At 36.6% G+C, this 67,417-nt stretch overlaps 7 protein-coding genes across 11 annotated transcripts; 2 read left to right on the top strand and 5 right to left on the bottom strand.

The window, feature by feature from the left end:
* Positions 1-1,658: 1,658 nt before the first annotated feature.
* On the top strand, positions 1,659-6,278 carry LOC110705489 (protein FAR1-RELATED SEQUENCE 6-like). Of its 2 annotated transcripts, none has more exons than XM_021883372.1 (6): positions 1,659-1,865; positions 2,381-3,779; positions 4,260-5,485; positions 5,571-5,660; positions 5,762-5,878; positions 5,962-6,278. In XM_021883372.1, exons 2-3 carry the CDS (start codon positions 3,742-3,744, stop codon positions 5,224-5,226), a joined length of 1,005 nt encoding a protein of 334 aa, XP_021739064.1. In that variant the 5' UTR covers positions 1,659-1,865; positions 2,381-3,741; the 3' UTR covers positions 5,227-5,485; positions 5,571-5,660; positions 5,762-5,878; positions 5,962-6,278. The 2 variants fall into 2 exon arrangements, with proteins under 2 accessions (XP_021739064.1, XP_021739063.1); XM_021883371.1 differs by having other exon boundaries at positions 1,661-1,865.
* Positions 6,279-22,212: 15,934 nt separating this feature from the next.
* Positions 22,213-28,288, top strand: LOC110705486. The gene is made up of 5 exons (XM_021883369.1): positions 22,213-22,793; positions 23,429-23,696; positions 24,239-24,344; positions 26,078-26,221; positions 27,718-28,288. The coding sequence occupies exons 2-5, from the start codon at positions 23,434-23,436 to the stop codon at positions 27,946-27,948; spliced, it is 744 nt and encodes a 247-aa protein (XP_021739061.1). The 5' UTR covers positions 22,213-22,793; positions 23,429-23,433; the 3' UTR covers positions 27,949-28,288.
* A 156-nt stretch (positions 28,289-28,444) lies between these two features.
* Positions 28,445-30,275, bottom strand: LOC110705485 (probable protein phosphatase 2C 72). The gene is made up of 5 exons (XM_021883368.1): positions 30,024-30,275; positions 29,486-29,731; positions 29,279-29,393; positions 28,923-29,146; positions 28,445-28,813 (listed from the first exon to the last, which is right to left on the bottom strand). Exons 1-5 carry the CDS (start codon positions 30,183-30,185, stop codon positions 28,649-28,651), a joined length of 912 nt encoding a protein of 303 aa, XP_021739060.1. The 5' UTR covers positions 30,186-30,275; the 3' UTR covers positions 28,445-28,648.
* A 2,331-nt stretch (positions 30,276-32,606) lies between these two features.
* On the bottom strand, positions 32,607-38,713 carry LOC110705484 (probable protein phosphatase 2C 72). Of its 3 annotated transcripts, XM_021883367.1 has the most exons (6): positions 38,545-38,713; positions 38,206-38,344; positions 34,209-34,287; positions 33,828-34,067; positions 33,390-33,728; positions 32,607-33,110 (listed from the first exon to the last, which is right to left on the bottom strand). In XM_021883367.1, the coding sequence occupies exons 4-6, from the start codon at positions 34,056-34,058 to the stop codon at positions 32,910-32,912; spliced, it is 771 nt and encodes a 256-aa protein (XP_021739059.1). In that variant the 5' UTR covers positions 34,059-34,067; positions 34,209-34,287; positions 38,206-38,344; positions 38,545-38,713; the 3' UTR covers positions 32,607-32,909. The 3 variants fall into 3 exon arrangements, 2 of the variants coding, with proteins under 2 accessions (XP_021739059.1, XP_021739058.1); XR_002508084.1 differs by lacking the exons at positions 38,206-38,344; positions 38,545-38,713 and having other exon boundaries at positions 32,607-32,811; positions 32,857-33,110; positions 34,209-38,192; XM_021883366.1 differs by lacking the exons at positions 38,206-38,344; positions 38,545-38,713 and having other exon boundaries at positions 34,209-38,192.
* Positions 38,714-39,557: 844 nt separating this feature from the next.
* LOC110705483 (probable protein phosphatase 2C 12) lies at positions 39,558-43,975 on the bottom strand. The gene is made up of 4 exons (XM_021883365.1): positions 43,530-43,975; positions 41,090-41,404; positions 40,665-40,779; positions 39,558-40,536 (listed from the first exon to the last, which is right to left on the bottom strand). The coding sequence occupies exons 1-4, from the start codon at positions 43,698-43,700 to the stop codon at positions 40,136-40,138; spliced, it is 1,002 nt and encodes a 333-aa protein (XP_021739057.1). The 5' UTR covers positions 43,701-43,975; the 3' UTR covers positions 39,558-40,135.
* Positions 43,976-46,006: 2,031 nt separating this feature from the next.
* On the bottom strand, positions 46,007-48,993 carry LOC110705482 (probable protein phosphatase 2C 72). Its single transcript, XM_021883364.1, has 5 exons — positions 48,630-48,993; positions 47,846-48,169; positions 47,642-47,756; positions 47,323-47,546; positions 46,007-47,196 (listed from the first exon to the last, which is right to left on the bottom strand). The coding sequence occupies exons 1-5, from the start codon at positions 48,786-48,788 to the stop codon at positions 46,993-46,995; spliced, it is 1,026 nt and encodes a 341-aa protein (XP_021739056.1). The 5' UTR covers positions 48,789-48,993; the 3' UTR covers positions 46,007-46,992.
* Positions 48,994-50,102: 1,109 nt separating this feature from the next.
* Positions 50,103-67,110, bottom strand: LOC110705481 (probable protein phosphatase 2C 72). Of its 2 annotated transcripts, none has more exons than XM_021883361.1 (6): positions 66,705-67,110; positions 66,203-66,361; positions 51,410-51,742; positions 51,172-51,286; positions 50,800-51,023; positions 50,103-50,693 (listed from the first exon to the last, which is right to left on the bottom strand). In XM_021883361.1, the coding sequence occupies exons 1-6, from the start codon at positions 66,969-66,971 to the stop codon at positions 50,469-50,471; spliced, it is 1,323 nt and encodes a 440-aa protein (XP_021739053.1). In that variant the 5' UTR covers positions 66,972-67,110; the 3' UTR covers positions 50,103-50,468. The 2 variants fall into 2 exon arrangements, with proteins under 2 accessions (XP_021739053.1, XP_021739055.1); XM_021883363.1 differs by lacking the exon at positions 66,705-67,110 and adding an exon at positions 52,522-52,736 and having other exon boundaries at positions 66,203-66,331.
* Positions 67,111-67,417: the final 307 nt, after the last annotated feature.

Below are 67,417 nucleotides of genomic sequence, written 5' to 3'. Positions count from 1 at the left end.
AAAATTAACGATTTATATGAAAGGTGATTGGTATTTGGCAAAATTATTTAATGTTTTACATGGTCCACACGCACAAATTACAACCTTGAGGGACGGGGATATGTAGACCCTTTATCAATTCTCTTTAGTACCCACTCAAAAGGAAATCATCATTGTGAGAAATTGTAAAAATTATTAGAATGTATGGATATTTTCGAGTTTTCGAGTTTAGAGAAATTTCACTCTAATGACCTATACTTTCGATATATTTATAACAATGCTCTAATATTTGAATTTGTATTCGGATTAACTACGTTGTCTTTTAATTTGTGTAATTTGTGTTGCGTATTAAAAGATGTTACATAAATTAGTTAAGAGATGAAAAATTTTGGGAAAAGGAAATTATAGTATTGTAAAATTAAGGGCCACTACTTCGAATGTGCTAGGATATAGTCTAGAAAGCAAAATGCTCCGGCCAGTGGGTTTGGTAAGCGCCAATGCTATTTGATGTTGCTAATATAAATTGATACTCTAACTTATTTTCTTAATCTTATCTACTATACCATTTACCACATTGCATACGATATAATATAATCCATGATAGACCTTATAAATATCTTACCTAATAGTTTGCACTTCTGCAACTGTATTATAATAATGTGAGGGCCATTATATTTTTTTTTTTTTTGTATTTTTGGTAATTAATTGGAGTTACTGTTACTCGTGTTGATATTACATACATATATGTATAATTTATAGCAGGCCGATTAGCTAGTTATTGGCTTAAGTGATATATGGATTCAATTCCATCCTCAATGTTACATTTCACTTTATTGATATCTTATGATTCTCCTTATAGGATAGAAGTACATATGATTTGCAAGTCATGACAATTAACTACAATTTGACCATCTTTTAACTCATTTCTTAATCTCTATCTAGTAGATATATAGCCAAAGGACTAAATTTGAAATTTGGATTTTATTTTATTTATTTATTTATTTATTTTTTGACATATATTTACTTTAACAGTATTATTCATCTATAGGTTTGTTAGTAGTCAAGCTAGATATTTTCTCACAAACCATATAATTCTCACAGAAAGAAGGTATTTATTCTCACCTTCGCCTTTTCAAATTTGAAAATATACGTGTATACCATTTTAAGACAAACAACATTTTAAATCATCATGTGCAGTGTGATGATATGATTATTATTGTATATATAGAGGAAGTCTTCAAGATTACAATTATGCTATAGAAGAACATAAGTTGTAGATAGATTATATTGTGGTGGAAGGTGGTATTTAGATATGGTTGAGTATAATAATAGATTGGAAGTGCACGATTACAAGCATGCAGGACAGTGGAGCATGGGAGCTTACCAAACCCACTAAAACTTAAGTATTGCTCCACCATTATACTACTAGTAGTTTTGTTATTGGTACTAGCTACCTAGTTGCTCTTCAATTGCTAAATTAGTGGCCTCCAATAATAATAATGTATTGCTATAAAATTAGAGGAAATACAAGTTGATCCCCTTGATAAACGATTTTTGTTTATCAAGTGGCATTCTTGTAATTATTTTGTACGAAATAATAATAAACAATTGAAGGAGGTGAGGTGTCACACGTTTTCCTGACATATCACATGCAAGTTGTATTTGACGGAACATCTAACGACCTTCTGCACTGCCGTTGATAGTTAACCAAGGTTAACCACCTAGAGTAAACTCCCTTTTCTCTTTCATATTTACTTCTCCCTTTTCCCTCTTCTCCTGCTCAACCGATTTTCCAGTTCTTTTCTCCGATTTTCCGTCGCTGGTGGAGCACTATAACATTCGACCGATTTTCAGCCATACTGGTGGATCACTACCGCATTGTTAAGGTATGATTTCAGAATAACTGCTTTCTGTATTTCTTCAGTAGTCCATACTTTTAGAAAAATAGAATTCAAAACTTGCTTGTTTATTTCATAAGTTGTGCAATTGAACTCGCAAATTGAAGTCATGCATCAATAATTTCAGTTCTCCTACTCGCAAATTAATTTTTATTCGGGTAATTTTGTTAAGGTATGATTTCAGAATACCTAATTTTTGAATTGCTTTAGTAGCTTAGGCTTTTAGAAAAATTGAGTTGAAAACTTGCTTGTTTATTTCATAAGTTGTGCAATTGAACTCGCAAATTAATTTTTGAATGGCAATTGAGTGTGTGTAATTGTTTTTGGTTGTTGCTAATCTATTTTTATGCTTCTGAGTCGGGTAATTTTGTTTTGGCAATTGATCAGTTGATTGTGAAAATATGTTTGAATATGGGTTTTTGTGAAAATATGGAAACTCTAGTGATATGGAAAATCTAAAAATTGTGAAAATATGGGTTTTTGTGTGTCAATTATGGTTGCAGTGATCTCTTATACCATGGATGTGGGTGATGTTGATCTTGATCCTCCTGGTGTTGGTAAATATATTAATTTGGTTGAGGACGTAGTTGACCCCAACCTAGAATTTGTTCAAGATTCTGGCTGTGAGGGAAGCATGGAAAATATGGAGTTTAATCCGAGCTCAAACATGTGTTTTGAATCTGGTTGTGTGGGGAATGGGATAAGAATGGAAAATATGGAACTGTTGAACCCCAGCTCTCCTCTCATTGGATCACAGCAGGTTGTCTACACATCTCCTATACAGACAGTTCGCACTGTCCAGACTGTTGAGACTGTTGTATCAACTAATGTGCCCCTTGTTGAACCTCCAAAGGAGGGTATGGTATTCAAGAGCTGGGAGGACATAGAGGAGTACTTCAAAATGTATGCTTTTAGTAATGGATTTGGTGTAACTAGAGTGCAGGGTTCTTTTTCTAAGGCAACTAAGGAGCGTAGGGGTACTAGGTGGAGGTGTGAATGTTGGGGTCCCCCGAACATGAGGGCCCTAAGGGAGGCCAAGAAGAGGGCCAAAGCAATGGAAGTCGGTGGAACTGGTGGCAAGGTAAATGGTGTAATAGGGGTGGATGAGCTGAAACAAGGAAAGAGAAAGTCTAAAAAATGCTTTTGTCCTGCAAACATTTATGCAAGTGTTAACGATGCGGGTGAGTGGGTTATACGGTCAGCCGAACTAGAACATCATGGCCACAAACCAACCCCGACAAAGGCAAATCTAGTGAAAGAGTACAGGATGAAGCATTACACTTCATCTGTACGCAAGAAGCTGATGAACTTCTACGAAGAGGGTGTTCCTGTTAAGAAAATACATGGATGCTTGTCCCATGAAAAAGACAAACTCCCTAATGTGAAGGACCTAGAACACGAGGTATACAAAGCTAAGAAGTTGAAAATGGAAGGAGGCGATGCCGTAGCGATGATGAAGTATTTTGAGAAGATGCAAGCCGACAACCAAAACTTTTATCATGCACATCGGTTGGATGAAGAAGGGCGACTAAAGGATGTGCTATGGGTGGATGCTAGGAGTCGTGCGGCCTACAAAGATTTTGGAGACGTGGTATGTTTTGATGCCACGTACTTGACCAACAACTACGACCTCCCTTTTGCAAATTTTGTTGGCGTGAATCATCATGGTCAATCAATTCTCTTTGGATGTGCCTTGGTATCACGCGAAGATTGTGAAACCTATTCTTGGGTGTTTACGCAATGGCTAGCATGTATGGGGAACCGGGCACCCTTGGGAATTCTTACCGATCAAGCAGAAGCAATGAGAAGGCCGCTTGCAGAAATTATGCCAACAGCACGCCATAGATGGTGCATATGACACATTATGCGAAAGTTTCCTGAGAAGCTTGGGAAATGCGAGTTGTAAGTGTATCCTTAACTTTTGTAAATGTGCATACTACAAGTATGTTGCATAACTATTGATTCCCCCCCCCTTCCCTTAAATATGGAGAATCCTCACTTCTCATGATAAAGATCTGAGCATCTTGCTGGTAGTGTGCCCTCACAATTTTGGCATAATTTAGGCAGTGTTGTTGCTTGTTATTGTATATTCAATCTGCCATAGATTTTTGTAATTGTGAATTCACTTATATTGCTACTACAAGTATGTTGCATATCAATTTATTTCCCCCCCCCCCTCTCTCAAATATGAGCATCCTCTCTTCTCATTATATAGCAAGTAGGATCTGATCATCTGATCACCAAGTAATTAATTTTGTCTTTACTTGCTGCTGTCCAGATTTGCTTATTCTTGTTGTTGTATATTCAATCTTCCATATTCAATCAGCCTTAGATTCTTTTTAGTCTGATATGTATATTCAATCATCCATAAATATTTGTCAGGTATGCTGAATTCAAAAATCCTCTTAAATCTCTCATTTATGAAAGCTTCACGGTTGACGAATTTGAGAGTCGGTGGCTTGAGTTTATGAAGAAGTATGGCCTGGAAGAAAACGAATGGCTATGTGACCTGTTTGAAGAGCGTCACATGTGGATCCCGGCATATATGAAGGAGTACTTCTGGGCTGGAATGAAGACTACCCAACGTGTAGAAAGCATCAATAGCTTTTTTGACGGTTTTGTGAACCGGAAGACTAAGTTGTATGAGTTCCCGAAAAAGTACAGTAAGGCTATGACTAGTAAGGTGACAGATGAAACTGAAGCTGATGCCAAATCGACGAAATATGTGTGGCGATTAGTCAGTGGGTTTAAGGTTGAGAAAGTGTACCAGAAGTTGTATGCTGATGCAAAATTTCAGGAGATTAAGAAAGAACTGTCAAGGATGATGTATTGTTATGGGCGAGAGGAAAGAGTGATTGATGAACACAATGTCCATTACTATCTTGAGGATAGAGTGTGGATTGTCCCGGAAGGGAGGAGCGAAGAGGTTATAACGGACAGAAGGCGAATTTACTGTGTCAGATTTAACAGAGTAACGAATGAAGTCAGCTGCGATTATTGTAAATTTGAAACATTCGGTATTTTTTGCAAGCACTGCATTCGTGTACTAGATCAAAATCTTGTGTTCAAGATACCATACAAGTACATCTTGGACAGATGGCGTAAGGATGTTGTTAGGAAGCATACTCGTGTTAAGGTTGCATACCACGATCCGTCGGATACAGCCGAGGTGAAGAGATTCAACAAAATCATGTCCGAGTTTGAGCCAATATGCGACGAAGCGTCTGCTGTTGATGAGGATACAGTACAGATGGTGCTTGCTTCCTTGTTAAAGCTAAGGATTGAAGTAAAGGAAAGGAGGAAGAAGTTCATTGCGCAGAATGGGGTTCAACTACTCCCTAGCAGATAGTATCCTCCCTCTGAAAAAGGTTCCACAGGTAGAGTAATCACTCTGTCTTCTGTATGAAGGATTGGTGGACGGTAGCATTCAGGAGGATGTAGAGTGGGTCGAGTTACAGCCAGAAGTCACTGAGACCCCAGTTGACACACCACCAGCAGTTAGCCAACAGGTGCTAGACCCAAAATCAAGGAAACGTCCTCGAGGAAGGCCTAAGGGATCGCGAAATAAATCATTGGCAGAGTTGGGGTATAAGAAGAAAAACAAGGAGGTAAAATCACCTGATTTGGGCATTCATTTCAACTATGACAGTATAATCTAACTTTTTGTATTTGTTGCTTGAACTGTGATTGTAGATTCCTGTCGCAGTTGATGAAACTGAACCGGGAGGTGATGAAATTGTTGCACCCACTCCAGCTGAGAAACAACCCATCCCCAAACGAAAGGTATATAACATATAACCAACCCATCCCAAAACGAAAGACATATACCATATAAAATTGAAGTGTGTTGTTTTCATCATCTGGATCCCCTTGTTGATCAACAGGGTAGGAAGAAGAAGGCCGCAAAAAAAGGCGGTAATGCTGGTGAAGTTGCAGCCACCACCCCTACCTCTTCTGATGAAAGAGTACCTCCAGCTAAGAAACCCATCCCCAAACGAAAGGTAGATAACATATAACCATAAGTGTTTGTTGTATTCATTCATCATCTTTGGAAATCTGAATCTCATCCCTTGTTGATCAATAGGGACGGAAGAGAAAGGCCACTACAAAACGCGGGGCTGCTGGTGAAGGTGTTGCCACCCCAACCTCGTCTTTTGAGTTCTAATTAGCTGTGGCCCAAAGTTCTTTGTTATGTACTCAAGTCGAACTATGTAGCGTTTGTATTACTTGTTGTTGGTGGTTTAGGGACTATGTCATATTGGTAATTGCTTATTTTATGTTACGCATCGTAGTTGCTTAGATTAGGCTACAACCTTTTGAACTGTTTTCGCATTGTTCGAACAACCTTTTGGAAATGTGTTGCATTCAACTGGAGCAATTACATGCTTTAATTTCTGTTATTATGTTCGATGTAATAATCTTGATTTCATCTTTTTGTTTTCATCAGCAATTACCTTTATAACCTTGATTCATAACCAAAAAAAAAAAAAAAAAAACAAACAAACAAAACTAACTACCTTTTTTACCCTTCTAATTTCTTCCTTGGAAATTTTAGAGCGGGCTTTTGAGTTGGTCTGTCCATTTTGGTTAACTCAATTTTTGGGTTGGGCTGTCCATTCTAGTTTACTCAATTTTGGGTTGGGCTGTCCACAATATATAAACCCATTACTTTAATGAGACCCTATTTTCTGGACCTAAATCGTAGGACCAATTAATTAGGAGACTTGATCCTTTTATGCTATCTTGTGGACCAAAAATGTAGGACCAATTTTGGTTAACTCATTTTTTGTTACATATCAACTCTAAGAGACTTCATCTATTTATGCTTTAGTTTCCTTTTTAAGCAATTGTTTTAAACTTTTTGTGAATTTGAGCATATGCGCAATAATTCGAAATAAAATGCGATAATTTTAAGCCTTACACAATAGTTAAATACAAATTTACTAATATTTCACATCATAGAACATTTTAATAGTACAACGCCCCTAATGATTATACCTACGAAGTACTATAAACTTAGACTGATGTGGAGTGGAAATACTACAAACACACCACAAATGGAGCCACCTTGTCCATGGAGTACTAGATTTAACAAACATACACCAGACATACACCAGCTTATCACCTAAACCTAACGTTCGATGGAAGCAATTAATAGTTTACTACACACAAACACTCTAACACAAAAGCATGTAATCCACAACAAATGTGAACTCATACACTGACTTCCTAAAGTCCACCTAATGTAGACTTATTGTAAGCAAAACTCCATGGACAAAAGCTACTGCGCTGGCCGCTCACTTAGACTTGGGGATGCGGGATGTCTTGTTGTAGCGCACATTTGGAAGTGCATAGACCACACCATTGTTCCGAATCTTTGCCGACTCAATTGTCTGGTTTGGGGTTAACACTCGACACTGATTCATGAGCATGACCTTCTTAGGATCAAAATTGAACACGGTACCCCAGTGATGGTATAGGTTGCAAAGCTTTGTGTCGAGTCGGCCATCCACCTTCACTTTCTTTGGCTTGTCACTAACATCGGTGATGTAGAACTTCTTGATCAAGCTATTCATGTTAAACTTAGGATTCTGCACACGTTCACAACAATAACTATTAATTGAGCGAGGGGAATATTAAAAAATGATTTATACAAATTAAATAAACTATTAAGCTTTTTAGCATACAAATTAAACAAACCTTGTGATTTGCTACCAGCATGTCACCTTGCCTAATTCCCACATACTTAGCAATGTCGTGTGGAGAGATAACCACCCCAGTTCTTTCATTAGTCAAGAACATGTCCTTCACCTTGCAGTCCACTTTATCCGCATAATCCTTGTAGATATCTTCAAAGGTCTGGTTTCCCTTAAGTGCGTACATAACACCAAGATCACTCTTGTTGTTGCTTGCAACAACGAGGTAATGTAGGCTTATTCCCCAGGGTTTCTGGTTGTTACCGCCGTCCAAATGCATCACTCCAACGGCCTCTTCAGCAGGTGGCATCAAGTCAGCTACACGTGGAATATTATCATCAACTTCCACGATCACCTGACACCTACCCCTGCGTTTAATGTTAGCCACCCCACGTCCACTAAACATCTGACGGCTTAGCTTGTTCTGGACACACCAGGGAAGGTTCTCTTGTCGGAACGCAGGGATGTTTGCATGAAGTGCGTCGAAAGCATTTTTCCTCAAGGTTGCTCTCAAAAGAGAACCAATCCTTCTCCTCTTAATCTCACTCTCATAAGTAGTTATCTTTCCCTTGCGTTTGGCTACTGGGGACGAAGATGAGCCTCCAGTCTCGGAATTGAGGGACAGAGATGGTTGGGCCTTTTCAGAGGATTTCATAGTGGTTGTTAAGTGTTTGTAATTGTATTTTTGTGCGGTGACACTGTGACAGTGATTGGGAACAATGTGGATATTTATAGTGATAACTAGGGTTTGCTAACTAGGGTTTTTTGACATAGTGACATTAGTTCTTTTCGAAGACTAGAATTACTTATGTTAATATAGCATTAGAATTTAAGTCTATACATTAATTTTATAAATCTATTTATTTTATAAAATTATTTTTAATACTAATGATATAATGTTTATTTGTATATATTATAATCTGAAAAAAATACTTCGGGAATGTAATTGAGGATTATTTTGCAACAAATGCAATAAAGAATTCAAATCAACTAATGATCCATTAATTAATTTTTTTTTTTGTTAAGTTTTTTTTTTTTTTTTAGAAAGAAAATTATGGGAGAATATTAATCCCAAATTATTATATAGGTAAAATTTTTTTAAAGGAAAATTTCTAGTAAAACATGAGGCAGATAGTTGGAGCAGGTTGTCGTTGGTATTGCTCATAAAACAACATTGGTGATGATGACGACGTGGCATGGTATTATTGGGCCATGCAAACTTTGTCAACTTAATTGCCTCTTTGTTGGTCAACAAATATATGCCAAGTGAGTCTTGGGTAGAGTTTGGTTTTTAAAGACTTACTTCAAGACTCCTCCAAATTTCAAGCAAGATTATTGGTAAGACTTACTCAAGACTCCACTCAAGACTCTCCACAAAACTCTCCACAAGACTCCCAATAAACACACCCTAATATATTCTTTGCTAAAGTCAGCTAATCGTCTGTTTTATTTTAAGTTAAATATTTAATTTAAAATTCGGAAATGGCCAACACTTATTTTCCATAAAAATGTTACATCCCAAATTGTTGGCCTTTTTTTCTTTTGTTTTTTTATTTTTTTGTTAACGAAATATTGTTAACCATTATATATATATATTTTTTTTTATGTATTTCAAATTGTATTTTAAATTGTTGGCTATTATTTAGAACAAGGTGCTCCAACTTTCCAAATGAAAAGAGTCAAATATTGTATACTAAAAATCCAGCGAAATGACATTGTGATTGTAAATGTGATTTGCGAAATAATTACATAAGTTAAATCCAGGGAAATCTTTCCATAATGATTTCAAATCTTCCCTCTGATTTGCTATTCACATGAAAACTTAAAGAACTGCAACATTTCCCATGTTTTGACCGTAAGTTTTTATGAATATTCACCTATCCCTAATTTTTGGCTTTATGTTAATACAAAAAATTGGAAACTAACCGCAGGCTATACACCTACACTCAGCTACTTCCACTGCACTTTTTGAGCTAAGTATTTGAGCTAAGTAAAAAAAGCAACGGGTGCCTAGAATCAGATACTAAGCTGTCTACCTCTTGTTTGAGTTGTCCTTACTGACATAAGTGTTATTATTATTTTTCTCCAAGGTCAAGTTGATACAAAACCTCAACGTACGACCATCCAAAATCCAAGCATATTGGACTTGTTTTTGTAAAAAATCAACTTATAGCAGTCCTAATAATTTTTGTTTTAAATGATGGGTCCAGAAATCTTAATAATTTTAAATTTCTAGAAATTAAAAAATATCAGTCTTTTTCCTAGAAACCATCTTAATTTTTTTTTGCCTGGAAATCCTAATAATTTTTTTTTCTTTGAAACCATCATAATTTTTTTTCCCTAGCTACGATAAATAAATCACTCCATAACTTTATTTTATTTGTGATATAGAGACCAATCACAGTTTTGTACCCTTCCTCTTTGAAAAAACACAAACTTTTAAATAAAACAGATGTTCTGTAAATTACCGAACATCCGTTATAAAGTGATAATAAAATTTGCAGTAAAACGCACAAAAGTTATTTTGACATATATAAAAGTTATTTACGCTTCATTGATAAATTTGACAATAGTGAAACTAAATCGGACAAAAGTGTATCCGATGTGTACAGTAAATTACTAAAAACCGGTGTATACAAAAATTTTCCTTGTAAAAATTTTATTCAACCTTAAAATCTTCAACGGATTCATAATTACCTGTAATACATAAAAAAAAATTTTTTTATCATAATTACCCGCTTAGATGATAACACGGTAGTCGGATGCGAAAAATTATTTCAAATTTGAAATTATCACAAATTTAAAGTCTTAAACTTTATAGTGGACATACACTAATTTGAATTACAAAATTGGTTTATTTTGATAGCCAATTTGATAATATAAACACCATTGTAATTACTGATCAAACAAATCAACATTAATTTTCTTAATGACCAAACGTTACAAACCTAAACCACAAACCCTAAACGCTAAACCCTAAACTCTTTGGTGGACTGGTAAAAATAAACTCTATACCCCTTACATCAACCCTTCACTCGATAAACCCTTCAACACTAATTTTGGTAACTGTAAACCTTATAGGGTTTAGGGTATAGGGTTTAGGGCTTAGGGTATAGGGTTTGGGCCGGAGCTTAGGGTTTAGGGTTTGGGGTTTAGGGTTTAGGACTTAGGGCTTAGGGCTAAGGGCTTAGGGTTAGGGATTAGGGTTTAGGGTTTAGGGTTTGTGGTTTAGGGTTTAGGGCTTAGGGTTTAGGGTTTGTAGTTTAGGGCTTAGGGTTTAGGGTTTGTAGTTTAGGGCTTAGGATTTCGGGCTTAGGGTTTAGGGTTTGTAGTTTAGGGTTTAGGGTTTGTGATTCAGGGTTTAGGGTTTGGGGTTTGGGGTTTGGGGCTTAGGGTTTCGGGGTTTAGGGTTTAGGGTTTGTAGTTTAGGGGTTAGGATTTCGGGCTTAGGATTTAGGGTTTGTAGTTTAGGGTTTAGGGTTTAGGGTTTAGGGTTTGTGATTCAGGGTTTAGGGTTTGGGGTTTGGGGCTTAGGGTTTCGGGGTTAGGGTTTAGGGTTTAGGGTATAGGGTTTAAGGCTTAGGGCTTAGGGTTTGTGGTTTAGGGTTTAGCGCTTGTAGTTTAGGGTTTAGGGCGGTTTGGGGCTTAGGGTAGGGTTGCGGGTTTAGGGGTTTGGGGTTTAGATTTAAGGGTTTAGGGTTATAAGGGTTTAGGGTTTAGGCTTCACAAAGTTAGTGTTTTATAGTGTTTAAGGTTTATCGGGTGAAGGGTTGTTGTAATGTTTAAAGAAGTCCTTTCAATTTAGGGTTGATATAAGGGTTATAACGGTTTACGGTGAAGGAAATTATTGTTGCAGAAAACCCTATACCCTAAATCCTGAACCCTAAACCCTAACCCTAAATATTTTTTTATAATATATATATTTTTATTTCATAATAGTTTATCTATATATTTTTCTTTCTTCCTTGTTATCTGTCCACTTGAAATTTTTATTTTTTAAAATACCAATGTGATTTTACTGAAATTGTTTTGATTTCAATGCAATAATCAATTTCAAGTGGTTATATATTTTTTTATAATATATAGATAAACTATTATAACCCTAAATATCAAACCCTAACCCTATCCTTAAACCACAGTTTATTTTTTTTTTGTATTAATTTTATACGGTTCAATTTTTTTTTTTAATTCTATAAATTCTATAAATTCCACCCTTATTGTTTTTTAATAAAAAAATATATAACCGATTATTGTTTTTCCTTAGTTTCTAACCATATAAATTTTCATTTACAATGTACATTTTTCTGTATTTGTTGATTTCATTTTACTATATTTACTTTTATTTTTTCCTTTAAAATCTACATCTTCTTACACTTTCATGTGAATTATGTCTTTCTTGTCTGTCAACTTTTTATTTGATGTCAACAAAGCCATGCTTTCCTCTTTTTTTTGTTGTACTTTTGAGATTTGCAATGAAATGCTTCCTGACATCAGTGGATTATCACGCAAAGAGTTTGCATTCTTAGTTATTTGTGAAAGTTTAGTTCATTTCCAACACGGTTAAACCTACCTGCCTCCTGACACCTAGGCTCAGTGAATCACTCCTTGGTTTATTGAAAAGTGTCGTACTAGCACCCACTAACCCACTAAGGCTCCAACTCCAGTCTCCTTGCTTGTTATTTGCTTAAAACCCACACAGATGCTAAGTTCAATTTGCCAAACTCTGAGCCAAAATTCAACAATTTTCCAAGATGCCTACGTTCGCCAACACCCCCGAAGGTAATCGCGCAATCTTATTTTTTGAACCACCACAAAGCTTAAAACCAGAAATGGACATGAACTCAAAAATCTTCCTTTGCCGTGATGCCACTGACAACCCAACGTTCGTATCCAAAAAAACCATATCCCAACTCATACTCAATCCAACGGCGGTTGGTAGTGAGTTTTCCACCTTGAAAATGAGAGACATGGCTCTCAGGGATGACCTTCGACCAGCTCACTTACCTAATGTGGCTGACTTGTACCCCTTGCCGGAGTTGGCAGTTATTATTTTGAAGTGTTTGTTGAATACTCAACACGCTATTCCGTATTGCATGCAGCACTTGATCGATCCAGAGCCAGTACTTGATTTAACATTGCCTGTGTACAAGCTGGGGTTTGATACACTGTACTTATGTATGGCAACCTACAGCGATGTCATACAAGTGGTGGAGGTTCCTGAGTACCCTTCTGTGCTAATTCTAACTATTTTCGCTGCGCCTAAGTCTTCCCTTAGAGCACCTAACCATACTGTTGCATTTGATCCTGTGTCATGCCCTCCTTGGGAAACTGAATTAGTTAGCCATGCCTAGTTTCAGTCGGAGGTACAAATATAGTTGATAGAGACCGGTTTGTCTCATTGCTATGGAAACTCCGCTCTATGAATTGTGGGAAAAGTCCATACGGGGTATGAGTTTTGGGATAAGGCTTGAGTAGTACAGTTATTAATTTATCAATTTTTTCATTTTTGGTTTTATATTTTTTTTTAAAAAAAAGTCTTTGGGAATTATAAGTAAAACAAATCAATTACTTGGATATAAGTTTGCAATGATCTTAAGATCGTAATAATGATAATGGGTAATTATGATTAACTGAATCCCTCACCAAAAAAAAAAAAACAAGAAAAAAAAAAATCCTTAAGGTTTTAGGTTTTATGTTAATCATAATGGTAATTATGATTAACGTTCTCCTCACCTTATTTATTTCTTATTATAAGAAATAGAGCAGATTATAAGTTGTATATGATATCTAGAGGAAAAAAGCTATGAACTGTATTCGGGATAAAATAATAAAGAAAAATATATGTAAATCGGTTGGAGGTGTCGTCGAGGCTTTAAGGTTTAGGTTCTAGTGGATCAGGGTATGAGGTTATGAGGTTTATGGTTAATGGTGTAGTCAAGGGTTCAGGATTTAGGGTTGAGGGTTTAGAGTTTAGTCAAGGGTTCAGGATTTAGGGTTGACGGTTTAGGGTTGAGGGTTTAGACATGGGTTCATGATTTAGGGTTAACGGTTTAGGATTAGCGTATATGATTTAGGATTTTAAGGTTGGGGGTTTAGGGTTAAGGGTGAGTAGGTTAAGGGTGAGTAGGGTTTAGGGTTAAGACTTTAGGACTAGCGTATATGATTTAGGGTTTAGGGTTAAGGGTTTAGTCAAGGGTTCATTAGGATTAGCGTGTATGATTTAGGATTTAAAGTTTAAGGTTTCATTGGGGTGTTTAGGGCTTAGGGTTAAGGGTTTAGGATTAGCGTATATGATTTAAGGTTGACGGTTTAGGGTTGAGGGTTTAGACATGGGTTCATGATTTAGGGTTAACGGTTTAGGATTAGCGTATATGATTTAGGATTTTAAGGTTGAGGGTTTAGGATTAAGGGTGAGTAGGTTAAGGGTGAGTAGGGTTTAGGGTTAAGACTTTAGGACTAGCGTATATGATTTAGGGTTTAGGGTTAAGGGTTTAGTCAAGGGTTCAGGATTTAGGGTTGAGGGTTTAGGGTTAAGGGTTTAGGATTAGCGTATATGATTTAAGATTTAAAGTTTAAGGTTTCATTGGGGTGTTTAGGGCTTAGGGTTAAGGGTTTAGGATTAGCGTATATGATTTAAGGTTGAGGGTTTAGGATTAGCGTATATGATTTAAGGTTGATGGTTTAGGGTTAAGGGTTTAGGATTAGCGTATATGTAATACCTTTAGCAAATATATTATGTCCTAAACATAAACGTGTGAATGTGCAGACTACATACCTTTAGCAAATATATTACATTGTACATTATTGGTCAAATTACTAGGGTAATTAAAAATTTTAAACAGTAAAATAAACACTGGCAGAACAAATCAAACTAATTGTTTGGAAAATAACTTTGATCTATCCTTCTTTAACAAAAAGTTTTAACGACACATGTGGATGATGACATTCTATAGAAAAAAATAAAAAAAATAAACAAGGATAGATACCAAAAAATAAAAATAAACAAAATAAATAAATAAATAAAAATAAACCAAAAAATAAAAAATAAATAAATAATGACATTATTTAATACCTCTAATAATGTCAGTTTGGATTGTCATCGTTTACCATTTAATTTTCAAATTGTGAAAGACATTTTTGTTCCTCAACCCTTAACTATGAACACAGCTAAGAAATCTATTAACAATGACTTGGCAAACCTGCAGATTGGAAGGATCAACAACCAAAAAAATTCATATCACCCAAAAAATCCTGCAATGTACTTCAAGATTGTTTTCCCGAGCACTGAGTCGGAAATGAAATTCAACACAATAAAATACTACTACAGCGACACCAACACTAGTCCAGCTTTTGAGATTCCATTGAAAATGTTACACGACGAACTGTGTAGCAATCCTGAAGACGGTGCTTGCTTAGGAACGCCATTCCGGGTTATGAAATTACCAAATGGGGATGTAAAACCTGCGTACATGCCCCTAATATCTGATCTGGAAGGTTACATGCATCCCGGTGGGGCTTTGTTTGTGAAATGGTACTGTCGTCGCCACTGTGCATCTCTACCAGAATACATACCCCGTGAGATAGTCTCAATTTTCGACATGAAACTGATGGTAAACCCAGATGAGCTACCATTGTTTGTTGTCCCAACAACAGAGCGTGAGGTCTTTTTTGGAGCAACAAAATTAGGAATTCATGTGATGGAAGTCCAACACCGCCTGTCAGTCATATCGGTGGAAGTCAATGCAGACGTCACAACGTTAACCGGATCAAGATATTTCCATGTTAAAGTAAGCTCAAATATAGCAAATGAATTACAGGGGCAAGGTAGCCATGAAAAAGGGTCCATCGTTATAATTTGGAATGCAAGGAACATCCACCGCCCCTCGTTTGCAGAAAATTTCCGCAGACTGCACGACAGGTTTTCGCCAATGCTAGTTGTAATAACAGAGGCTAGATCAAAGTGGCCCTTTCTCGAGACCGTAAAGAAGGACGTAGAGCTAAATTACATGTTTGATTCGATTAGCCCTCCATCAGGTGTAGGTGGAGTTGCACTTGCGTGGGATAATCGTGTGAAGCCATATTTCGTGCATAGGAAAGCTTTATTGTACGACCACTTACTGAGCGTTAATACAATCGTAAGTCTATTAGTTTAGTTATCTAAATCATAGCAACTTAAGTCTTATGCAAAATACATCTTAATTCGTGTTATGTGATATGTTTTCAGCCCAGCTTTAAAGTAAGTCGTGTAGCACCATTAGTAATTCCAGAGGGAAAGCACTACCTAGCGGAATCGGATAATAGTGATGAAGAACCGAACGATGTCATGGCGGAGTGGTACATAAATTCAGGGTTGGACGAAGACCCGTCTATCCACGACTGGGTGTTTTAAATAAGTCGTTTACTAAGCTACTTCGCTTAATTTGAAATTAGTTGGTAATTTGCAATTCCTAATATTAACTTTAACTACTAGTTTTGTTTGTAACTCCTAAGTAGTCAAGCTCCTTAATTTATGTGTGTTAAACTATGTGTGGTTTCATCTGTGTCTTAAGCTACTAATATGTTAGAGAAATTATGGTAGGTAATTTCAATGGAAAATAGTCCAAAGGTGCCATGTACCATTTGATATCTGTCGTTTTAGTTGCATAAAATTGTAGTAACATATAACAAATCTTTCCAAAAAGCTAACATGTCTTCCCTCTTGATTAGAGGCTGACATGAAAACACAAATGACAGTGACATTTCTCTATTTTGACGACCCTAAGTTTTTGTCTACATTCGCCTATCCTTATGACTTGGCTTTATGTCTATATAATGTATTGGAAACTAAACACCAGACATACCTTAATTAGTGGACAAAGCTTTGGCGCAAAAATTTCCCGCCCACCAACAGTAAGAATTCCGCGAAGTTGGAAAAATTGGCACCAATAATAGTGAATCCCTATATAAGTGTTAATGTAGGGTGACCTATTGTAAGCTGCCTTCGTACATTTAACATTTACACAAAATGAAACAAATTTTCTTAGAAATACCACTAAGTGTTTTTGTTCCACAAAAGCCATGTAGATTAGGAGTCACACAGAAGGGGGGAAAGCGTAGAGTTGTGAATAAGAGGCGGGTAAAGGTCCCTAAGTTCATGGTGGAGACTCATCAGCTGGGTGTGACCAATAGACCAGCACATCCAGTGGGTGGAAAAGCTAGGCTAGGGGCTGGTATTATTGGTGTTATGGGCTCATCCAAGCTATCTCCCGATGGCCTGGTTTCTGTCAAGATTGTGACTGCAAGGTCACTCGCTACACGACTTTCAAGTGGGAAGAATGAACCAGGAGATGTTGTGGTGTTACAGAACAGTAAGGTATACCCTGCCCACATTCCAGACCTATCAGATTTGGCATTGCTACCAGCCGCGTTAAAACTAGCTATAAGATGGGCACTGTTACAGGACGGAGGAGAAAAAGGAAAGGGTATTCAGCATCTAGTCCCTGCATCCATAAAAAAACATACTGTACCAGGTTGCATCGTTACCCACCGTGATAGAATCCTTTAAGGTAACTCAAGGCATCCACGAAATGGTTGTGAACAGCTACAGTGATGACGTGAAGCTGCTGCAAACTGAGGATAATGTAAGAGTCAACCATATATCTGTAGCCTGTTGTTGGTTAGGACAGCATCCTTTGGATGGCCGTAAAGCATCAATTACATTATGGGCAACGCCAGTTCTTCAACATGGTACGACCAAAATCTTAATATGGAACTGCAGAGATATGGGTAGGGAATTATTCCTAGAAGAATTAAGGTTGTTGGTTGATGTACACATGCCAGATATCGTGATATTGACAGAAACTAGAGTTTCAATTCACATGGCAAGGTTCATATGTAAGAGCCTACATTGGATGTCAATCCACGGTTCAACTAAGTGTGGTGTCGTTGGGGGCGTTGTGCTCATGGTCCTGTCGAACATGGTCAAAGTAGGAGTTGAAGGACAAGACGGGCAATCGATAAAGTTGAGTATTAAATAATCGCATGAACATGGTCAAATAAAGAGTCGAAGGTCAACATGTATGAATGTTTTGGAATTTAGTAACGTAGTGTTTGTATTGATTTGTATGTGTATGTGCAAGTGTTTGGAGCCTTAGCCTTACTAAGATTCTAAATTAAATTTTAAATGAAATGTATTCCTTAAATATGAGCCTTAGCCTCAAGTAGACTATCTAAATTGAATTTGTTATGTTTATTCTAATATAATATCTAAATAAAACAAAATCTTTTAAAAGTTTCCTTTTTTCTAAAATAAAAATTAGTTTTTTTTTAAGCTAAAAAACAAAATTTAAATCTTTTTTCAAAGTGTACTTTTTTAAAAAAAGGAAATTGCTTTTTGTTTATTTTAATATATATATCTTAAAAAAATAATTAAAAACACCTTAGAACTGTACTTTTACCTAAAGTGTAATTGATTTTGTCCTATCCAAACAAGATTCCTCCGGTTACATTGGTTGGAAGAAACGATGTATTATTTGTGGTTTAGTATTCTTCTCTGTAAAAGAAGTAAACACCTCCATAGTAAGGAGCACCTCTCATACACAACAAAAAACCCTCTCACGAAAAAAACCTAGTCCAAAAATTTTCTCACTGACACCATGGCTTATCCTCGTGGTACATCCGGGCCCTTATTATTAGCACTCTTTCTTAGGTACCTCCAGGCACTTATTATTAGCAATTTAGTACAAATTAAAACCAATTAGTGTGTACAAGCTTTTACATATGTAATACAGAAGATCCATGTTAATTAGTCTCAATTTTAATTTAGGTTTGCAAGGTAAATTTGTTAATTTAAGAGATTTTTTTAATGTTTATTAGTCGATAAGGGTAAGTTAGAGATTTTTTGTAAACTATAGGGATGTACTTCATTTTGTACAAAAAAAAGGTATATCGTTCATTATTATGGTATACGATATTACTTAATAAATTATCTTGTTTTGGATAATGAAATAGTGAACACGTTTGGTTTATTATAAGATTTTATATTTATTTCTTACTCGTATATAGTATATTTTTATTCAAGAATAATGATTTACACGAGTAAATACTCCGTTGTATGTATCAATTGATTAGTGGTTTTTCCATATATAACACAAAACAAAACACACCATGCAATCTCATTTAAAAATTACCCGACAACCTCAATGATATGCCTTATTACATTTTTGATAGTACACTTATTCAATGTTGGCTCGATTTAGGCTAACACATTATATTACATTAGCTAGTTTGCTACTAAAGGCTAAAGCTAGTGATATTAATAATTTAATTTTAAGCTCTTTTAAAAAAGTATGTTCTTTCGAGAGAAAATTTTTAAATTAATTTTCATACATCAATTGAGCTTGGCTTGTATAAATGTCCCACACTCCTTAGCTTGTTATTAACCATCCTAAATTAATTTTATTTAATCAAATCAATATTCTCTTTAAAGACGTAACACACTGACACATGACCTTCCAAATGATATAGGACTTGATAGCTAGTGGGGCAAGGGTTACTTGTAGGGTGTTACTGGTTTTGTCAGGGGTTACTTGTAGGTGTTATTTATATTATGGGATTACTTGTATGGGTGTTACTGGTTTTGGTCGGGGTTACTTATAGGGTGTTACAGGTTTTGTCAGGGGTTACTTGTATTCTAGAGTTACTTGTATGGTTGTTATTGGTTTTGATCAGGGTTACTTATAGGGTGTTACTGGTTTGGTATGGAATTTTGGTCTGGAGTTACTCAGAATACAAGTAACACATACAAGTAACCCCACGATACAAGTAACCCATACAAGTAACCTCATAATACAAGTAACACCCTACAAGTAACTCATACAAGTAACCCTAAAATACAAGTAACCGTGCCGCACCATGTGGCTTGCCACACTGAAAAATCTATGTATTTCTTAACATAATAAAATCTTACAATAAAAAAGATATATTATTTCAACAACTACGTTTTGCGTGCGGCTGGCTGTACCATGTGACCACATGTAAAAGAACAAAGTAAATCCTATAACACTGATAACCCCAATACACCGACGAAGTAATCCTGTAACACTGACCAAGTAACTCCTGTAATGGTTGGTCACATGGTATGGCCAACCACATATAAGGATTTGTGTTATTTCAATGTAGTTATATGTTAATATAGAAATAAAACTTAGAAATAATGTGTTAAGAATTCCCCTCGTAAAGAAGGATTCGTATTCCTAACGTTTTCCCTCTTAAAAGATTAAGACCCCGTTCACTTCACCTTATTTTTACTGAACTGAAAATATTTTTGCTGAATTGAAATTAATTTTACTGAATTGAAATTATTTTTACTGAATTGCTATTATATTTCTTCTTTAAGTTTACTGATTTTTACTAAACTGAAATTATTTTTGCTGAACTGAACTTATTTTTACTGAAGTGAAAATTAATTTTACTGAATATTATTTTTTTAAGACAAAGTGAATATGGCTTAACTAATATAAATATAACATTTCAAAAACAGAGAACACACAAAGAACACCTAATTGAAAAAACAATAAAGGCCTACCGCGGGCGTATTATACACGAAATTATAACTGCATTATTCACACTATTGGCCCCCTCTCTTATTCATTGGAATCTAATGATGTTTTAGCTTGTCTGATTGCAAATATTCCGGTATCTCTAAGCTCAAATGATTCTAAATTTCTAATGTATAGCTTTCTTTGTCTAACAGCCTATCAAATGTCTATTTTGATAATTTATTACGAGTGTAACAAAACTTTCCTACTTCATACTATTAAATTTATTTCACTCTTCATCACTCTGAATTGAAATAGCCAATCAAAGGCCTCTTAGTAATTAATACGCTATTACTACATATAACGTGTATTCCATATTAGATAAAGAGTTCAAAAAGACAAGCAACATAGACAACATTTTATCTGAAATCATAAAATTTGCATCCAAGAGAGGAAGACCTATCAAATAATCTAAGTAGTGCCAAACTTTCCTCTATCTTACCATGATTATTAAATGTGGATTCAAACCAGATACAATTTATTTACTACATACTCGCCTTTTTTTTTTTTTTTTATTCCTATTATTTAAAATAATTTAATGGTTACATTCAATAAACTCAGAGTTTTCTTTCACAATCTATATCTTGCTACACGTTACTCCGTATAGTTTAAACTAAACAATAATATTGATGAATATGTATACCAATTTAACATGGTATGGATGGTGGCTTGCAAATTTAAAAATTCTTGATTACAAATATAAGCTAAGCAAGAATTGATTACAATTTTTGTCCTTGAGTGAGAGTGGATGAAATTACGTAACATGTAATGGTTTAATAGGTGGGTCCAAATTGCCTAAGATCGGGCTATTGGGCCACGTTGATAATGACAAGGATAACACTAATGGACTAATGGGCTTAATCGGGCCCAATGGCTACTATGCTTGATATTACAACTTGTTTTATAGATACTTCCTCCGTTTTTAAATACTTGCTCCATTTCTCCATGCGCGGAGTTTTAAGAGAAATTGGATAAAGTAATAAAATATGGAGGTAGTAGGGTAGTTGAGAAAATAAAAAAATGTAAAAAACAAAAGTAGTGGAAGAATAGGAGGAGAGAGAGTATTATGTTGGGTCCACCAAGTGTGAGAAATTAATTAAATATTGTAAATTAAAAAGGAAATGGAGCAAGTATTTAAAAACGGTCAGAAAAGGAAAGTGGAACAAGTATTTAAAAACGGAGGGAGTACAAGTTAAAAAGTCTAAAATACTAGGTATGTACTTCGTATTGTTTTTAGTATTTGTATTAATCATGTACAACTATGTATTTAAGACTAAGCTTTTTATAATTACATATTTATTTTTATAATTATTTTAGTCACTAAAAATTTGCAATGTATTTTTAATTTGGATTTTTGGATCGGATTCAAATAATCTAATTTTAATTCGGATTGGATTGAATTGTATTCATGAGAAATTTGGATTGGATTAGATTTAAAAATCAAAAGCTGAATTTTATTTCGGAGCGGATTAGATTTAGCCTAAATTTAAACCGAAAATCGAAAATCAACTAGACACCCCTACATAAAACAAGAGAAAGAATTAATATTTAAAAAAAAAAAGGGTTAACATGTGTATGATTGTATAAAAATACAATAGCATAAGTAAATATGGCCCATGAAAAAAACTCCATAGTCCGAAGATTCTGATGTTGTCCTTGTAACTTGCAATATGCAAATTCCGTGTCATATTTTGATTGCGGATTCCGGAATCGTAAATACCATTATGTTCCAATGTTTGTAAAGTTTTGCTAAACGTCAATTCACTAATTCAATCAAATGCTCCCACATAAACTATTGATTATGCTTAAGTGATTCTACTATATGCATTTCTGTATGAACATTAATAAAAGCCTGTGTCACATTTCTCTAGATAAAATTATCTTGCTTTATCCTAAAAATGATATATCACATTTCTTGTATGGTTCCATCAAAGTACTCTAACAATTTATTTTTGATTGTGAACTTTTTTGTATTACACTTTTATAAATATACCATTTGAATTGCACAATTGTATTGTTAAAAAACAAACTATTATATATGTTTGAAAAAAATACTCATAACACACTTATCATCAAACACAAGATAAATCATAAAAAGAAAGGTCTAAAATAGGGTCTTAACCAACCAGAGTTGACTTAAGTGGTGAGTAGTTTGATGTCGCTTAACGGCTTAAGGACGGTTTCTAGTTAAGCCTCACCAAATGTAAAAAACTCTTGTGAGAGACTCATCCACCATAAATCAGGTGTGCAACTAAAGTCGGATTCGGACCGGTGAGGCAAACTCAATAAAATAGAGTCTTAAAACTCCAATTGGGCCTATTTAAATAATAAAAAAAAAACCCCTCCCAAATGGGCTAATCCTTTCTTAATCGGACTATTAGGTTCATCTTCTTGATTAGAGGCCCAGAATTTCAAAATTAATTTCCACAAAAACTCGAAAAAACCAGTTACTCAAATACCCGCGACTCAGTGAGTCGACACTCGCGAGCTCGCAAGGTCATAACTCATAACCCCAATTCACCGCCATATAATTCTCAATAAATCACCCACAAAACCCTCTTAATTGTCAATTAAAAGGGGAATTACATACACCCAGAAAGAGAAATTTCTCCAATTTCCAGGATTATCTGCTACAAATCAAGGTACTTTTGCAGTTTTGTTAAACTTTTTAATTTTTCTGTTTATTTCCCTTTTAATCGTCATTTTTCTCATATCATTTGCAACTTTTAACCTTAATTTTTCTGTTTATATTAATGGGGTTGATGCGCATTTTAGCTTCCTTTTATTTTACCCTTTCTGTGTTGATTTGTATTATTTATTTTTATTTTTTTTGATGATGGGCATTCTATTGTTCTTGTTAATTGCCATAAGTTTGTAATATTCATCAACTTTTTTTGTTTTGGCTTAATGGGTATATATATTTGTGTAAATTTTTGGTTATTACTTTGATTTTTTTTTTTTTAATTTCCCATTATTTTTATGCATGGTTTGAGTGAACTTTACATTGTTGATTAAGGTGAAAACTTTAATTAGGTAAGGTAATGGTATGCATACAGTGTTTCTCTTCTTAAGCAGATTATTTTGAGGACATGGTTGATGGGTTTTGGGGGTAAAGACTAAAGAGTGGGATGGGTTGAAAATTGTGAATATGCAACTATTGTGCTAATTGTTATTGTTTGTTATTTATGATTCAAGACAATTTCGGGGTCTGGAACTCTGGGTTATATGATGTCATATGCTTGGCCGATGTTTGATGTGGATTGTTATTCTTGTGTAGGATAAATGGAGAGTATATTAGATACTATTGATGAAGAGCTGAGCTTTGGAGATGGTGAAGATGTGGAGATGATGGATATTGAAGAAGGAGAAGTTGTGGATGGGCATGTTTCAGGGGAAACTAGTGACAAAAATGATATTGAAGTGAAGGTGATTTCACAGAGTGAAAATCTTCAACCAGCGAAGAATACAGGCAAGAGAAGGAAGAAGAAAAAGAAGAATAAGAAGAAGAATTTCGTACCCCAATCAGATGTCGTTAACATTGACAGGTTTCGTTTTTTCCCCTGGCCTGTATTTTATTTAGTGTATAGCTTCCTTGCCCTTTAACTTATTTCAAATCATTTTATTGGCTAATGTTTCTTGCTTTGATTAGGATCCTTTTTTCATGCCCTCAAATTGTATTAATTATATTGTTAGCTGCATTGTCAATTTGGTATATCGCTTGTCATTTGTGAATTAGGTTTATATGAGAAATGCAATGGTATGAACCCAAACTAGTTTTTGATGCATCATCAAGCTTCTATTTGGGTTTCATTTCCATTATTATACTTTTTGGCTCCACTAAGCTCTATGAAAACATTGTGGGCCTTTGTTATGACTCCATCATTGTGATTTCATCTTAATGTAGCAACCCAAACTGTGTCAATGGATGTTATTCATGCTACTTCTTCAGCAAATTAAGATTTGTATTTGCATAGGCATGTCACTTCCAATTCATATCTGTTTTTCGGATGATTGCATTTTTATCTTTGAGAAAAGATGCTTTTATCTGACAAAATTTTAAATGTTAATTTTCATGTATTGTCTACAGGTTTGTTGTGGATGTCTGTAAGAGGTTAAGAGAGCGAAAGTCATATCTGGTGTATACTGCAATTGGTGTTCTGGGAATAGCTGCTGTTAGGGATCTTGTTAAAGAGGTAATCCTGACATTAAATCTTCTTATATAAGTTTCAGATATCTTTGTTGTTACTTGTTAGTGCTAATGGGGTCGTCTTTCTACCTTGTATATACTCCTTATAACTGAATTTACAATGAAAAGCTGTATGGTCTGTATCCACATTTGACTGCTCTTCTTTGATTGCATACACTTGCCTGTTGATACATTATGTATTTTGATGCTATATGGTTGTTGTTTCCCGATCACTTTTTCACTTGGGGTTGATCTGAACAACACTTATTGACTGCTGTTGACCATGTATTAACAACCACAGTTTATTATGGCTATTGTCATTGGATGTGTGACTGTCTCTGATGCTTTTGCTGACAGATTTGCTTCTCTTTTAGTCTTAAGTGCCACTGCTTGTTCATCTCATTTGTTATTATTTTCACCTCCCGTCATAGCTGTTACTTAAGGTATATGAACAGACAATCTGAGTGAGTTTGCCTCTTACACTACCAGTCCAGAGTGGCTCTAATAAGCTGTTATATCTGTGTCACTCGCTCAGTAACTCAGGATTCAGGACCCCTGCCCTATAGTTTACTTTGTCAGAAATTTAATGAGTTGCTTGACTTGCTTCTTGATTAGTCTACCTCGTTTTGTTTATATTATAGGGAGAATTTACCTTAATTTGAACATGGCCTGGCAGACCTAATCTTACTTCAATTAAAAAGGTGAGACAAATTAGGATTTTTCCAGACAACCCTGAGACGTATGGATTCAAAAGTATTTTTCTAAGTTTCTGATGCTTTATGTTGTTTTCCGACCTTTGCAGATACCTTAAGTGGAAGCTTATTACTTCTTTCAGTTGTTCAGATATCTGTGCTGAGATATCCTCTGGGTGATTGACTTTGCGCTTTGCTACTAATGTAGGTCTATCGTCTATATTACAAACTGATGAGCCTTTCACAGAACTTGAAATTATGCTTCTTACATACAAGAACTTAAATGAAAACTTGTTGAGGTTTAATCTATTTTCTGTAGATTTGATACTAGATATGTTGACTAACTCATTCACCTAATTTTTACTCAACTTGGGGACTCTTAGGAGTGTGCAATTTTTTGAGTTGGAGCAGGATTATTAGAGCCACCTCCCCTGGAAATGTGAACTCTCTCATTTTCCATTTTCAATTCTTGATCTGTCTTCTCTCTTTGGCAAAAAAAAAAAAAAAAAAAAAATAATAATCATGAAGGAATTCTGTTCTCTTTTTAATTCATTTTTAATTTAATCATTTGGCTTCAAAAAAATATCTTGAAGAGCTTCTATGTGATGCAGATAAGTTTATAATTTGTCTATGTCATGCATTAGTCTGATGGTTAGCTGTTTGCAATCTATGTTGTATAGTTGATTCGTAATATATTTCACCGGTTTCATCTTAACATTTTGTTTGCTTCCCATTTATATATATAATCTTTTCCTCGATCCCTATTTTATATTAAGTGATTTAGTTATTGTGCATTATGTTTGTCTTGTTTAGTTTACTATATTTATTATTTTTTTTTTCTTTTTTGAAAAACTTCATTATTCATATCATAGAGATTAACCTTACTATGAGTCTATGATGCTATTTTCTTCCCCTTAAAAACTGCTACGTAATTTTCTGCATCAATTTTTTTTTTTCCTTTCTGTCTGTAGCTTGGCCATATTATGTTCCTTTTCCCTCGCTAAAATAAAATATTGTCCATATTCTCAATAGCATGTGCGAATTGCAGGTAGAAGCTGTCCAAGTTTGTGGAGGTCAGAAGACTGTTCTAGGCGATCGATATAGGTCTGGTGGAGGGGTATTATGGAATATACTTAAGGCACGAGATCCCAATGCCTATAAGGAGATAATGAAGAAAGGAAGGGACTTTGAGGTATTTTTTGGCCGTCCTTTATTAATACTTTCCTGTTCTGCCATTTGAAGTTTTCATTCCTACAGCAAATATAGTGTGTCGAAGTGGACTGCCAGGTTAAGAAGTGTGATATGTTTTCATGCATATCATAGGGGCATTTGGAGATTAAAATTAGAGAATCTTTGGTTAGTGGGCCTGTGATATGTCAATATTTGCAAATCACAGTTAAAGTCTTGAAGTTTCTTTGTCCTGAATGCTCGAAGTAAATCTGCCCCTTTTCTATGTTGGTACATCATACATGCTGAGTTGACCACTTGACCCCCTTACTTGGATAGTGAATTCATCGAAGTGTAGATGGATTCTTGTTGAATAAAGGAAATTTAACATTTGTTCTTACATTGACGTAAGCATAATAACTTTCCTGCACTGTGTAAATATCAAAATCGGAAATATCTCATAATCAAGCAAGCCAAACTATATAATCATCTGGTAAATTTGGGGAAACAATGGTACAATATCCTATCTTGCTTGTCATTGTCTCATCTAGTAAGTCACTGTTTCTGGTACCTTCTGATAGTCATTGCCAATGGAAATGGTTCTTCTGGATTTGGCTTTTGTTTTTGTTTAAAATTATTTGATTGATTTTGTTAGCTAACTTGGTTCATAGAGTACTTTACATGAATATTTTTTAGGGTGTTAGATATGCTAGCTATTTTGTAATTCTGATTTATAGTTTCAGCTACATGATATCTTTAATTCTTATGTTATTATTATTATATATTTCTATCTTTTCTTTTATGCTAAGCTTACCAACTTTCTGCACCATAGCTTATTGGACTTTAAGACTTTCTTTTGAAGTTTACAGTCTTTACACCTAGTTCATAGCCTTCTTTAGATGTGCAACATTTGGGTTTCTTGAAACAAGTATGGTCTTTTAGGTAGGTCAAGGTCTCAAGGATGTATTCTACTCCTTGTAGTAGCTCATGGAGAATAATCATGTAGGAGGTTAGTATTAGGAGCTGTCAAGCTCCAAACAACCATGAAGTTGGTGGTTCAATTATCACGTAGGTTGGGGAATTGTTGGGCTTGGGCACTTACACCTTAATTTGGACCCAATTACCACGTCTCTTTTGCAGTCTCATGTTCTTTTGATCTCATGTCATACTTTTAACAGATTACTGATTTTCTAGATATAAAAATTGCTGTATCCAGGTTAGTGATATTGTACAGTAGGAAGTTTTGGGGAATAAGAATAGGCACAAAAAGGAGTTGTGAGTCTCGTTGTTTGTTGAAACTCTACTATCTACGGAAGTAAAAACAGAAAAATAACAATTTGTGTTACAACATTACAATCTATTCAGATTCTAAAGCCACTTCTTGTGTAAGAAAGTTCAGGGTTTATGCAAACTCTTTAAGTTATCTAATTATGACATGTCCTCTCCTGTCCTTGTTATTATCAAGTCCCTTTATATGTATATGTTTCTTGTCTCATACATCTTGTGCTTAATGTTTTGTAGAAACAATTTAGGCGACCGAGTGTCCAACCACCTAGTGCTTCAGATGCAATGACCGGTAAGCCAGTGGCTAGCACTTCAGACAATGACTGTGAGATAGAAACCCCAGTGCAGGAACAGTTACCACAGCCCAGTGCTGGAGAGAAACGTGTGCCTGTACATGAAAGGATTAGGGTGCCTGTCTCGTATGATGATCTGCCTGTAGAGGAGCCAGCAAATGACCAATCATCTTGAAACAACGTGGGCATCTGCCTGTAGAGGGGCCAGCAAATGACCAATCATTTTGAAACATCGTGGACATGTTTTTGGCTAGCAATGGAGAGTTGAGATCTTTTTGTGGTCTTCTTTCTTCAAACTTCAATTCAAAGAGAGGATATGAGATCAAGTTTTGATAACCAATTGTTATATTTATATTTTTTCCCTCTTTAATGGTCAATGACTTGTTTTGATGCCAATTATTGTCCACATTGTTCTTAATTCAGGGTATTTCGCCCATTCTGTTAATAACTTTATATTTATACCCTTTTAATTATAAGTTTCTGTTCCTAAGAAAACAGACTTTCAGATCAACAAACTTATCAGTTTTACAGTAAGCATGGTAAAATATCTCCTGTGGGATTATCAGATTGAAGAACATATTTGACCTGTTAGCTTATAGAACATACCCTTCCCGAAACTGATTCAAATTGACTTGCTACCTAAACTTGACAAAATTTGAACGATTAGCTCATATCAAACAGGATCACAGATGGTCTTTTCATAAAATGAAAATTATGTACTGTGTTATGTAGTACAAACAATCGTACAAGTGTGCAACTGTGCAAGTAGCTCATCAAAAGGTAGACATAAAAGACCTAAAAGTTCAATAAACAAATACATCTGTTTTATTCATAATCTATACACAAGCAGGTACGCGTTCATTTTCCTATAACGGCTAAAAGAACAGGCAGATGGCCGTGCAGTCATCAGGCCTTGCTGATGGAAAGTTGTGTGACCATGCTGCACGAGCTCTATATGTAACTGCTTCTGTGGCTGCCTCTTTGTTTTCTGCTGACCATACAACTGAGACAACTTCCTCATTGCTTAGCACATCCCACACCTGAATATTGCAGATTGAAAATAAGGCTATTAGAAACTGGGAATTTATTGACAGAAAAATGAGAAATATTGACCCCTGAAATGAACACTTTCGGCAGTTAGAAACTTACCCCATCGCTAGCCAGCACAAGGAAATGATCTTCTGAATTTAATCGGTGATGAGAAACCTCAGGAATGGCAATTAACCCGTAAGACTTCATATTGAAGTCTCCAAAAGCTCGAGACATAGCAAGGCCTGGGATGTTCTCTTCGGGTTGCCATATTCGTGGGATGTGTGTTTCATCCTCTAGAGCAAACACCTGACCTTTAGATTGTTTAATCCGATCAGCTTCAGCTGCATGACAAATACTGAGAAGGTAAACGGAGAAATTTTGTGTTTGATCTTAGAGCATGAAAGACTTTATACTAACTAGTTTGCAAGAACTCAAAAGTATTGACAGAGATACGTATAAACAGGATTCTTCACCAGGTACATCAGGCTTCAGATCCACTGTTAACTGAGTAGCTTGGACACCAAATTCAGTTATTGTTCCCAACACAGCGCGGGAATCTCCAAGATTAGCAATAACAAGATCTGCACCCTACTAACATTACCGGCCTTGTTAGTTAATCTTCCATTATTCGGATGGTTCAGTAACTAGAGAGGATCCTACATCGTTGTTGTTGTTCATACCTGTTTGATGACAACCACAGCAGTAGCTCCGCTGTGAGTAGAGTCCACATCCTCGGACTGCCTGAGCAGCTCATCCATTGCTTCGAAAGAACTAACAACACAAGCCTCATCCCATTCCAAAGATGATATTTGGTTTAATAGTAATGCAGGTAGCTGGTTTCTTACAAACATGCTCACTTTATGTCCATATATTCCATGCCCGTCGAAAAGGGCACATAATACCCCATCCTCTGTACTTCCATACCCCTTTCATAGACAATTGTATACCAAAGTAAGCAAAAAACACAATCCCTTGACTAACACATTACATATTATAAGGTAATACTTTGTACAATGTGTGTTCATCAACTTATTATCTTATTGATTTAGTTATTGTTGTATCATGTTCTTTCATTTTCTTCCATCAAAATGTACTATTAGTCATAATTTCAATAATGAAATTAAAACATGCACAAAAACAAGCTCTAGCAATTATATATGCACGAGATTTTAATGGTCAAAGATGTGCATTGAATAGAAAGTGCAATTCAAATCAAACCTCGCGGAGAATAGCAGCATCTTGATTTAGACCTTGGGCTCCTCGTCGAGAGTGCACAGAACCAACCTTAAGGCTTCTTTCAACAATGTGCAAGCAATTTTCATGAAAGCCATCTTCATGCACTTGAATATTTGAAGATACACAAGATATGCAATTTCCCATTTCTTAATTAGATTCTAGATTCTATTTCATTTTACTTTAAATGAGGTATTTCTTTTTTGTCTTTTTCCTTTGAATGAGGTATCTATTATGCTTGTACAATTTAACTTTGATTTTTCTTTATATAATAAGCTCCCCTAAAGTCTAAAATACTGTTGCCGACTTACGTACCAAAGGCTTGTAAAATATTAAACTTAATGCAATAAGTTTAATTAATAATATTGTTAATTAGCTAGAAGTATTATTTTAGATCACCTTTAGAATCTTCTGAGAGGGCATGTGTAAGTCATTGAATTGTACATCTATTGGATTCACATGTGCATCTCTAAATTTAAATAAGTTTAGAAAAAAAAACATCAGAAAAAAGAATGAACCTCCAACTTTAATGAAATTGTGAAATTTGGTTATTCATAGAGAATTAATCCAATAATCTTTATATCGAGTTTAGTGATTATGTAAATTTATCATGTATGACAATTGTTTGGCCATCGGTCATTCCAAGTATAAGTGGATGATGAGGCTTGATCGAACTTATAATCTCAAAATCACAATGCGAGCTCTTAATTTTCACCAATCTTGCTTGTTATTGATGATTAACTATTAGTTAGGTGTATCCGTGTATAAGTTGTGTATTGATATGTAAGCATGAGACCATTCACTATTTCAAAACTTTGAGTTGGCAAATCAACTCTCAAATGGTTAAATAACACTAGTTCGTATATTGCAACTTGACTTCGCGTGTGAGATTACATCATATGATAGTTAGATTCAGCTGTACAATTTAACAAATTAAAAAAATTAATACTCTTAAACTCTTTTTAAAGCAAAATAATGCAACTGTTCTTTCCATATTGTCTTTGAGCATTACCAATCCTTAGGTTAATGTATATTTCAACATATTAGATAACTCTTTAACCTTGTATGTAGTTCTATATTCATGAACTGAATAAAAATAATTTTGATTAATATTTTCCATAACCATGGTATATATTTCTTCACCATTCTCAAGTAATTAACGTAAATAAATGTCATTCTTTTTTTTGTAGACCTAAATCTAACCCCAATTAAAACAAATAAACTAGACCTTTTTTTTTCCTTTCTAAACCATGTTTTATTAGAAATAAAAGTACTACTTCACTTAAGATAAATAGATTATATATATAAATAGATAAATGGCATTTTTTTTTTAAAAGTTTATAATTTGTTAAATGACAAACTTTTAAACAAATCGAATGTACATCCGTTATAAAGTTGTAAAAGTGATTCTAAATTTGATAAAAGTGACCCCGATGTACAGTAAATTATTGTACATCAGATGTATACTAAAGTTACGTACTCTTGTTAAATTTGACTCTATCTATCATCTAATTTTATAGACGTTCTTGCATGTTTCACATATAGCACATACAATTGTATAGTATTTCATCATCACATTTTATTTTAACTTTATTAATATATTTATTTATGTGTTGCATGCAATAAAATATAAAATTAACCCTACTTTAATTTACTTTTGTTAATTTTGTATCGTGTAAAGAGATATAAATGATCAAAGAAGCTTGTAATCGAAAAAGAACAAATCTAGATTAACAACCTTAACGGAAAATGCAAAGAACCAACCTTGCACCTTCTTTGAATGAGCCCCGAATTTAATTTTCAATCATAAATTGTATTTCAATGTATGAAAATATATTCGTATAAAAGATACTGCAAAATCTATTTATTTTATTTTAATTTGACTGAGGTATCTCTTATACTTGAATGCTAAGTAAATTTGAAAGTTAGCAACAAACCAAGCTCCTTTTGCTGAGAGAATTTAACCTTTAGATTCTTTTGAAAGGGCATATAGGGTCATTGTACATGTATGGGATTCACTTCTCTTACTAATTTAAAATTGAGCGATTATATAATTGACTTTGGTTTTAATTAATTTATTATTTGGGAATATTGAATATTCTTTATACGAATATATTTGTCGTATTGCTATTCACATTGTCTATTGAAATTACTAATTTTTGGAATGGATTGGAGTATCTTATAAATAGTTTGAATGAGGAATGGATCGGAGTATCTTATAAATAGTTTGAATGAACAAATGAGGTACCAAACTCCGTGCTTTAATTTGAGGATTATTTTGTGCCAAATTTATTTAGTTCCATAAGGTGTTTTTTAACTACCAATTGACATAAAATTAGACACAGGTACTACATCTACGTTTATGTGACCAAACCACTAAATTTTTGGTTGCAGATTCTGTTAATCCTTCCTTTCTAGGTTACAGATTTTCTTTTTTTATTTTTTTTCTTTCTTTCAAAAAATGGTTGCAGATTTCCACAGTTACAACCTTTAATGACATTAATAATGTACTTTTAGGTCCTTGATGTTTACAGAGTTAGAACTTAAGGAGGTTCCGTCTTAAAATCATATGACAATATAGATAGTATAACTCTTCTTTAATAAATGTGGACTCTCACATATGGTGTTTGAGAAAACTATGCTTCAAACACTTAAATATCTCTTAAACATAATTACCATTATATACGCAATACAGGTGCATCACAAATAAAGTGATGAAATTTATATACACTGAACAGAATACATCCCTCAATCATTCCATTTTCAGAGCAAACATTATGACCCAGCAATCAGCCTTTGCAGCTTCAGAAATCGGATATGGGGTACGACCACATGAGCTTTAATCATCACCATGGAAACAGATAGTAAAGCTCAAGTTGTTGGAAGCAACAAACAGTCTTCTCTCTCCTGCAAGAACAAGCAGACAGCAGTGCAGTCGTCGACTTTTGCTGAAGGAAATTTGCGCTTCCATGCAGCGAGAGCTTCGTCTATAACTGCTTTTGCAGCTGCCTCCTTGTTCTTTACTGATCTCACAATTGACACAACTTCCTCGTTGCTAAGAACATCCCAAACCTGTATTTCAGACAAACACCAAAATAAGAAACTATATCCACATAAGACAATCACAGCTACGGGTCCATCATTTTCACGAGTCTTCAATTACTAGATGGATGAACAGGTTTCGTGCAAGATATATAACAATACTAATGATTGACATTGAAAAAATTGACCCTATGATGGTAAGAACACATTAAGCATTAAGAACCAGTGGTGAACTATCACACAAAAGACCAAGGAATAAAACTTATAATGATATTCTGGTTCATCAGAAGCAAAACTCAGCAAGCTTACCCCATCACAAGCCAGCACAAGAAATTGGTCTTCAGAGGTTACACGGCGATGAGTGATCTCAGGTGTAACAATGATCCCATAACTCTTCATATCAAAGTTTCCAAAAGCACGGGTCATGGCAAGACCTGGGACATCCTCATTAGGCAACCACACACGTTGGATGTGGGGCTGGCTCTCATGTGCAAACACCCTACCATTAGCTTTTTTAATCCGTTCAACTTCACTGGGTACATCAGGCTTATGGTCTTTTGTCAATTGAGTAGCTTGGATTCCATTTTCAGTTAATGTTCCAAGGACAGCCCGAGAATCACCAAGATTAGCGATAATAAGATCTTCACCCTGTTGACAACATATGGTTAGAATCAACACACAAATAATTCATTTTCCCTTCTTAAGATAACATGTTTCAAAATCATGACAGTTGAGTTGATTTCTTTCCTGTTTGACAGCAATCACAGCAGTACTTCCACTAAAAGAACAATCCACGGTCTCAATCAGATTTATCTCCTTGTCCATAGTTTTAAAGGAACTAACAAGAGCCTCATTCCAATCCATAAATTTCCTTTGGTTCAGTAGCAATGATGGCAGCTGGTTCCTTACTACTCTGCTCACTATGTGCCCGTTGCCTCCATGCCCATCAAAAACGGCACAGAATGCCCCATCCTCCATTCCATATCCCTGAATAAAACAAATAAACACCAAAAGTAAGCACAAATGAACCAAGAAAGGCCATGATATTATATTATCAGATATTTTAGCAATTAGAGGGATAATTTTCTACGCCAAACAACATCAATATAATTAGTATCAAAGCCAAACCTGGTAAAGAACAGCAGAATCTTGGTTTAGACCTTTGGCTCCTTGCTGAGAGTGCACAGAACCAACTTTATGTTTTCCACTGCCAATTGCAGATTGAATATGCAATGAATTTTCAAGGCACCCATACTCGTGTATTTGAATATTTGAAGTTACACAGGACGTGCAGTTTCCCATTTCTTAGGTACTGGTATCTTGAATGTCAACTGACTAGAATATTCAATCACTTGGAAGGAATACTTTTCAGTTTTCACAAATTAAGGAACCTCTAAGGCAGTATATATAATTACAGAAGGACGAATACGCGTACGGCAAGAGCGATAGTAAGGAGTTGAAAACTACAACTTGATTCAATTATATCAATTATTTATTTGTAATTTATTATTTGAGACTACCCATAGATCCGTCTTAAAGGACATCTGAGGTGTACATTATCATATGATAGCAATGTGAGAGAGGTCACAAAGTCAGGCTTTGGTTTAACTTTGAAGTTATTTTACTAATAGAGAAATGGTCACCCAGGGAACCTTAACTATAGGTAAAATGAAAAGAAATTATGTGTAATTTATATATTACATGAAAGATTCTAGTATGAGACGATCTCATGACTCAAGGCATAAAATATCACCCGTTTCTCCATAGAAGCCACCTTTGTATTGTATAAAAAGTCACCTTTATCTTACCATATAACAACATAATAGATGGCTAAAGATTTAATCAGTTACTCTACATGTAACCTGCAACAATTAAGGAACCAAACACAAAGTTGACCTGATAAACCATGCATTTGTTTTCCTTAAAAAAGAAACAGCCAATAATAAAAAAATAAATAATTATTCCTAAGACGTCTGTGACTGAAATTCATTTGGCATATTCTTGAAGGGAGAGCAAGGAATCTTACAAGGATGGCACACATTTGAATCTGTAAAACTATTACTAAAAATAAGATTCACAAAAAAACTGGAAGCAAATGATAGATTAAATCATATTCTTGACAGAAAAATAATGGAAGACATCTTCATATTGAATTGTAATTTAGCAGGTGTCACAGAAGAAATAAAGAAGGGAACGCCGTGACTCAAACTTGACGTGTCGGATGAAGAAAGGCAGTAGGAATTTATTTTTTAGTAATAACTTAATATTAAAGAAACCAATAACAGATTCTAAGGATTTGGACTAGCCTTCAAATTCCTCACATAATTTGCACTTTAAATATTCATATACTACCAGTTGACTTTGAATAATTCATTCATTCCGAAAATTGAAAAGTCTTTTTCCTAAATTCTTAGATTGGTTATACAGTATGACTTGTCATAGCCTCATAGGCCATGGTAAATTGGAGAATTTAAGGTAGAAGAAAAATCCAATAATGTCATATAAAATCATAATCAAGAAATAATTGTGACAAAACCCTCAATCACGTGGAGGACAAATACATAGGAAGGTAAATAACTTGTAGTTCATAGATTAAAAGAGCTATGACCTAGGAGCCAGTAATAGCTAAAACAAAACATGAAACTTCTAGCATGTAAAATAGCTGTAACTTAAGAGCAGTAAAATATTAGGAGAGTTAATGGGCTTTAGCAACAGAGGACTTCCTAAATCCATTATCAAGTTGCTAATCTGGAACACAGTAAAGGATTTGTATCATAAAATTGGATTCAGAAACACCCTATGTGTCTTTGAGTCTATATAATTGTCGAGGAAGTATTCAGATATATCATCGTCATAACCCCCTCTTTATATTTTCATTGTTTCACAAAATTGTCCGTAAACTCACCTCCCAAAATTAACAAGAATGTCCCAAACCCACATGCTTCAACCCCAGACCTATGGTTTTATGAGGTTTATCACCCCTCGTGTCCCCTTACCTCCAACACACACACACACACACACACACATTATAAAAAAGAAATATAATAATAACAGCCAATTGATCTGGCTATTGGGTAATCATATAAGTAAACGGAACTACACAAATTGTATTAGATTATGAATATTCATTAAGAAAACAATCTTTAGCTTCACGTGAAGAGACAGCCCCAGTGGTAAGTTGGTAACAATTTTAGTATCTTCTAAAAGACTAATACCATTAAACAAAATATTGCCAGTCACTTTCACAATTATCTCAGCCACAAAACGACAATATAAGCAATCAATTGCAAGTAGTAATATAAAGGAAGAAAAAATGGTCACCAAATTAATATGTGGTGATTAATAGAAGCTGAAAGAATAGAAAAAGGGACAAAGTCTAAGGGATGAACAAACAGATCAGCAACTCAAAGAGAGGTGAATATTATTATATGCTGAAAACCAAATTAGTCAAATGAATGGAAATGAATCCCTTTTTTTATTAAAAGAATAATTTCTCTGGCCGACTTTGGTATATTCTGGCCAATAATATTCAATTACAAAGTACACGATCAGCAAAAGTACTTATCACATATAGAAAGACAAAACAACAAAAGTAGGGCTGTGTTTGGCATCATGACATGTCATGGCATTCTAGCCAACTCAAATCACATACTTCGTAGTCGATTGAAGTTTTCAATGAGCAACTGTAATAGTTTCAAGTTAGCAAGCACATGGTAAGGTTCTCTTGAATTATGATGTCATATTTAGAATCACAAGCATACACCTGGATTTGGGAGGGTGGATTAGGTTGACATTGACTTGCATAAGAATAATGGCTCAATTGATAGGCTCCATGTAATCTTGTTGCTTTGTTCTTATCAGCTCAATTGGTAGGCTCCAGATAAGCACGCTTCTTCTTATCTACTTATGCTTATAGCCCATCTAAATTCCTAAGCCAACCACCTCCAAGATTAACAAATATTTATATACTTAGCTATAAAGAAATGCCTATTTGAAAAATGAATTATTTCAGCCTTTTAGAGGGACATGCCCGAAACATGCATACAAATATGAAAGTAGTGGTTGAAGAATCTTGCTTTATTCCATATATACGTAGTATTATACTTCGTATATCTATAGGTAAAAGGTTGCAAGTGGGTTGTAGTCTAAGTTCTATTCCAAGTACCATAGGTACTCATCAATTTCAATGATTGCACCTCTTCAAGTGTTGTGAGAATTTGAGTCATGATATGAGCCAGTTGATTTAAATATCACAGCTAACTTTGGGACATTCCTTACCAAAAGGCTACAGGAAGAATTAGTGTTTCGCACACAAAATTGAAGATATAGACTAATGGGCACAATGCCATGAGACGCCATAAACAACACCAAGTTAACAACCTCACCTTCTAATACTAGCATTCTAGAAGAAACTATGAAGTAAGAAGCATGGCTACTTTTATGTCTCATGTAATCATGTAAATAGCAATATAGGTGGTACAAACGCCAGATAAGAAACGAACTCTCAACCTCATACTAAGGAGACGATATTCCTAAACACCGGAACATTCGTTGCTTATTATGTCTCACACGTATAAAGATATAGGTGAAGCAACAAAGGCAACAAATGAAGTAGTACTATTTAAAAACCTTTTACAACCAGTCTTTTAAAAAATTGGATCAAGAAACAGCTTCCGAGAAAGAACATAAGGCAAATGCCATAAACAAAGTTTTTAATCTTGAACATCACCCAAGTCGTATCACATGCTTTAATTATATTGTAATGGCCCATAACAAAATTTTTAATCTTGAACATCACCCAAGCCCACATGCTTAGAGACAAAATCACATTGTTAATTAAGCATAACAAAGAAATATAGAACTATAGAAGTCTACCATAAACAAACTAATACAAGTATAAAAATTGTATCCTATTCAAACATCAAGAAATATTTAATCAAAAAATGATCTTGTTAACTCCTTTGGCATTAGACAAGTTACAACCAAAATCCCAGTGTCAAACAATCAGAATTAAGCAAAAGCAATCCAGCAGATTAATCTCATAAGCAACATCATCAAAATCACAAACGATTATTATCGAAATTCGAAACGAGAATTGAATTAACTATACATAAGCATTCATTACCAGGCAATGTCTATGATCTTCTACTGCAACAACAGCAACCATCTCAATCAGAGATAATAATTATAAACAAATTGACCTCCAATTAATCAAATTCCATAATGCTGCACCATCTTCGTCAATCCAGTTTTTGAAACAATTTCTGCACAAAAATTTAAAAATCATTAGTACCAAGTAATATTAGCTCTGGAAATCTTCAGACCCAACGATTTAACATCAAAATCAAGCTGATTAATTGGTAATTGATTCAATTTTTGGCTGAATTCTAGGGTTTAATTTGACAAATGTAAGTGTGGTACAGACGATTATGACTATTATTATGGCGCCAAAATCTGAACTCACCGAATTGCTTCAAATTGAGATGAGATGACAAATTTTTTGCTCAATTCCACGCCTTTCGAATTGGAAGATCAAATTTTTAGGATTTATCCATCCATGACTCTTCGCCTTCCCCATTATTGGAGGCTTTCTGTTGTTCAAAGTATTGAGTATTGACTTGAGACTTGAGAGTCAAGATTCATGAATTTTCAATTAAATATTTAAAATCCCTTGTTTTGTAAAAAAAAAATAAAAATAAAAAATAAATAAAATTTGATAAATTATACTTGGAAAGTCAGTAAATTTACAATAGTACGTTTGCATAGATGTTGGGTATTTGTTTTACTTTAATACACTATATACTCTTTTTTTTATAGGTAAGGAGAATGCGTCATATTGAATCAGACTCTCTTAGCTTATAGAATTACAAATACATTTAAATACATAGTATAGAGATAATGATAGTTAAGATAACGTAATACTAAATAGTACTAAAGTTTAAAGTAAGATTTTAATATGTATTTTGGAAATATGTCTACGTCCGAGGCTCCGAGCAAAAGAAATTTGAAAGGCAATAGTTATAGCATAGTCATCAACTAAGGTCAGGTACAGTTGAACAAAATGATCTAAGTTATAAAGTTTGATTAACAAAATCTCTAATGTACACTAATCATCTTTATGCACAAAGCATTATGTATTGATTTTGGTTTATAGCTATATAAACCTTTGATTGTTAAACTCATTTCTTATATAAATGTATATTGGGGTGCATGTCCTAATAATAATAGAGATTCTAACTTTCTAATAAATATTGTTGTATGTAGTACAAAATATTTTTCCATTTGTTAAAGCCTTAAAGCTAAGTTAGAATATTCATGAGGTTTGAATGTTGAAAATGAGGGGTTAAATGTGACAATTACTTCTTCTTTTTTCCCCTCTTTATAATGAGTTTGGAAAAATACTTCCTACACTCCTAGGTGTACCAAGGTACATGTAGAAATCTTCACATAAAAAACCATAGATTATATGCAAAAAAGTGAAGAAATTAAGCCGATCACTACATTAATGCTCATATCACATAATCACATATGTATAAAATGTATACAACATAAAATGTCAAAAAAAATAAAAAAATAAAGATAGCAAGGAAGTTCTAGTATGTCATCCATCACAAATTGCTATACTTTCCCATAATACTTTACAATTCATTTGCACAATGCACATTCACAGTACCAACCCATTTGACAGAAGAGAACAGATGATCTGAGACAAGATCTATCCAATCCGAGGCGAAATTTAAGTAGAGGGAGCATATAAGAAGCCTTGAATATCTCTAAAATTTTCCCTCATTCAAAGAAACCTTCCACAACTCAAATCACCAATAAGCGAAAAATCGGTCCATTGAGTCCTCAATTTCGAGCCTAAATCACCTATTCGATCTTATCAGCAGGGTTTACTGATGTCCACAAATTATGTTACAAATCATTGGTCTTAAGTAAAATGTTCCTCCAGTCAAGTAACCAAGTGAAGTAGCAAGATACCATAAATTTTTTTTCAACAATGATAAGAAAAAGAGAACCTCATCTTTCAAAATTTGGTTTGTGCACACTGTGTTCTAGTCCTTTTTCTGTAAGAAGTAGCAAACAGCAGTGCAATCGTCGCACCTGTTATACGCAATCTTGGTCTTCCATGCTGCAACAGCCGCATCTACAACTGCTTTTGCAGCCATTTCCTCATTCTCTACGCTGCATACTATTGATGTTACCTCCTCATTGCTAAGCACATCCCATATACCATCAGTAGCAAGCAAGATAAAGACGTCGTCAGAAGTTATCTGATGATAAGTTATAACTGGTGTACTGATTATGCCATAGTTTTTCATAACAAAGTCTCCAAAGCAACGAGACATAGCAATCCCTGGAGTGTAAACTCGAGGCAACCATGCTCGGGGAGCACCCGGTTCATCCTTTAAGGCGAACACCCTACCGTTGGAGCTTCTAATTCTATCAGCTTCATCTGCATGACATATCAATACACATAAATACAACCATACTCATAGAAAAAAACAGGGCCTTATTCTCTGTTAGAAAAAAAAAAAAAAAAAAACCGAAGACTTGTAAACATAATTTTGCTTAATTAATTACCAGGTGTGCCAGGCTTTAAATCAATGGTTAATTGAACAGTTGTAATTCCAACTTCTGATTTTGTTCCTAGTATAGCCCTTGAATCTCCAAGGTTTGCAATCAAAAGATCATCAGCCTACACAAAACATTATGTCAGAAACAGAAAATAATACAAAGTATAATCACGCTCCAATTCTAAATAATAGGCCATATCTCTATTTCAAATCATCGTTATAAAAAATAATATAAGCCCCTTTTGGACATGTAAAATTTTTTGTTGTGATGGATAGACTAATGATATGCTAACTCGATTCCTTAAAAACATGACTCATACACACGTGTTATGTGGCCTATTTCTTAGGAACGGAGGGACAACTTTACTCAGTAGATGAATGCTTTTTGAAAAAATTAGTCTTACACTCTTATTTACTGAGAGTATAGCGTACCTGTTTGAGAGCTACAACAGCAGTACTACCACTGAAAGAAAAATCCACTTTTTTCACCATTTTTATCTGTTCATCCATCTCCGGAAATGCATTCATGTATGCCTCCTCCCACTCTAGGAGTTCATTGTTCGGCGATGAGCCACTGTAGTTACTTGAATGGCTTTCGGAGTAGTTCTCATTCACCTCCGCAACTGCATTCTTTTTGTCAAGTAATAGCAAAGGCAAGCGACGACTGATGATCTTGCTTGCTAGATGGCCGTTCTTCCCATGACCATCAAATACTCCACAAAGTACACCATCTTCTGATCCATAGCCCTTTAAAACAGAAAAGATATTGGTTATTACTTGGGTAGGGGAGATTTTGTAAACTAATACAAGTGCTTGTGTATGATATAGTATTGTAAGTAAAGTATTGTCCTTGTCAAAGTTGTTGATAGAGTCGTCAACTTTTTAAGTGAAGGTAGACCTGGTCATTGGGCGCGTTGGGTTATGGACCTTATGGGTCAATATTAGGTTGAGTCATGAGTGAGTCACCATATACGGGTTAAAAATGCTTGGGTGAAAGATTGTCACAAGTGAATATGTAAATTATAGAGAAATCATTTTAGCCTTAAAAGCCTTAAAATTTGACCACTTATACAAAATGGTTGAGATATCATTTTAGTCTTACATCAACTCTTATTAATAATATTAAAATTCTTTCAGTTTATTAAAACTCTTTATAATATAATATATATAAATCTTTTGAATTCAACCCCCTAAACTCTTAACAGATAGGTACTCATAATGAAATAATTTTGTAAACATCAAGTTATTAAAGTGAGAGTTAATCAAATGTTTGGGTTCCCAATTAAAGTTATCTAGTACTTTGTTGATTTTTTTCCATGTCATAAATAAAAATTGGTCCATGTACATATTTTTTGATAATTTAAATGGAAGGGACTAATAAAGAAATTAAGAGCAAATATGTTTAATCAAAAGTTAATAAAGAGCAAATAAATGGGCTGATATAGATTTGGACCATGTATATTGGGTGGGCCTTTTAACATGCTTGCACATGCGCACGAGGCACAAGCCGCAAGACTAGTACGCCCGGCTTATAATATTCTTGAGACCAACCGAGTCATATGCGTCATCCCAACCATAATCACCACTTTTTGGGAATAAAAAATTAACTTTTAATTATTTTTAGTACTATAGATTTTAATTTAGGTTACAATTAAATAAAATAGTATAGATTTTAGGTAAGATATAAATTAAATTTGGTAAGATATGAGAACTTATTCAACCAAACATTTGAAATGATGATTAGTTGCCTAATCAATGGTTTGATCTCTAGAATTTTTGTTAGGTACACAAAAAAAGGGATTACTACATACTTTAGGCTATGAGTCTATGACCAAGATAACCTCAAACTACTTTGTATCAATTGTATGATATTTCAAAAAAAAAAAAATGTATGTAATTATGAATTAAAATTCTTAGCCTTTAATAGCACGAGTCTTTTGTAACTATAATAATGTATGATGGTTTTTTTTTTTTTTTTTTTTTTTTTTGTGAAGACGTGTATGTTGGTATATAATTGTACTTAGATGATACTTCTTATAGCTCAATATAAACGAATGTTAGTAGAGTCAATGAAGACTTAATATCACTATGCGACTATTAATTCTATAATTACTATTGTGTTTTTAAAATTCGGAATATTAGATTTCCGCAATTCTAAACTCCATACACCATCAACTATTCACAAAATACAAAACCTTAAAGCAAAATTCTCTTAATAAAAATAAATGTCAATTTACTCAAAAGTATTATAACTAATCACTCAAAGCAAAATAAAAATATCAATTAGCTCAAAAGTATTCTAAATTAATCATTCAAAGCATTCTAATTTTTTTATTAAGTATTTAGAGAGTCATAAAAACGGGTTCTATCTATCTATCTATCTATCTATCTATCTATCTATCTATCTATCTATCTATCTATCTATCTATCTATCTATATATATATATATATATATATATATATATATATATATATATATATATATATATATATATATATATATATATATATATATATATATATATATATATATATATATATATATATATATATATATATATATATATATCCCCTATCTTAAAGCATTCCAAATACTTTACTATAATTTTCATGATCTCCTATAACTAGAAGGGAAGCTTTGACACTTGAGCTATCCCTCTATCTCAAAACATTCTAAGTAAATCAACTCAATTACTACGTACAATTTTCTATTATACACCCGAATGTACCTAATTTTAATTACATTCGGGTATGCCATGAACTCCATTTTATTCTACAGACATATATATAATGGAAAGCAAAAAGAAATGATCTTCAATCTCATAATGTACGCCTAAATTAACCAAATTAAATGCCTGTAAACTAGTAATACCTGACATAGAACAGCACAATCTTGATTAACAGGCTTACACCCACGTTGAGAATGAATAGAAAATCCAGATTTGATCTGTTGATCATTATTTTTCATACCATCTTGATCATAAATCACGCTTCCAAGACCATCAGGAATAACCGAAATCGGAGCCGATGCACTCACCCCCATTAAATTAACAAATTATGTGAAACTACGATAGTATATAGTATAATATAATCTACCTTATTATTCTTTATATCTACACAAAATGTGAAATAATGTTATGAACTACAAAAAGTCTTGCGATTTCGAAAAGTTCATTAAAATGTAGATTATATAACATGAAAAAAAAAGTACCTAACTAATGAAAAAAAAGGTCGTTTATTTAAACTAGTCAAGTTGGCTTTTTATTTGTTTTTCATTACTTTTATATATGTTGATAAATGATGATGACCCCTGAAAAATATTAAAAATTTAAATGAGGTGTGTCCATGTAGGAATGATTTGTCTTATTAATTACAATAATATTATGTAGTTGTTGGACTTGTTGCTTTGTTGTAATTATCCGTTCTTGGATTTATAATAGGAAAAGGTCTTACTTAGCTAGGTGTTATAATGAATTTTGCTTTTGGATAAACACAAAGCTAGATAAACATACTCTAAAGCTGTCTTATCACATCAGTTTTTTTTTTTTTTTTTTTTAAAAAAAAAAATTAATTTGTTTTTAATTATATTTAAAAAAAAAATACAATTTTATTAGTTATACCCGTACAAAAAATTAATTCTTTAGGGTAACGATAATCTAGTCTTAGTTTGATCTTATCTAATTTTAATACAAAGTAAAATTTAGTATTAGGTTCCCCAAATAATTAGTGAACATAGCCTAATCAACGTCATAATATAGTTTATTGAATAAGATCATACATTATACACAAATAAAATTTTTAAATTTGATTTAATTTCGTCTTGGTTTTATTTTATTTGCCTCAATCCAAAAAGACTCAAAACAATAGCAAAATGAAACAAGTGCACAAATACTATGAAGGGGAGTAGAAGTAGTTGAATAAATAAAGGTTGCAACTTGCAAATACTCAAAAGTTCATGATTACTAAATTTATTAACAACTAGGGTTTATCCTATACGCGCGAAAGAGTTAGCTCTTGCATAGAACTTGTATTAGCGCGTATTTACACCTTTGGTTTGGGTGGTAGACCAGCTAGTTTTAATACCTACTATTTGGTTTATGTGTCTATGTGGTTTTGTAAAAGTATAAAAAAAAAGCCACCAAAATCTTTAATGACAATTATTTTTTAAAACCCTGAAAAGTTTGACAGTGTTATTTCAAAATTATTATTAAATAATATTTAATTGATTTGCATCCCTTCATATCTTAAGCTAGTTTAGAACTCTTAATTAATTTGCATGATTCAATAATACTTAACGTATTTTTCTTCAAACAAATTTTTTTTGAGCTTGGTCATATGGAGTAATAATATGTGAAATGTTCGTTGTATCTATAAACTTAATAATGTAAGTTCAATGTTCTACGACCATCTAATATCTACTTCTATATTTTATACTAAAGCAATAACCACTTAGTTATATTTTTCCTCTTAAATTCTCTCCATATTGAATACATTTTATTTTTTATCATCGATGTCCCTCAATTTTAGAATTTAAAAGTTATTTATACCTCTAATTAACATCTGCTCAAATATCATTATTTGATATGAATGTCATTTAAATTCTACGTTGTTTATGTGAGTGCCATCAAATAATGTACAATTGAAAAGCTAATAAACATTAACAATATTTGTAATTAAAGGACAACAAAATTTTAAATAAGAAGAGCAACTACGAAAGAGTAAAAATAAATCATCTCGTGGTAATAAATAAAGTCTTCGTACATACAATTTTTTTCCTTTATAAATAATAATAACATATGAAGTACAAAACATTATAATTATTTTATTTTATTTTTTAAAAAAAGGCATTAAAGTTTTTGTTAAAAAAAACTTTGTATTAATTGATGGTATGTTTAATGAGGAAAAAAAAAACCAATTATATATATTAATGAGAGTAAACATATTAATGAGGGTAAAAAAGTAGATATACATTTTTGTACATAATTTTTTTACATATTTTTGAGGGTATAGTTGGTAACACACTATTTTTAAGAGTTCTTTCTAATTTTTATAAGGTAGGGATATAAGGTATGGAAATAACAATTCATATAATTGTCTCATATTGTTTTGTTTGAAGGTAAAATGTCTCTGTCAATTTGTCATCAATTTTATCCACTTGGTCTCTTTGTTCAACACATTAATGCATTATAAGTTGAATTACAAGTTGCATATATACAAAACCGGGAGAGCCACTAAAAGTGCTTATTAAACACATTAAATATAAATACTTTGTATATAAATGTTAAATGTGTTGAAGACATAATAAAGTACTTCGTAATATAAATTTATAATGGTTTTTAAGCTATCATGTACGTAAAGCTAGATAATTTATTGACTCGGAAATAATAGGAAGTTGAATAGAAACAAGAATAAGAAAGCAAATTTAATATTCTAGCAGCATTATGAATAACAATTACAGGACAAAATAATAGATGCTGCTTACAAAACAATTTTGAAAGAATTCCTAAACAAATAAATATCAGTTCTCTCCCAATTTCTTCCTTCAGTAAAAGAAAGAAACTAAACAAGGTTACTTGCTCTGAAATGAGGCTGTACATAACCTTTTGCCATGGCATAAATGGCCTCTAAATTCGCGGCGTACATGTCCAAAGCTCGAGCTTGTATAGTTGTATGCACTATCCTGCAGAGTAAGCTCATGCTTCACAGCACAGATCCTCGAGTTCCAACAGATTGAATCATGACTCCGTTATCATGCTTACATTGAGCCATATGTAATAACCAACAACATACATAACCCAAGTTTAAACTAGTATATAATCGAAAATTAGATTAAACTTAATCACATTTGTGAAGTCTCCCAAGAAGAAGTGAAAAAAAAAAAAAAAAAAAGGCAGCAATTAAGTATTGGTGTCATCTGACATATACATTTATACTTGTTCACAAGACCTTCACAACCCATTTGCACAATGCACATTAACAGTCCATTTTGATAGAGGAGATTAGAGGCAGAATTCAAGAAGTAGATAACTCAAATCCCTCTAAAAAAATAGACTAAATGTCTCTCATTTCAAGCAAAATCCTTCCATTCCGAGCCACAATCTTTCAAGCTTGCTTGTTCAGCCATGACTAACAAGCGAAAAATCACTCCTTTGAGTCCAATCGATCCCTCCATTTCGAGCCCAAATCACCTTATCTAGTCAGTAGGTGTACTGATCTTCACACATTTACTGTCAGTAGCCTACAGTATAAGGTTTCTTCACCTTAAGTAAAGTGGCCAGTTAAGCGGCTATTAACCTTTGTTATGATGATAGTTTAAATGAATTGAACCTCATCTTTCAAGAGGTAGGTGAGCTTGTACCAGATCTGTTCTTTTTCTGTAGAAAGTAACAAACAGCAGTGCAATCGTCACGCTTGTCATGTGGAATCTTCTTCTTCCATGCAGCAACAGCAGCATCTACAACTGCTTTTGCTGCCATCTTTTCATCCTCTGCGCCGCATACAGCTGATGTCACTTCATCAATGCTAAGGACATCCCATACCTGTAATTCAAACAGGTTTCGCTTCAGATCAGTCTCGTCTTTAACAACACATATCTTGTAAGAAAACAAAACAATTGATCAAATCACTCCAATGTAGGAAGATAATTAAAAGGACTCAGAGCTTACTCCATCAGTAGCAAGCAAGATAAAGAGGTCATCCGAAGTTATGTGGTGATGAGTGAATACTGGAGTACAGATTATGCCATAATGCTTCATAACTAAGTCTCCAAAGGAGCGAGACATGGCCATCCCTGGACTTTGAGAATGAGGCATCCACGCTCGCTGTAGACTTGGTTCATCCCTCAATGCAAACACCCTGCCTTTGTACCTCCTTATCCTATTGGCTTCCTCTGCATAATTACAGTGAAAACGTAACTACATTGATTCAGAAGCAAATAATAGGCCTTAAAAGAACCCGAAAATGATAACATATCTGCTTATATACCAGTAGTGCCGGGCTTTAAATCAGTGGTTAATTGAACAGATGTTACTCCATTTTCGCCTCTAGTCCCTAGGATAGCCCTCGAATCCCCAAGGTTAGCAACAAGAAGATCATCACCCTGCTCATCAAAATTCTTCTACTGTCAAAATCCATGTTAAACAACATATAATCAAGTTTACATAAATGTTCTGTCTTACTATAACAGACCTGTTTCAGAGCTACTACAGCAGTACTTCCACTGAAAGAATAATCGAATTTTTTGACTGACTTAAGCACTTCATCCATTGCATCAAAGGCATTGATACACGCCTCCTTCCATTTAAGGACTTCCAAGTTTGGTGATGAATCACTGCTGTTACTTGATTGGGTTTCTAAGTTATTCACATTAGCCTCTGACGACGACACTGCATTATTCTTTTGATCTAGCAGTAGCAATGGCAACCGGTATTTGATTGCCTTGCTTGCATGATGACCGGTTTTTCCATGACCATCAAATACTCCACAAAATACACCATCTCTTGATCCATAACCCTTTAAAAAGAAATGAAGACAGATAATCATGGTATAATCATACTAATACTAATCTTTTCTATAATTCGCCTTCTAATTATACGAATGCTCTATCAATAAATCATCTTTACCCTGTTCTGTAGTATTATATCAGCCATACATACTCAATTGTGAATCATCCTGAATTAATTCTACCAAATGTTCAAACTAATTATTAGATGTCTAACAGTTTTTTCATCTCAAACTCATATGCATCAAACCTACAAAAATTTCAAAACTTATAACTTACAAATATGCAAGATAATATAACAGCATATGAAATGAAACGAGCAGTGATAAGCCAATCTGAAGGCACAAGATCTGAAGAGCCCGTTAACACGAATCGTACATAAACATCAAAATTCTGAGGATTGAACAAGAGTTCCTCCCCAAAAGAAACAACAAACATAACAAGTTGACCAAAAAACAGGTAGAAATTTACCTGACAAAGAACAGCACTGTCTTGATTAACTCCTTTACCACCTTGCTGCGTATGAACTGATCCAAATTTGATCTGTTGATTACGTTTCATACTATTTTGATCATAAGCAACACTTCCTAGACCTTCAGGAAGTACTGGAGATGATGAAGTACCTCCCATTTTACAAAAATCTTCTGAAATTCTTGGTTTTTATTGGTTCCTGCATAAACTTTATGCTGTTATAAAGTCTTAGCATTATTTTATATGTTTCCCTGGAATTAAGTAAGATTATATAAGAGATCTAGAAGGTACTTATGAGTACCAAAAACTGAAAAGGGTCGGTCCAAATTTCTGTTAATTATCAGTTAAATTGGCTCATTCTTTCTAATTTAATTTTTCTGATGGACTGCAACAATTAATGGTCCCTTAATATGCAAGTTGAGGTGTAGACATGTATAATATATATGCCCTTTATTAATTAATTACTATTACATTAATTTGTATTATCCCTTTCTACGCTCAAATAGTATAGAAAAGGTCTCCTACCAATAAGTCAGATCTATTATCAGAATTTGGAATAATCTATTAGGGAATTAAGGTTTTAATCCTTGTTAACTATAATCGAGACATCGAGTTGTGTAAAGCTTAATTAATTATTTTTGTAACGGGGTTCTAGCTACCTCATAAAAGTTTGGATGCACCTTGATATCTCAACATCAACTAAACTCAACTTGTTTTTATAAGATGAAAAGAACATATCTTTTAAAATACGTACGAATTATGTAACAACATTGGGGTTTGGATTGGGGTGGGGGGACAGTCCAAATGTCCAATGCATAAGTAATAGTGTAATACATACATGATACACCCATTTTGTATTATTGTTGCCAAATTAATTGGAACTTTGGAAGGGTATATTCCATATTTGCTATAGAATACAAATAATAGTCTATTATTTTCAGCAAATTGGGAACTTTATCAATATTATAATTTTGTGCCCTTTTTACCTGCTTCATTTATCAAAATTGGTCAACTTCTTTTATCAAGTGGCAGATTTGTCTTTCCTTTTTTAAAAACACCTGGCCAACAGCTGCTGATTAGCATCAATATAATACAAAGGAGTATTAATCAAATAATTAATTAAACAGCTGCTACTTGATGAAAAGGTCGAAATTTTTATTAATTAAACAGCATAAATAAGAGTAATCTTGATTAAAATTATTAATTAAAAAAAAAAAGACGTATAACATTTTGCTACAAAGTTGACATATTTAGGGTCGAAATTGCATAGGTATGTAGCCGTGATATGCTTAAAATTCATATTACAGGGTATTTTAGGGATCTTGGGAACTTACAAGAGATATTTTCGAAAATTAATTAAGTGATATTTAAGTAAAGATCCTCGAATTGATTATATCAAACAAATTGTTTGATTACACTTTTGTTGAACAAACCAAATACCAACTTAACCAAAAATGAAACAGACATAAAAAGGAAGCGATTGTCACAAGCACGTGCTAGTATACTTTCCCACAAGACCTTTACAATATCTACCCAATACACATTCATACTCTACTCTATTTGTTACAACTTACAGGGGAATAGATGATAGAGTCTTGAATCTTTCTAAAATCTGTACACATTCGAAACAATTTATCGATTTCACACCCCAATCTTCATTCTTCAACCTTGCTTACCACAAAAGATCAAGTGTAAAACCTCTTCTTCGAGTCCCTTTTTCGAGTCAAGATCACCTTATACAATCAATTAACAGGGTTATTAATATGTACATACAAAGAGTGGTCCTTAAGTACCTGTACTGTAATTTGTGTACAATGTTTAAAATATCCTAAATTATGATTATGGAAGCTTTGTTTCAAGAGGTGGATTTGCTGATGTCTGATGACTCTGACCCTTCTTCTGTAGGAAGTAGCAGACAACAGTGCAATCGTCACGCTTGTCAAATCGAAACTTCTTCTTCCATGCTACAACTGCAGCATCTATAACTGCTTTTGCGGCCATCTCTTCTTGCTGTACACCCCATACTACTGATGCTACTTCCTCATTGCTCAGGACATCCCATATCTGCAATTAACTCGAATATGTAATATTCGATCTCTAAGCTAAGAGTGCCATGTTTAGATTTGAAAAACTTGCAAGTGCAATAGCCATTAAGTTTAGAAAATCTTACCCCATCACTAGCAAGCAAGATAAACAAGTCGTTCGGAGTAATGTGGTGATGAGTGATTACTGGAGTAGAGATTATGCCACACTTTTTCATTAAAACTTCTCCAAAGGAACGAGACATAGCCAGGCCAGGTCTGTCAATAAGAGGTAACCATGCTCGTTTGACATGCGGTTCGTTCTTCATTGCCAACACTCTGCCGTTGAACCTTCTTATTCTGTCAGCTTCATCTACATGCCATATTAAAAAAGTAAATAATGCTTCATACATGTATAAACTAAGTTACTAACTAAATTCTTACAGTAAATGCAGAAAAAAAGGCCTTATTGTTATCAGTTGCTTAAAAATCAAAATATGGAAACATAGTTGCTAAATCACCAGGTATGCCAGGCGTTAAATCAGTGGTTAATTGAACAGCAGTAACTCCTTTTTCTCCTCTGCATCCTAGAATAGCCCTTGAATCCCCAAGGTTCGCGATGAGTAGATCGTCACTCTACTCAAAATAATATGCTTTACTTCCAGAAATCATATAACAGATATATATAGTATATATATTCAACTTTGAAGATTTGCATACTTTGTATATTGGCTTAAAACTGATGTAACTGTAACAAACCTGTTTCAGAGCTACTACTGCAGTACTTCCACTGAAAAAATCGCGCCTCTCTGACAGCACCTTCTTAAGCACTTCATCATCCATTTCTTGGAAAGCTTTTATACATGCCTCCTTCCATGTAAGGAGTTCCTTGCTGTTGTTTAGTGATGAACAACCCAAATTTGTTGTTTGATCACTTTTGCTGTTACTTCTTGTCTGTGGCACTGACATTGCAATCTTTTGCTTTAGGATTAACAATGGCAAGCGGCGACTAACATCCTTGCTCACTAGATGACCGTCTATCCCATGACCATCAAATACTCCACAAAGTACACCGTTTTCTGACTCATAGCCCTTCAAATAGAAAGACAAAGCAGCTAAGGTCCAAGCCTCTAAAAAAGATTTTACAACAGAACTATAAAGTATTAATGATTAAAAATAACAAATAAATATCAAACGAGAAACCGTTTTGATGCATGATTTTTTGTTACTAGTCTAGAATCCTCAAACAAGATCTCGCATGTTATATGAAATAAAAAAATAAAAAAAATAAAAAAAAAACAAAAAATTCAATGATCTTCTCGCAAAAACTCTGAAATACCTTCTATTTATTTTACCTGGCCTGTTATACTGATATATGCTAGGATTTAGCCCTTTTCTTTGAAAATACAGGAGAAAAGATTAATCAACCTGGAATTACTAATGCCTATTATTACATAAACAAAAAGTATAGTATGTAATTTTGTTTTCCATATATCTCTTAAGTTCTAACTTTTAAGTCTATAAAAGACCACCCTCAAGTCTAGTGGTACCATCTTTCATGAGAACAACCCTGAGAGAAAGCATAATTGCAAGGGGAAAGACCTAGCTACCTGCATGATCAGGCTGATAACTCTGCGATAGGGCAGTCCGGCTAAGCCAGCATGTACAGTTTAAAACAAAAGTGTTGGTGCTAACTTACCATTTTTTTGATATAATGTATTATCAATCAAATCTTAAATCAATGCTCACAAGTTGACCAAACAAAAAAAAAAAAAAAGCACCTCTGTCTTGTTCTTGGACACACCTAGAGCTAGTTAAACCCTGAAATAACTAAGAATTAGTACATAAAAATTGGATAACAAAGTAAGTACCTGACAAAGGACAGCACAATCCTGGTTAACAGCCTTGCCACCTCGTTTAGTATAAACGGACAGCCCAGACTTAATCTGGTTATTATAATCTAAACCATTTTGATCATAGATAACATTTCCAAGACCCTCTGTATTATCTGGAATTGACGAAGTTGATAGATTGATTCCCATGTTATGAAAAAATGAAAAACTTGTATTCTTACACAGATATATTTCTGAAAAAATAAATAAATAAAGGTCTTACAATTTTGCAAACGATATAATTGAAAAGGTAGCAAGTTGATAAAAACAAAATGAATAACTATAAAATATACTGAACGGCCCTTTTTTGAATTAAAGGGGTGTTATTCTTATAACCACTTCTATCCAAATGTATTTATAAGTTCCAAGTTGCAACTCTTATTTGCACAATATTTATCAGGTAAGTCTGTCTGAAATCCGTTCGTATTTGGTATTATACGGAATATACTTAAGTCTCATACATAACTTGTAAAACCATTTATGATAACACTGTATTCGGGCTGATATATATATATATATATATTTTTTTTAATGTTCTCTTTTGTTTCAACTGTCAAATTTGCTTATGCTCATACTGTATTCAGATGTAGACATATGATTGGTGTATCCTTGTTACAATACTTGACGTTGGTAATATCCAAGCTTAGATTCTTTTAGAAGTAGTCTTACTAACAATAGATATTTGTTGCATATTTAATTTGTTTGTAAAGTTGCTAAAATTCAGTCATAGAGGACTGTTTTACAATAATTGCAGTAAAATATTGTATCAGAGGATATTCTGGTGATAAATACATTATTTTATGAGATTTTAATATCCTAATTGATGATAACCCAAAGTCAGAGGAGACTAATCAATGTATCTTAATTACACCCTTGTAAACAGCTCTACAATCCTTATTATCTTGTGTTTTTCTGAAGTTGGAAGCAGTTACTTGCCTAGGTGCCTCATCTATACTGTAACCCAATCAAGACCTAAAGTGACTCGAAATCAAATGACTCGGGTTCAACTCAAACTGCAGTTGTTGACCTGACCTAATCCAAATAATAATATAACCTGAGCTGAATCGAGTCAAATAATGTGCTTGTCACCTCCAATTATACCTAGCAAGTTTAATTCACTCACGAGAACAACTAACCAACATCAATACACCATACTGGGTCACTGATAGAAATATACTAATGCACATCACTTGAAATTACTAGCAATTATACTTGCTGAACTTCATCAGTAAAAAGCTTCAGAATTTACATAGTGCCAACTTGAAAACAAAGACATAGATGCCTAGACATATAGTACATGGAAATCAGAAAAGCAGCAGCTGTCTCATTTTAACTACGATACAATGTCTGGATATGACAGCTACAACAAATATTCATAACATCTGCTAAATGCCCAGACTACCTAGTCAATCAACATTCTCATTGGCTGGACACCGTGATGGTATCATCAGCCTGAGCAGCATCAGTTGCTGGCAATTTCTTAGTCAGTGACATGGGTAAATCAAGGTCATCTTGCAAGCAACGCTGCTGAGGGTGTGACAACAACAAGCACATTTGACGGAAAAGAATGCGTTGAAGGCCCTGACTGTTTTGGGTAATTTTACCCCGCCACGTGGTCCAATCAGAGGATGACACGTGTCAGTCTCAGGATGTCCCAAAGTGGACCAATCCCTGCTTGACACGTGTCACTCCAGAAATTAAGGGAAAAAGGCGGCCTTCAGGCCCAAATCCCGAGAAAGCCGCAAAGCGGCGCAGCCCACCGATGATTAGGGTTCAGTGACCTAATCAGGGGCACAAATCCCAAAGGCCCTATAAATAGGGAGATGTCCCTCTTTTTGAGGGCACGTTTTACCATTTATTACACTCTTTACTCTTTGATAGAGACAACCTGAGCTTGGAATCCGAGCAGATCCCTACCTAAATTTCCGCACCTTTTTCTCCCTTCAAGTTTCTAACTTGTGCGTCGGAGGCGGAGCACCACCCAACCGGTGTCTCCGTTTGTTTTGCAGATACAGCTCACTCCGAATCAGTCTTCGTGTTGTAACTCTCCCGAGGGACAAAAACACCCAAAACATTTGGCGCCGTCTGTGGGGAGAGTACCTCGAAGATGGTTCAAGAGTCTGTACCACCCCTAACCGTCTGGGTGAAGACCCAGAAGTTTTTACAGACCATGAGGATGAAGATCCTCAAGTCGAAACCTTTACAGCCGAAGACGGCTCTCTCAGAATCAAGCGCATCCGGCCTAGAGAGACTCTGGAGCGGGGTGCCTCCCAGGCGGGTGCAAGTAGACCCCCTGGGTAGCCGGAAGGGGAAACCCATGCGGCGGCTGGATCAGCGTCTGTCACCCGAGACGAGCTCATGAGATTCATGACAAGTTTCAAGGGTGAAATTAAAGAGCTGATCACCCAGAGCCGGGCTCGCCCAAGTAGGGGTCAGTCGGCCAAGAAGACTCCTCTGGAAAAGGGGAAGTCAGTCAAAGATCGGCAGCCCACTCCTCATCCAAAGGAGAAGGCGGCCGGGACCATTGATTGGTCCAAAATTCTTCTTCCCAAGGGGAATAACAATAACTCCCGTCGGACTCAACAGCCGGTGAGAAATAAGAAGTCATCTCTTGATGCCCGGGAGATCATCAACCGGAAGAGAAATCAACAGCTGTCTGAGTCAACTTCTACATCGAACTTTCCTGACAGCTTTAACAATATCTCTGTCGGGAATGCATCTTCCTTGCATGAGAGTCAGACATGCGGTAATACTGTCCATTCTGGCCCTCATATGATTGGAGTTGTACCGTATGTTCCTACTCAGGTCTACGGCCAGTATCCCCCTCATTTCATGCAGCCGGCCCTCTTTGGAGGTCAGGCGGCATATCCAAATGTCCAGCCATTGGACTAGCAGCTTCGTCTGCTGCGCCTGGGTGAACAGCCTTCTGCGTTCACCCGGGAGATAACCAAGGCGGCCCAGCCGCCAAGGTTAAGAATGTATTGGTTGGTACCTATGATGGTACCACCAATCCGGAAGACCACCTCATGGCTTACACCAACCTCATGTATCTGCAGGGGTTGGATGATGCCACTTGGTGCCGGTGCTTCCCGGCTACAATTGAAGGGCATTGCCCAACAATGGTTTGGTAATCTGTCAGCCGGGTCCATCGATAGTTTCAGGAAGTTCGCCTTCCTGTTTGCTTCTAACTTCTCAATGAACATCCCTGCTAAGAAAACAAGCCTTGACTTGAGCACTGTTAAGCAGAGGGAGAGAGAAGGGCTACGCTCCTATGTCAGGCGGTTCAATCTGATCAGAATTCATATTCAAGGACTGTCTGACGAGGTAGCTTTTACATACTTCTTCAAGGGTCTGAGAGACGGGTCGACCTTTAAGTTCGACTTAGTCAGAAAAGGGGCTTTCACCTTACAGGCGGCCCTGAGGGAGGCGGAAAGTTACATTCAAGCTACCGACCTCTGCTCGTCTGGTAACCAGTAGGACTCCAAGAAGTCCGACAAACCGAAGGACAGCCGGTCTGCTCAGCCGGCCAAAAATAAAGAAGAGAGCAAGAAAAGAAAAGAAATCTGGGCGGTTAATGATTCTGACCAGCCGTCTCAGAAGAAAAAGAAAGAGTTTAAACCGTACGTCCCCAAGTACGAATTTAATAAAGACTGCAACTCCATCCTCATGGAGGTAAAGGACCGGCTGTCCATTGAGAAGCCGAATCCTATGAAGAGTTCTGTCCAGACACGGAACAAAAATAAATTTTGTCAGTTCCATGAGGAGGTCGGTCATGATACCAACGACTGCTTCAGTCTTCAGCGGGCGTTGGACCGTCTGGCTGACAAAGGGCTGTTGAAGTCCTACATTTCCAAGTCCCCAGCCGGGGCAAAAAAGAAAAACAAGGGTCAGTCCTCCAAGACTACCCCCCAGCCTACTAGTAGCTCGGATACCGATAAGAAGCCAGTCTACACAATAGCAGGCGGGTTCTCCTGTGGTGGCCCTACTATCCGGGGCACCAAAAGCCATCTTCGAAAGATGGACAAGGATGATGATGAGCAGGCGTCTGCAAGCACCTCCTTCCCAGACGTCTTGATCACTGAGAAGGACAGGGGCAGCGTCCGCCGTCCGCATGATGACCCGGTTGTCATTGAATGTAAGATTGCCAACCAATTGGTTGGAAGAATCCTTATTGACACCGGCAGCTCATCAGACATCATCAGCCTCCGGTGCCTGCAAAAGCTAAAATACAATGTCAGCAACATGCATCCGGTCACCCACCCCTTGGTTGGTTTTGGGGGTGGGATGGTCTACCCAGCCGGAAGAATTGACTTACCCATCCGGCTGAGGAGAAAGGCCAGGGGCGACATATTGTCGTCAGATTCTTGGTCGTTGAGGAGTTGACCGCCTACAACATTATCCTTGGCCGGCCAACCCTCAACGTAGCCAAGACAGTAATCATCCCGTCTCTGATGCTCATCAAATATGAGAGAGATGACGGCTCTGTTGGTTCCTTGAATGGGGATCAGAAGACGGCCCGAGAGTGCTATCTCTCAGCCGTCAGAGACACTGTGGCCCCAGGCGGTCAGGAACCAATTGACCTTGACAATGTCAAGGATGCCGATCCAGCACCTGCCCCACCAGCAGCCGAAAAGAAAAGAAAGGCACCTCTGGTGGAGGTGAAGAAAGAGAAAAAATAGCAATCACTGACCGAACCGATCAGATAAGCTGCGTCCCCAACCGACAAGTGAAAGCATTGATCTCGTTCTGGATGACAGCCGTCCGGAACGTATTGTAAAGGTTGGGACGGTTGCTCATGCTACTTTGGGTGCAGACTTGCACCGGAATTCAAAGACATTTTTGCCTTTGAAGTGGAAGAGATGCCAGGCGTCAGCCCGGATCTTGCTGTCCACTAGCTCGCCGTGGATCCTAAAAAGAAGCCCATCCGGCAAAAGAAAAGAAACCACGGTGAGGAAAGAAGTCAAGCGGCAGCTGCCGAAGTCAAAAAGCTGCTAGACGCCAGGTTCATCCGGCCTTGTAATTTTCCCGACTGGGTGGCCAATGTGGTCCTTGTTAAGAAACCGAATGGGACCTAGCGCATGTGTGTTGATTACACAGATCTCAACAAGGCGTGTCCAAAGGACAGTTACCCGCTTCCAAAGATCGACAGTCTGGTCGATTCTACAGCCGGTCATGCCTTGATGAGTTTCATGGATGCCTACTCCGACTCCCATCAGATACCCCTGTGGAAGAAAGATCAAGAGAAGACGGCCTTCGTCACTGATCAGGGGTTATTCTGTTATACTGTGATGCCGTTTGGTTTGAAAAATGCGCCTGCCACTTTCCAACGGATGATTAATACGGTCTTCATTAATCAAATTGGGAGGAATGTGGAGGCGTACATTGATGACATGATAGTCAAATCCAAGCTACAGACGGATCACCTTGCTGATCTCCGAGAAACATTCACCACCCTCAGGCGGCATAAGGTTATGTTAAATCCTAAGAAATGCGTCTTTGGTGTTGAGTCTGGGAAGTTTCTCGGATTCCTGATTGATCAAAGGGGGATAGAGGCTAACCCTGAAAAGATACAGGCGGTGATAGACATGAAGTCACCCCGTTCTGTCAAGGAAGTGCAAAGACTCATCAGCTGCCTGGCCGCCTTGGGGAGGTTCCTCAGCCGGTCAGGCGACAAGTGCCTCTACTTCTTCCAAGCAATCAAGAAGAAGACCAGATTTGAATGGGGGGATGATGCTGAGGCGGCATTCCAGAGTTTGAAAGAGCATTTACATTCTTTACCTAGGTTGGTCAGTCCTTTACCTAGGGAGACGTTGTACATGTACTTGGCCGTCTCAGATCATGCCCTCAGTGTCGTTCTCCTTGCTGAGCGAGACGGCGTGCAGCTCCCGGTTTACTTCATTAGCCATGTTCTTAAAAATGCTGAACTCCGGTATCCCATGGTTGAAAAATTTGGCCTTGCTCTGTATATAGCTTTCAAAAAATTGAAGCCCTACTTTCTGGCACATCCGGTAGTGATTTACACCGACCAGCCACTCAAGCGGCCTATGTCTACTTTGGACTCATCCGGGAGAATGTTGAAATGGGCTATTGAAATGCAAAGTCTTGAAACAACTTATGAACCAAGAAAGGCAGTGAAAGGTCAAGCGTTTGCCGACTTCATTGTTGAAATGACCCGTCCGGTGGCTCCGGATAATCTTGATCAGGTTTGGAAAGTGTATGTAGACGGGAGCTCTACATAGAACGGCTGTGGTGCAGGTGTAATCTACGAGTCTCCTGAAGGGGACAAATTTGAGTATGCACTACGCTTCAAATTTCAAGCCTCTAACAATGAGGCGGAATATGAAGCCCTGCTAGCCGGCATTCGCATGTGTAAGGCGACGGGGGACATGAAAATTGAAGCCTACTCTGATTCTCAATTGGTTGTTAGCCAGTATGAGGGAAGCTACGAGGCTACTCATCCGGCTATGATCAAATATCTTCAGGCAGTCAAAGAAGAGACCAAGGCACTTGAAGAATTCCGGCTGAGTCAAGTGCCTAGGTCGGAAAACAATCAGGCGGATGCATTGTCAAAACTGGCGTCTTCCGCCTGCCATGATACGCCTCGGTTGGGAAGTTCTAGAAAAGAGAAGCATTTATGAGGATCCCATTGGAATTCTGGACCGAAGCTCTACCTGGATGGATGGCATCCGGGCCTACCTCTCAGACGGTACACTTCCTGATTCGCCACAGGAAGCGGTCGTCCTGAAAAAGCGAGCTGCAAGCTTCGAGTTGAAAAATGGAGAACTCTTCAAGGCGGGGTTTCTGAAGCCATTGTTGAAGTGTGTCACCCCAGAAAAGGGGAAAGAAGTTCTCGAAGACTTGCACTCGGGATTCTGCGCCTCTCATATAGGCGGCAGGTCCCTAGCCGTCAGAGCCAGACGACATTATTTTTGGCCCACTCTTGAGGCAGACGCCAAGGAGTTGGTAAAGAAATGTGACAAGTGCCAAAAATTTGGCAAACTCATTCACCGTCCGGCTACTGATCTGACGGCCATCCACAGCCCAATCCCGTTTGCAAAATGGGGCATGGACATTCTAGGTCCTTACACGCCTGCTCCAGGCGGAAAGCGCTACATCTTAGTGGCTGTGGATTATTTCACCAAGTGGGTAGAAGCTGAGGCGGTTAAAAACATCAAAACCTCAGACGTGATTTCATTCATCTGGAAAAACATTATCACCCGGTATGGGGTACCTATGTCTATGGTGTTTGATAATGGTCCTCAGTTTGAGACGCCTCAGCTAAAAACTTGGTTGGGAGATCAGGGGATCTCAAGCTATTTTGCATCTGTTGGCCGGCCCCAAGCAAACGGCCAAGTTGAAGCCTTCAATAAACTCATCTCAGACGGCATTAAGAAGAAAATAGAAAGAGCCGGTGGCTTATGGGCAGAAGAGTTAATCCATGTCCTATGGGCCATCCGGACAACAGCAAAGGGGGCAACCAGTGAAACCCCATTTCTCATGGTTTACGGTGTTGAAGCCGTCTTGCCCTTCGAACATTACGAGCCGACCCTCAGAGTCATGCTATATGATGAGGAGGCAAATTGGGAAGCAATGCGCCTGGCATTGGATTCACTCCCAGAACGCAGGGGCATTGCCGCCTTGCGTCATGAGATTTACCGTCTGAGAATGACGAGAACCTACAACAAAAAAGTACACAAGCGTCCTCTGAAAGTTGACGACTTAGTGTTACGAAAAATGGAGGCAACCGGTAGGGACAATGAGCTGGGGAAGCTAACCCCAAATTGGAAAGGCCCCTACCGGATCTATGAAGAAGTAAGGGATGGCACCTACCGCCTGGAAACTCCAGACGGCAGTCGTCTGCCTAGAACTTGGAATGTAGACAATCTAAAAAAGTACTACTTTTGAGAATGTAAACTTTTTGTAAACAGTGAGTCAATTAATGAAGATTCAGACTTTGTTTGCAAAATTGAGTTATTGTTTGATTATCCATCCAGGTAATATCCAGACGGATTCTTCATTTACCTAACTAAGTTCGATACTAGACGGATTTTTCATTTAACTAACTAAGTTTGATACTTGGTAAGATTAAATAATTGCCTGTCCGTGTGGGTAATACCCAGACAGACTCGTTTGTTTAAACAACTAAGTTTGATACTTAGTGTAAATTCAATACTCCGACTAAAAACTAAGCACAAAAACGTTTAGTGGCTATACAACCGGTCTCAAACAAGACCAGAGGCTAAAATGGCCGGATAGTTGCTCATTTTATAAAATCGCCTGTCCCAACATGGGCAAAGGCGTCCGGCGACACCCCTCCGGGTGCAATCGTCGCAGAGAACAGACTATTGTCGGTTCTATGTACCCATGCAGACGGCAAAAATTGAACGACCAAATTGGTCAACTCATAGCCGTCTGACCGAAATGACCTGTGAAGAATAATCAAGTTGCCGAATACCGGCTGAAGTTCTCACTTAGGTTATTTATTCTAAAAATTGCACTTCCCACCCAATTGGGGCAAAGGAGTTGTGCAATGGCTACGAAATCTCTATCAAGACGGACAAACGCCGCCTGGGTAGTGATTGGAGCGCCTGTTAGTGAACGGCTGTGCACTTGGTTTGGGGCAATCACTACTGTGATTGATTGACTTACAAACATATCATGCTCTTTGCAGCATCAAACGTTTTCAAGTCAATCAACCAACTCCACTTGAAACCAATCACCCAGCCGTCCAGGGGCAAGAGACTATTGATTAGTTAGGCAAAAAATCGCCGCATGCTTTTGATAAGTTAGGCAAAAATGAAAAAGTAAAATATTAGCAAAAAATTTTGAAATACAAATTCAAAATGATCAAAACCGACTCAGTCGGTACATTTCATTAAAGTCCACCCAACCAAACGGTTGTGATGGATCAAATGTTAACCGGACTCCGTCCGGGAGAAAGAGAAATTGTTAATTAACCAGGCTCCTTAGCCGGTAAATACAAATATACTCGGCACGCAGGCCGGAAAAACAAGTTTTGGCATACTGCCGCTGAATAAAAGAAAAAGACAAAAAATAGAGATTGGCATACTGCCGCTGAAAAGTCACTTCTGGCCTGCAGGCGGCTCCTCCTGGTCCTCCTCCTCATCCTCTGAGCGTATCTCCTGCGCTTCACCCGGACCAGGTAGCTGAGGTACGAGGGGCTCATTGTTGGCATTAACCCAGGCGTCGAAGGACTCAGGCTCTGGATCACCCTTCTCTCTCAGGTACACCACGTCCTCGGCGTACCTGTGAGCCAGTGCCCGACGCCATAATCCGCGTCCGGGTACAGGGCAGCCCAAGCGATCTTCATTCGGGCGTCATTATCAGCGTCACTCTCAGCAACAAGGCGGTTTTGCTCCGCCTCCAGGGTTGCTGCAAAGTTCTTCTGAGCAGCCTCCTTCTCCAGTTTTTGAACCTTGGTCTTGAGGTTGGTGTTCTCTTCAGAAACACCCTGAAGATTGCCAAGGTCCGTCTGGGCCTTCTTGAGCGCCTCATCAGCCTTTTTGGCACTCTCAGCAGCCTTCTTCTGGGCCTCCTCCGCCTCCTTCCGAGCCGTCTCAGCATCAGTCGCCCGCTGCTTGGCCGCCTCCAGATCTGACTCCAGCTGCTAGATTCTAGACGCCTGTGTCATAATGATTGCTTTAGTTTCAAGTTCATTTACGATAGTTGAGTGTAAAGCAATATTGTCAGCGTCTATGGCGGACTTCTTGGCCCTTTTTACCTCTTCCCGTTTGCGGGAATAAGGACGTTTAAGCCCGTCCACCCGCAGCATAGCCTACAGAAAAGCAAGCGGTGTGAGTATTGCAGGCGGGATAAAACACTTGGAAAGAATAAAATTGAATTGACAAGTTTCTTACCTCAGCCAGTAGGGATAGGATGCGTTCAAGATTGAACGTCTCTATCCCAGGGATACTGTCTTTATCCCTCTTCCGGACGGCTTCCAGCATGGCCTTGGCATGCTTCTGGACGTCTGGCAGCGGGGAGATTGATCTGCACCACAATCAATACGTGATGAGTGCGAAACTAAGGCAACACCTATTTGTTGCCGGCCGTCTGAAGATGACGTCTGTTGAGAGTGGGATTTCACCCGCAAAGGCCACCCCAGCTCAAGCGGGGATTCAAAAGGGTTCTTACCTTCAGAGCCAGCCAAGCGGGAACCGCTTCCAGGCGTGGTGAACCCCTCGGTCGCTGTTACGGGGTTAACGAGGGAGAGGCCCAAGCTGCCGCCTACCTTCTCGTTTCGCCCCGCTATCCGCATCTGCTGATGCCCGACTGAGGCGCCTGCAGTTGACGCGGAGGTGGATTTTTTGATTTTGTTGAGAACGGTGGGCGTCTCCTCCCTCGCCCGTTTGAGTTGTTTCTCAAACGTCTTTCCAACCTCTCCTCCCTGCAAAAATAACCCAAGTTAAAGTTAGCATCTGGGAAAAATAATTTTAAAAGATCGACTTATAAAAGGGTCAGGCGATTGTAACCTTGGCTTTGACCTCAGCCGCAGCCTTTTCCGCAAGCGCCTTGCGGATGACTGCAGAGGATCGCTTGGGGGTTTTCTCCGTCTGCAACATGTTTAATGCTTCTTCTGCAAAAAGAAGGAAATTGGTCAATATCATAAAACAATTTCGATAGAAAAATACTACAGACGGATATAAACTCAGGCGCATACGTTTGGTAAACATGTGCCCTAGCCCGCAGGCGGCTAGGAAACACTCGTCCCTGAACCATGCGCTCTTGGGGATCCAGTTCTTGGGAACTTTTATTGTTTCCCCGGTTGACAAGGTCGCGTCTGTGAGGCCAAAAAAGTCTGCCTCAATGATCTTGTCAAAATCTTCCTCTGGGATTCGGGGAAGAGCGCACTTCCGGCCCATCAAATCGGGCTTCTTATTGTACAGACGGAATTCGTAATTCTCCCGTCTGGTTGGAGCTGACATCAGGTAGAACCTGTGTTTCCAGCCGTCGAATTTTGAGACCTTGTCCAAGGTCATCATGTATTGGGGTTGCGTGGTTAGAGTATACCACGCCCTCCAGGGCTTCTGCTAAGATAATGCATACTAGCAAAAGCCTCCCAGCCGGGGTTAAGCCCCTGGAACTCGCAGGCGGCAACATACCCCAGAATGTTTGTCCAAGAATTGGGGGTAAGTTGCCAGACTCCGAGGCCGTAGCCTCTCAAAATTGCCTTCACCGCCTGGTGGAGGGGGAAGCGGAGACCAGTCTTGAACGCCGCCTCATAACAGCCGAAATAGTTGTTGGCGTTCTCTTGATCGTCCTCCCAGGCGACGGTGCCATTCTTAGGCGGCACCCGGATCCTATACCCGTCTCCTAGCGGGTGCATTTTAGTAAAATTCTTCAAGTTTTCCTCCATTTGAATCCGGTCCTTGGAGGAGACGTGGATGTTGAAGGGATCGTCCTTCTCGTTCCATTTTTTCCTTTCTTCCTCCTCGCTGTCCGGAAGCGGGGGTAAATCGTCACTGCTCTCAGAGGTAGAGGCGGAGCTGTCGTTCTCCGTCTCCTCCTCATTTTAACTCAAGGAGGCAGAGACGGCTTCATCGCCGCCTTGGTCGCACTCTTCCAAAAAAGAGTCAGCGGGGTTGAAGGGGCGCGCGGAGGGGATCTCGACGTTTCTCCCTCAGGCGTTTGGCCGCCTGAGCCTTCGCTCCTGTAATTTGGATCAGTTGCCGTCTGCATTGTCCGAGCCATGGTGTCCTGACAAACACATAACTGGTCGGAATCCAAGGCAAAGGGTGGTCCCAACACCCCGAGACGGCACTCCCAGTCCTAGACTCAGCCGTCCCTGGTGACCGGCTGGACTCTAACCTAGGATGTGCCGTGTGTGTTGGTGATGCATCCATTTATTGCAAGAAATATGTACAAGCGGTGAAAAAAGAAAAAGAGCTGAGAGAGGCAGAGACGGTACCTATTGATGTAATATCTGAAACTAGGCGGGTCCGGCTGGGTCTCTGGAAGACGAGCTTTCTTGCTTGCGCCTGACTCAAACGGATGAATTCTGCTCTCTCACAGTTCTCTCTAGAAATTTTTTTTTAAACGTACCAAATTATGAGGGTAAACGGCTATATATAGAGGGTAAATACGGGGGCATTTCCGTAATTTACCCGGAAGGTGAACGGTTACTCTTTAATGGTAAAATTACCACCAATCGAAGCGTGACACATGTCACAGATGCCACGTGGCGTGCCACGTCACATCTGTGAGGGGCAAATGTTTTGGGTAATTTTACCCCGCCACGTGGTCCAATCAGAGGATGACACGTGTCAGTCTCAGGATGTCCCAAAGTGGACCAATCCCTGCTTGACACGTGTCACTCCAGAAATTAAGGGAAAAAGGCGGCCTTCAGGCCCAAATCCCGAGAAAGCCGCAAAGCGGCGCAGCCCACCGATGATTAGGGTTCAGTGAAAGGCCCTATAAATAGGGAGATGTCCCTCTTTTTGAGGGCACGTTTTACCATTTATTACACTCTTTACTCTTTGATAGAGACAACCTGAGCTTGGAATCCGAGCAGATCCCTACCTAAATTTCCGCACCTTTTTCTCCCTTCAAGTTTCTAACTTGTGCGTCGGAGGCGGAGCACCACCCAACCGGTGTCTCCGTTTGTTTTGCAGATACAGCTCACTCCGAATCAGTCTTCGTGTTGTAACTCTCCCGAGGGACAAAAACACCCAAAACACTGACCACTTTCAAAGATGTAGCCCTCATACTCAGTAACTTGTTCAAGGGCTTCTACAAGAGCATCATAAACTTTTTGGGGGCAATTCTCAGGTCCTGGCTTGTCATGAAGGTAAATTACATCCAGAGTGAAGAACTTTTGGTTGGCAGGCCACTGAAATCGTGGTTGCACAGATGAACGGCAATACAGCAATATCTAAAGGCATGCCAAGGGAATATTGATAAGTTAGACAAGTTGTGGACAAAATCTAAACAATTGTTGTGCTAGAAGTCTAAAACCCTCTGAATTTCTCAAGCCAGATAGATAATGTCGAAATTTTGAGACTTTTCCAGTTCGAAAGGGAGAAGGCAGAAACAAGATCATGAAGTAGCCTTAGCATATAAGGCCCATTTGTGAACCCCAATGTGCAATATGGAATGGAAACAGCAATATCTAAAGGCATGCCAAGGGGATATTGATAAGTTAGACAAGTTGCGGACAAAATCTAAACAATTGTTGTGCTAGAAGTCTAAAACCCTCTGAATTTCCCAAGCCAGATAAATTATGTCGAAGTTTTGAAACTTTTCTAGTTTGAAAGGGAGAAGGCAGAAACAAGATCATGAAGCAGCCTTAGCATATAAGACCCATTTGTGAACCCCATTGTGCAATATGGAATGGAAAATCAAGAGAAGAGGCTTGGTTCAGTAAATTAGAAACATACAATTATACAAACTACAGCAAGCAATAACACAAGTAACCCAAAATAATCCAGAAAACTAGTCCAAATGCAACATGGGTAGTCATCAATATCGGAAAATGTATGTTAATCAATCATTCAAAATCAATAGTGACAATTTAGGTGGAGGTCTAATATTAATAATTCATGTTATCTGCACAATCAATCAGCAAAGATTGCTGACAAGCAATCACAAGATCAAACTTTTCAAATTCAATGGTAATAATTGAACTCAGTTAGTCACTTACCACTCTTAATATTCGATTTTGAGACCGAGATTTTTTGGCTTGGTGAGCAGCAACTCGAAACAACTGGGTAAGGTCTGCCTGACCTCCTGATGAGCTCACAGACAACCCCCGAAATGCAGTGATTGCAGAATCAACTTCACTTGTAAACTCCTTTCTCACCTTCAGAAACAGAATACAACAGGTTAAATTTAACTTCTGGAGAATACATTAACACCCTTACAGCTAAACGAAACACCAAACCCACTCCATCAATAAGAAAAGGAGAATGCAAGAGGCATTGTAAAAATTGGGAAGAACATTTCTGATCACCAAACAAAACATCAAAATTTCAATACCCAGAAAGCAAAATTCTCAATAACCCTCAATCAGATTCAACAACACAATCAAGAAACAACATCAAACCACCAACCCCATCTGGGTAAACACTCGATTACCAATCAATTGAACAATTAATCATTTTATAACCAAAAAATGATTGAAATAAACAAGATTAGAAAATTACCCAAGAAGCAGAATGAGAAAGAGAAGCAAAGGCAAAACGATGATTGGGATTAATGGTGAGTTTGGCATGGATGAATAAGAGAATGGATTGTTTGATAGAATCAAGTCGGGTAATGGGTCGTCCATTTGGGCCAGTGTTCTTCATTTCAACCATACTTTCGTTGTCAACATCAATACAGAAAAGTATGTCTTCGTTGCTGTATCGATTTGCTTTCAATGAATACGCTGCTCCGCCTCTTCCGCTGCCCTCCAACACTTGAACTTCCATTTTTCTCTATCCTCTGATTCAGTGATTGGGGCCTTTGGGGGTGTTTACCAGCTCTTTTTAATGTTATTACTCCAGAAATGATGAGCTTTGTCAAAAAAACAAAAAAAAAACAAAAAAAAGTTGGAAACTTGGAGGAGCCTAGTTTATCTTGTGGCAATTCCAAATAAATTAACATAAAATTTCAGCCATCATAGCAATTCGGTAAATAAATCAGCATTCAGATTTAATAAAAAGTTGTTGATTAATTAATCGAAATACAATTAGATAAACATTTTTTTAATCATGAAATTAAACTTATATTTTCTTGGAAATTTGCACCAAAAAACAAAATAATTGAGGTAACAAATTCACACTTGACATGTTTTGGTTGGGGATGGCAACGGGTCGGACTCGGAGCGGATTATGCTAAATCCAACTCCGACCCGACAAGAAGTCGGAGGTTAAAT

Source organism: Chenopodium quinoa, unplaced genomic scaffold, assembly GCF_001683475.1.
Source record: "Chenopodium quinoa cultivar QQ74 unplaced genomic scaffold, ASM168347v1, whole genome shotgun sequence".
Taxonomy (NCBI): Eukaryota; Viridiplantae; Streptophyta; class Magnoliopsida; order Caryophyllales; family Amaranthaceae; genus Chenopodium; species Chenopodium quinoa.
Note: the sequence above shows the minus strand (reverse complement) of the source record. Positions and strands in the feature narration are given on the sequence as shown.

Bases quoted from the DNA above. Each gene is read 5' to 3' on its own strand.
- LOC110705489 (XM_021883371.1), top strand. From the start codon at position 2,395: ATGGATGTGGGTGATGTTGATCTTGATCCTCCTGGTGTTGGTAAATAT.
- LOC110705486 (XM_021883369.1), top strand. From the start codon at position 23,434: ATGGAGAGTATATTAGATACTATTGATGAAGAGCTGAGCTTTGGAGAT. The intron at 24,345-26,077 runs GTAATCCTGACA...TGCGAATTGCAG, and splicing joins TTAGGGATCTTGTTAAAGAG to GTAGAAGCTGTCCAAGTTTG. The intron at 26,222-27,717 runs GTATTTTTTGGC...AATGTTTTGTAG, and splicing joins AGAAAGGAAGGGACTTTGAG to AAACAATTTAGGCGACCGAG.
- LOC110705485 (XM_021883368.1), bottom strand. From the start codon at position 30,185: ATGGGAAATTGCATATCTTGTGTATCTTCAAATATTCAAGTGCATGAA. The intron at 29,732-30,023 runs GTTTGATTTGAA...TGTCTATGAAAG, and splicing joins ATGCTGCTATTCTCCGCGAG to GGGTATGGAAGTACAGAGGA. The intron at 29,147-29,278 runs GTGAAGAATCCT...TTTGTCATGCAG, and splicing joins TCTGAAGCCTGATGTACCTG to CTGAAGCTGATCGGATTAAA.
- LOC110705484 (XM_021883366.1), bottom strand. From the start codon at position 34,382: ATGGGAAACTGCACGTCCTGTGTAACTTCAAATATTCAAATACACGAG. The intron at 34,068-34,208 runs GTTTGGCTTTGA...TGTTTTATTCAG, and splicing joins ATTCTGCTGTTCTTTACCAG to GGATATGGAATGGAGGATGG. The intron at 33,729-33,827 runs GAAAGAAATCAA...TGTTGTCAACAG, and splicing joins CTGTGATTGCTGTCAAACAG to GGTGAAGATCTTATTATCGC.
- LOC110705483 (XM_021883365.1), bottom strand. From the start codon at position 43,700: ATGGGGGTGAGTGCATCGGCTCCGATTTCGGTTATTCCTGATGGTCTT. The intron at 41,405-43,529 runs GTATTACTAGTT...TCTGTTTTAAAG, and splicing joins ATTGTGCTGTTCTATGTCAG to GGCTATGGATCAGAAGATGG. The intron at 40,780-41,089 runs GTACGCTATACT...TGTTTTGTGTAG, and splicing joins CTGTTGTAGCTCTCAAACAG to GCTGATGATCTTTTGATTGC.
- LOC110705482 (XM_021883364.1), bottom strand. From the start codon at position 48,788: ATGGGAGGTACTTCATCATCTCCAGTACTTCCTGAAGGTCTAGGAAGT. The intron at 48,170-48,629 runs GTAAATTTCTAC...TTCTTTTTAAAG, and splicing joins ACAGTGCTGTTCTTTGTCAG to GGTTATGGATCAAGAGATGG. The intron at 47,757-47,845 runs GTCTGTTATAGT...TTTGATGAGCAG, and splicing joins CTGTAGTAGCTCTGAAACAG to GGTGATGATCTTCTTGTTGC.
- LOC110705481 (XM_021883361.1), bottom strand. From the start codon at position 66,971: ATGGAAGTTCAAGTGTTGGAGGGCAGCGGAAGAGGCGGAGCAGCGTAT. The intron at 66,362-66,704 runs GTAATTTTCTAA...CTGTTTCTGAAG, and splicing joins TTTCTCATTCTGCTTCTTGG to GTGAGAAAGGAGTTTACAAG. The intron at 51,024-51,171 runs GTGATTTAGCAA...TATGGCATGTAG, and splicing joins TTTAACGCCTGGCATACCTG to ATGAAGCTGACAGAATAAGA.